Consider the following 72,089-nt stretch of genomic DNA (forward strand, 5'->3'; position numbering starts at 1 on the left):
AGAGCGTGCGACTTGGAATCCGGAGGTCGTGGGTTCAAACCCCGGCTCGTACCAATGAGTTTTTCGGAACATATGTACGAAATATCGTTTTATATTTACTAGTCGCTTTTCGGTGAAGGAAAACATCGTAAGGAAACCGGATTAATCCCACAACAAGGTCTAGTTTACCCTCTGGGTTGGAAGGTCAGATGGCAGTCGCTTTCATAAAAACTATTGCCTACACCAAGTCTTGGGATTAGTTGTCAAGCGGACCCCAGGCTCCCATGAGCCGTGGCAAAATGCCGGGACAAAGCGAGGAAGAAGAAGATGAATAAATATATAATAATAATTAAGTATTTAAAAATAAAAACACTTTATTCCTGGACACCGAAAAATGTGTCAAACTTATAAAATATGCAAAAAAGCTTTATCAAATTAAATAAATAAGTATAGATTTGAGCCTCAATTAGCTAGGAAAAGGGATGTTTTCTTTCAATTAGGAGCCCAAAGTCAATTTCGAATTTAAATTAATCTTGTTCATTTAATTTCATTTCTACGCAGTCAAATTTGACCGCGAAGAAAGAAAATTAAAACAATATTTTTGAATGGATTCGGTTCCACCAAACATTCAAAAATATTTTGTGGTTATTTTCACCATCCCTTTTTAACGTATCTTGATCAGCAAAGCATGCAATTTTTCAAGGTGTTGGGCTCTATGCATCTACTTATGTTCAACTATTTAAAAAATAAATGCAAATTAATTGCACTGGTAACGGGACACACAGCGCACATTTCCAACTTTTTGATTTTAAGAAATAAGCTGTAATTTGCCTTCCGCGTACAATGATATTGAATTCGTATAACATTGAATGAAATATTTACGTAATATATAATATTATTTTAATAAATAATTATATTGCGGTTTTTGTTGGGCTAGCGTGGGGAGTGGGGACTATAGCCCGAGCCCTCTCGCGCATGAGAGGAGGCCTGTGCCCATAGCCTGAATTATTATTATTTTTAATATTTTTAAATGTTGCATTGTATATGTGAAAGTATTTTCCAGTGTTTCGGGAGCCCTGAATAGTGCTAAAATGAAATCACTTTAGCGCCATCAGGGGCGGCGGTGCCGTAAACGTAAAACCCTGTGATTTCTGGGAGCCGCCTCAACATGATTTGCCACAGTATAAATGGACGTTCAGTATTTTGACTTGTTTCAACTCTAGAAATTATGTCGTGTATGTAGAATGTAGGTATTTGTATTAATTGGCATTTGGTAAAAGTGGGTAGCATTAGATTGGGATATAATAAACCAGTCTCAGCTCGACGCCCGTGTTTAATTCACGACTCCCAAACTGCATACCTTGACATGGCGCAGCCGGTACCTAAGTGAAATTATATTGAGATAAAGTGGATTTCGTTGTTTTGTGCGGCTAATAAATGACAAACGGTGAAAGTGAGCAGTTTGCCGATTCTTAGGGAGGATATCGTCGTCATTTCTTTAACAATGGAGTCAGTTTTACAACCACCGCCGCCATTCTCGTTTGAGAATAATCTAGTTAATGTGACATCCGGAAATTTAAGTGCTGAGTGGGACAATTGGAAGAAATCTTTTAAAATCTATTACGAAGCATGTGAACTTTCGACGAAACCTAAAAAAGTGCAAGTGAATATATTGTTGCATGTCATCGGAACCAAATGTCGTGAAGTGTATGAGCAATTTACAAACGAGGAGACGGATACGGTGGAAGACTTGCTAAGAAAGTTTGACGCGTTTTTTGTCCCGGTAAAAAATTTGGCAGTCGAAAGGCATAAATTTTTTAAAAGAGATCAGAAGGACTTAGAGTCAACCGAACAGTACATTTTTGAATTAAATAAAATAGCTGCCAAATGCGAGTTTGGAGAATTGCGTGATGGTTTAGTGTGTAGCAGGTTCATATGTGGTGTAAAAGAGGTGACCCTTTCGGAACGGATGTTGAGGGAACCGGACATTTCATTAAAGAAAGCAATGGACATATGCAAGTTAGCAGAGATGTCTAAAATGCACGTATTAAATATAAAGACAAATAGTGTCGAACAGCACGTACACGAAGTTTCACAAAACAATAATCAATCCGGAACTACAACCTGTGACGTGCATGTAGTTAACAGACGTTATGCCTCAGCCGCTATAAACCGCCCGCGCCGGCCGTCTCACACACCGATGCGATCAAACGCGCCCAGCGGAGCTCGGGAGCATCAGACATATCACACCAGATCTTCATTTTATACCCCTAACCCCAGAGAGAAGACGTTTAATCTTCATAACAATCCATCACCGCAAGCAACGTCAAGTGAACCGCAGAGAACTTTTAACGGCTGTAGTAATTGCGGTCATGCGCACCGAAGGATGGAATGCCCCGCGTTCGGAGTACGGTGTAACAATTGCAATCGGATGAATCACTATGCGAGAATGTGTCGATCGTCGCGTCGCGTGTACGAAATACAGGAGGACTCCACCGATCAGGTAATCGCTCAAGTTAATAATGTTAACAGTGACTGGTCAGTAAATTTAGAGATAAACAAAGGGTGTATCACTTTTAAGCTAGATTCTGGAGCGGATGTTAATGTATTGCCTAAAAGATTTTTAAGTAAAATCCAGTTGTCAACTAATGATTTAACTAAAACGTCAACAAAGTTGCATGGCTATTCTGGGAAAGAGATTATCGTAGTGGGAAAATGTTATTTAAAAGTAGCTTACAGGGGAAATACACATTTTTTGAAGTTCATAATTGCCGATGTTAATTCGTGTCCGGTACTTGGCAGGAGTTCATGCGTGGAATTAAATTTAGTTAAACTAATTATGTCTATTAATGAAAATTCTCCAAGTGAAAAAATATTAGACGAATTTTTAGATGTTTTCGAGGGTATGGGTTGCTTGCCAGGGGAATATAAAATACAATTAAAAAATGACATTTCCCCAGTAGTCCACGCTCCGAGAAAGCTACCGTTGGCATTAAAAGATCAGATAAAAAATAAATTGGATGAGATGGAAGAGGAAGGTATTATTTCAAAAGTAGAGGGCCCCACAGATTGGGTCAATAGTATGACGGTAGTCAAAAAACCAAATGGTGACTTACGTTTATGCCTGGATCCCCGCGACTTAAATAAAGCAATTAGGCGTGAACATTTTAAACTGCCAACTTTTGAGGAAATTACGGCGGAGTTGTTAGGTGCGAAGTATTTTAGCACATTAGACGCGAAGCAAGGTTTCTGGCAAGTAAAACTCCATCCAAGTAGTACAGACCTTTGTACTTTCAATACGGTATTCGGGAGTTATAAATTTTTAAGGATGCCTTATGGAATCTCCTCGGCATCTGAAATATTTCACAAACGGTTGTATAGTCATTTTGATGATATAGAGGGTGTAGTATTATTTGTTGACGACTTGTTAGTGTATGGTCCAACTAAGGAAATTCATGATCAGAGATTAAGAGCGGTGTTGAATAGATGTAAAGATATTAACATAAAATTAAATAAGCAAAAATGCAGAATCGGCTTAACTGAAATAAAATATCTTGGCCACAAAATTGGCAGCGATGGCATTCGTCCGGATGATTCTCACATATCAGCGATTAGGGACATGCCTACGCCTCAAAATTTAAAAGATGTTGAGAGATTTTTGGGTCTTGTAACATACGTTAGTAATTTTATACCCAACTTCTCTGAGAAGTCTGCTAAGTTAAGAGAACTTTTAAGGAAAGACATCGAATGGCATTGGGACAAAAATCACGAAGATTGTTTTAAAAATCTACAAACATGTTTAACCTCTTCACCAGTATTGCAATACTATGATGTCAACGCACCGGTAGTGATTTCCGTTGATGCGAGTAAACATGGCTTGGGTGCTTGTTTATTACAAAGGAATTTACCAGTTTGTTACGGTTCTAAGTCATTAACAAAGACAGAGCAGGCATACGCTCAGATCGAAAAAGAGCTGTATGCTTGCGTCTTCGCTTGCGAGAAATTTTATACATATATATACGGCCGTACAAATATAATAATAGAAACCGATCATAAGCCACTCGTTAACATAATTAATAAGCCCCTTGCCCATGCTCCAGCGTTTATATCCATACACGTTTACATTAGTGTACAAGCCCGGCAAATATCTATATATCGCTGACGCACTATCGCGGGCGCCTGCACCGAGCGCAGGCACGACCCTCCCTCCGCTCGACCATCTGGAAGCGCAGGCGCAAGTATGCGCGCTCGCGGCTTCCAATGCTTTAACCGACACACATTTATTAGAAGTACAAAAGTGTACAAAGGAGGATGATGAGCTTCAAAGTTTAATAAAAGTAATTAAACGTGGTTGGCCAAATGAAAAAGATAAAATTAAGGATACTTTAAAATGTTATTGGAATATTAGAGATGAACTTACTACTGATTTTGGAATGGTATGGAAGGGTAATAGGATTGTCATACCAAAGTGCATGCGACACGATATGTTAAAAAAAATTCACTCTAGTCACTTGGGACTAGATAAATGCAAACTTAGGGCTAGGGAGACAGTATACTGGCCAAATATTAATTCTCAATTACAAGATTATCTATCTAACTGTCAAGCGTGCCTCACTTATAAAAAACAAAATTCGAAGGAGCCTCTTATTTCACATGAAATACCGAAAAAACCATGGCGTAAAGTGGGGGTAGATATTTTTCACTTAGCGAATCAATCGTACATACTTATTGTAGATTACTTCAGTAAATTTATAGAAATAGCAAAATTACAAAGTCTAAAATCAGAAAACGTAATTTCTGAACTAAAATACATATTTCGAAGACACGGGATACCGAAAATTGTAATGAGCGATAACGGACCAGAATTCTCCTCTAACCTTTTTAAACAGTTTTCTTTGAATTGGAAATTCCACCACGTCACCTCGTCCCCTGGACACGCTCAATCAAACGGTCAAGTGGAACGATCTATTCAAACAATAAAAAATATTATGAAAAAAACTAACTTCGATGGATCAGACTTAGATATTGCGTTATTAGAGTACGTATGTACGCCGATAAGTGATATTTTGCCGTCACCTGCAGAGTTGTTATATAACAGGAAACTCCGAGGTATAATTCCGTACAAAAGTAACCCAACGGTACCTAAGATAAGAATGCAACAACATTATCACGATAGATTAACACAAAGACAGGAGATTCAAAAACATTATTTCGATTTACGTACCAGAAACTTAACCCCCTTAATCATTGGACAAAAAATAAAATTAAAATTATTTAATAGTTGGGTTCCAGGCACAGTTCACAGCATTTTAGGACCTAGGACATATCTGATCTCAATGCCTAACGGTAACGTTCTACGACGCAACAGGAGACATTTAATTATAGACTCATACGAAAGACCAGAACCTACATATCTCAACCTAGATGATGACGTAATCTCTCCCTCGTTAGTTACGCAACCACAAATAACATCCAACTCCAGCCAACCGGTTGTTCAGTCAGCTGATCAGAATGTGCAAACTAATGATATGTTTTATCGTACTCGTTCCGGCAGGACAGTGCGACCTCCTGATCGGTGGGGATACCCCTCCACGTCCACTACCGTCAATCGTGTCACGTGAGCCATAACTTTCGTTTTTATTGTTAGCATAAGTGTGTTTAGCATAAAGTGTGCATGTAATTAATAAGAGATTTGATAAAACAATAGTTTAATTACCTAAAGTAAGTAACTTTGAGTTAATATAAAACTTTGTTGATACCTATTGTACAAGGAATTCGAGTACCTAAGCATCAAAATGTATGTATTGTAAAAAATAAATAAAAATTAAAATAAAATAAAAAAAAAACTATGTACATTCCATAAGCTCATTACACCGAGATACCTACTTAGTCAATTGTGCTTTGACAGTGACTAAAAATATTTTGCAAACTTCAAGTAGGTATGTTCTTATGTGGACATATTTGTCATATAATATAAATATTAATAAAATAAGAATTTAAAATATGAAAATGCATAAAATTCTATATGTATTTGGTGTTATAATTATAAGTACTGCATGAGAGTCATGTTATTTTTAATACATTTGTAAAACTAAATTTCTATCAACTTACTTCAACGTAAGAGATATTCAAGTTTAGATTAAGTAGTAAGCACGATATAATCAAATTGGCATGTGATAAATTTCCAATTAATAATATTCAATTACCTTCTTCTTGCATCTGTGTAAGAAGATGGACTTAATGTTATTTTAGTTGTAATTTTCCACACACGTTTACATTCAAATTCATAGTCATGTTGCTGTTATGCAAGTGTTTACAAACAATAACAGTACGTACTACCTACCTAGTATATAGTCTAAGGTGTGTGTTTAATAACCCTTTTTATCCGTCACTAACCGCTGTGAGATAACACGCGTATTAATGTAAAACAAACTTTCTGGCATTTAAATAAAGTCTATAATTGCGAGTCGTCTGCTATTTCTGTGGGGGATGGAAAGGTGATTTAAACAATCTGATCACTACATGGTGTTCTATTTAAATTATTTAATTTTTCAAAGAAGGAGGTTGTAGGTATTTGTATTAATTGGCATTTGGTAAAAGTGGGTAGCATTAGATTGGGATATAATAAACCAGTCTCAGCTCGACGCCCGTGTTTAATTCACGACTCCCAAACTGCATACCTTGACATAGAAATGCTTAATTTTCAACAGTCATCAGGACAAAAGCCAATATTGGGTAGAAATTACCACGTGACTTTTGATCCATCTTTCATTCCGGTACATTTTTTTATTTTTCTATTAGTGATTGCTATTAAAGCTAGTAGTAGTAGTTAGTAGTTACTTACGCCCCAGTTACTTCACTAACATTGAGTTTTTGGCTCGCAAAACTTGGGTTCGACAAATAAACATTGTCGTAGTAATGATAAATATTTACAAAGAAAAAAAAATATTGACACTACTCTGGGGTGTGCTGTCTGCACTGCCAACTCAGTAGAAGATTAAAGTTCAATCCAAATTATTATTAGAGATATATATATATATATATATATATATTTATATACATAATACATCTCTGTAATACTGTAGTTTTTTTAAAGATTATATTAATGTTATGTTTACCCAAGTATTGGCTGTTGCCAATGCCTGTGGCTTGATAAATGTATTTTTCATGTCACTGTGAATGTCGTACCTATTAACTTGTAAAAGAGCCCTTGAGGCCTGCTTACAATTATTCTTTAAATTTTCAATTGTTAAATTTTAAAAGTAATGTACAAGGATTATACTAGATAATGTCTAACGATTGTAAGAAGTCATAAATCTATTGGTATGATTTTAAGTTCTTGTACAGTTACAGTTACTTATACTGTTTGAGGGTAAAAGTTATTTGATTGAGACTGTACGAAATTCTATCACCGTTTGCGTGATGTTATTACTGCGTCTGTGTAAGGATTTGAGGGAAAATGTCGCGTGAAACACCTGTGAGTCAACTTTTGCTAAAAAAAAGGGAGCCTAGTCGTTTATAGGTAACGCCAAACGAAACATAACATAATTTAGTATAATGAATCGGCATATGTCGATAAATCGATTATCATCTTCCTTACGACCCCAGCTCCAAGTGTAGGTATATTACACAAATAACTTTAAGGAAAAACACCTTAGACTTACATTTCCACATCTACCCTCAAAACGCAGCTTTTATAAAAGCAATTCTCAATCAATTACTGTTTTTCGTGTTTTTATTTCTATGTACAATAAAGAATATACATACATATTATTCTTGAAACCCAGAATTCTCGGCTCAAACTTGAAAGGATTATCCAACTAAATTGGGAAGATCTAGCGCTCCAGAATCCGCGGTGCATCTCGATGCACATCTCTAAGTGTCACGCAAACATCCCTCGCGGTTTGCGGAAGCGAGCTGTATTTTGTGAGAATTGTGCACACACTATAGAGGGAGAGTTCTGTTCAAATATGCTTAGGGAATAAAGCACAGCATGGGAACGCGTCGTTTAGAATGTATGTAGCATTGTAGCACTCCTAGAACCGTGACAGCTGATGCATGAAATTAGGTTATCTAAGCCGTAAATTAAATTAGTCATAGTCATATATACCTATAATGTTTAATACACCCTTCTATTTATGACACTATTGAGAAGGGGTTAAAGCAAAATCGTAGGTAGTATTTATATCGAATTGGTACACGCTTAAGGAAAACACACAAACGCACACACGCACACACACACACACACAGAGAGAGAGAGAGAGAGAGAGAGAGAGAGAACACTTTTATGTTTGCAAGGACAAACTCCAACCAAAATTTTAAAATCATGAATTTTCATGTAGTGTGATAAAACCATAATTTATAATTCACTAAGCAATGGAGTGGTCCAAAAATATAAAGTTATGAAAATTCCTTTTCCACACGGGTTTTTTTATTCCAGTATACGTAAAAAGTGTCCATAGCAAAATTTAGAACAATTAAACATTATTTAAAGTTTGCTATAAATTAAATAATTCTGCCATACAAAATTGTATGAAAATAAATTGACCCATCAATAATTCTGCTTTGGAAATGTCTTTAAGGGCTCTTTATACGTTTTATCCACTAGTTATAAGTAGGTATGTTATAAATATGGCGGTCGATTTTTTTTACTTTTAGGTTACTTTCCATTTTTTTATTTATATGAGGATATTGCAAATCATACAATCATAGCGACCACTAAATCATTAGCAAATTTGGCACATAGATTACTATTCCATAATATAATAAAGAGAGCCTTGTGAAGATAAAATCTATTCCACTTTTTTTTCTCCATACAAAATTGGACCGCCCTACTGAGTGACTATACTGATGACATATGCAACCTTTTGATGTACTCTCAAAAAGGTTGAGCTTCGACCCTTGCCCCAAAAAAGGGTTAGATTTTCTAAATAGTTGAAAAGGTTCAATTTAACCCTAAACTTTGGGAATCAGATAATATTTCACTGTCCACAAGTTCTTATCTCGCATCAATTGTGTTGGGCTTCATTGAATGATAAATCTATCCCGGGGCGAATTACTAGTCAATGTCGAAAGTTACGCATTTGTTTTGGAAATAAAATATTATACTTAGAGTTTTTATGTAGCGTGTATTTTTGATACAATCAAGTAGTAGTAAACTCTTTATTTATATTTCTTGTTAATTCTACCCTGACGATCCTTTTTAGGAGATAAAATATAATATTATTTTATTGTTTTTATGGAATTCTTGCATATTAGTTTCTAGTTTTTGACGTTTGATTTTATAATTTTGGCTTAGGCTGTATTGAAATGTATATCATGATATAAAATAATCTAATCTAATTTAATCTATTGTACAAAAACATATAATAAAAGTAACTTACAATTAGGAAAAGCTAAGTACAAAGGCTAACTTATCCCTTTAAGGGATCTGTTCCAGTTAACCTTTGAGTAGATGAGAGGAGAGAGTGAGAAGAGGGTGATAAATGCAGCAAAATGTAGAACAAGGTACAAGAAAGTAGAGGATATAAATACATACAAAATTTATAGGATAAACATTACACATAAAAGTAATTGGGAAATTAAGCTAAAAAAAGAAATAAAGAGTGGAAAATAATTAGTAATTATACACTAGGAACAAATACTGTAAGCGTAGTTAGTATAGGCCCAAATTAATTAATTTCATAATCATAATGATTTTTATTCAAAAAACCAATTTATATGTCAACATGCACAACTTTTATGTTTTTAGTTCATACTGAAATAATTAATTTTATATCTGTTTCTATGCTCATATCAAGGGCTCTCTGTGCATGTCAATAAAAAAAAATAACGTGCTATCATTTACATCAAAACCTAGGTAAGTATATATTATAATAAGTTTTTGGCAAAAATTTCATTTTTGGTACAAGCTTTTATCGCTGACTGTACTTTTCTTTCGACAAGTAACTAATACTCATCGGGACAATTCTAAAAACCCCAAACACAATTAGGTTACGTTGTTTTATCACAGAGTTCCTATGGCCACCTCCTGTCTCCATCATCAGATCATCTCGATGGTACCATAATATTGCATTGTCACCCGACTTACATATGTATGCAAATTTTCAGCTTCATCGGAAACCAGGAAGTGGGTCAATTTAACTTGCAAGATTTGATTACAAACAGACAACGGTCAGGTGAAATAAAAGCTTGTAAAAATAGCGATTATATTAACCACTACAATATAACACAGATATAATCAATAAATTTCACCAGCTATGCCAGCGTCACAGACATCCTTGTATATAGGTACCTTACAGAAAACCGCAGCCCCATATAGACCCCACTAAGAGTGTTGTGTTCCTGCCGGTGAGTAAGGTTGCCAGAGCTCAACGAGGGTGCGGAGTGTTAGGGTCGGAAACGCGCTTGTATCTCCTCCGGGGTTGAATAGAACCTTGTCGCTTTAACTACTAGATACTTGACACGCATCACTCAATAAGCACTGTCGTAGAAGTCATTATGGCATGGTTCTATAGTGGCCTAGGAATCAAATTGGTTGACTGTACATAGCCTAGTATAAAAAATAAATAAATAGAACAATTGAATTGTTGCAGATACCTTTGACTGCGAACTGTCGAGATAAGAAAAGTATTCGAGGGTGGCAGTTACATTTGGCACGTTGTTGCATTCATTTATATGAATGCTGACTGTACCTACATTTTTCCTCGACCTACTTACCCTTTTCTTATTACAGATCTGTCAAAATTGGCTTCTGCACAATCTGTCTAATTTTACATTTTCCGAGCAGAACAACTCATTTCGCAACTTGAATCGGAAAAGTTGCCAAACTGGCAATTCGTTTTTCTCACTTTTTGGAAATTCAATTATTCCTTTTTTTTATGTTGTTCCAAATTAATTTTGATTTCGCAAACCCTTCACGGTAAATGAGTTCTGAAAGCTGTTTAAATTTTGATTTTTCTTCTCCAAACAAAACATTAATGAAACGTGTACAATATTCCTTCATTTACATATTCAGCCTCAGCAAATTTACAGACGATCAGAGCCGCTAAATAGCCCAGTGTTCGCCCCCACTAATTACCCCTCATTGACGAGTCACTTTATAACTCTTAACTATTAATGCTGGGACAAACTTATCGATATTCTCCTTTTATATATTATATATATCTTATAGTATTTGTACATTATATGTATTGTTGTCTGAGTACCCACAACACGAGCCTTCTTAAGCTTTCCGTGGGACTTAGTCAATTTGTGTAAGAATGTGCCTATAATATTTATATTATATTTTATGCTATTTATCTTCTATTATTACTAAAATAAATCCTTGAAATTCCCATTCCTCAATCTCATTTTACAGTATACTATACCTATGCATGATAACCTAGTATGCATCGCAGTCATAATTGTGTTTTTGGTTTTAAAATATATTTTATAATAAAATATATGCTAGTTTTAAGGAAGGTATATTTACCTATGGGCCAATAGTTGCCTGAAAATAAAGATTTTCATTTTCATTTCATTTCACAGTACACTAAATTATACCAATGGCATTTCGATTGTGATATATGAGTAAAAAAATCACTCCTTTGAATTTTATTCGAATTTAAAATAATGAAATGAAATGAAAAATCTTTATTTCAGGCAACTAATGGCCCATAAATAAATACCTTAAGACTTACAAACATATTATAAAAATATATTTTAAAAACTCCAAAACTCTTCCTTGCTGAAGATCGCTAGAACGTTCAGTCGGAATGCTCACCACAAACGAATTAAAATTCTCATTGTGTCGAGATTTTAACTTCGTGAACCTCAGGACGAGTCTGAACTCAGACAGTCATCGAACTTGGGTCTAGTCGGTACAGTACCGCACTGATTCTGACGAGCCGGCTTTCTTCTCTTTCCACCTTCTTGAAATCATCCTCGTCGCATCTCGACTTCCTTAGAGTCGGCTGTGATTGGTCCTTGTGAACAGGTTCACGAAGGCTCTGCACCCCTTTCTTCGGCCGCTGCTTAGACTTGGATACAGCAGGTGGCTTAGCAGCAGTAGCGGCGAAAAAACGTTGCGGGCCAACGCAATTTAAACTTTTCCAACCGAAATAACCTATAACTGTCTGTTTAATTCGACATTGAACTAGTAAACTAAGCTGGCTATTCGAGACACCTTTATCTATGCAGTTGACCTATAAACTATTTTGACTAGTTACTTTTAAAATGCATATCACAATGTACCTTTCCACAGTAAAAAACACCTTATTACGCGCGTAATAAAGTTAACATTAACAGTGATATACAGCCGCTTTATAGGCTCTTGAAAATATTCTGCCCAATCTTTATCAAGATGCATTTTATATGGAGGCTAGACTTGAGAACAAATTTAGATTGATGACCAGTATTGTTAATAGGAAAAACATAATTTGTTTCAGAACTATTTAACATTATTTATTTTTTATTAATAATTACACCACTTTATTGTATATTTATATTATAAATCTTCCAAAGTCTAGTAATAATTTGCTGAATAGACATATGCTAGCAAAACCGCATATGTAGCATATATTTTAGGATTGGTGTGCCGGTTGTATGGCTTACATATTGTATCAATCTAAGCATATGATATCAAATTTATTAATATATCGGAAGCGGCATTCAAAATTTAAAAAATAAAATGTCGCTCGCAGTACCTTTTGCGTGCACCTATATATAAAATAGACTGTGGCATCAAAATAAATATCAAAAAGTATGAGCCTGGGCATAAATCCTTTTCCATTTCACTAAAATTATTACTTACAATTTAAATTACATCAATATCGACATATAATTTATCGACAGTATTCCATCCCTAGTTTAGTAATAACTGTGTTAAGCACGAAGTAGTAAAAAGCCTAAGGACCGGCGCCCGTGCCTCATTTGCGTGATATTGCAATCCCGTAAAAAGGCTTAGGGCGTTTATTAACAGCGAGGAATGCTCAATTATAATAATTGACGTTCGGCATTTAATGGTGACACATAAATTATAAATTAGTTGACAGCCATAGTGAAATTTAAGGGGCTTTCAGCTGAGGGTTTATTACCTCTTAATTAATAATTAAACTAGCTATTATTTAGGTATAAGTGAGTACCGACGTAAAGACGTGAATCGTGATTTGTACAATGGCCACCAAATATATCGAAGTAGCCATGGTGTTCACAAATATCTGAACAAAGCCGCTATTATCAAGACGTTATCGGATGTTCAGATATTTTTGAGCGCCTTGGCCTTGGTTTAATATATGGCAAACTCAAAAGTGTTTTCGTAAAAGTTTTTTTTTATTTACACCGTACATAATAAGAAAAGTCCTTGATCAAACAGGGTATTTGAATAACTAAAAATATTGAGACAATAAATCTTTCTCCTCTCAAATTGCAAATGTCCGAAAACGTCTAATAAATTCCACAGAGCACTAAATTTTAACTTTCGCACAGAAAAACTCAATAAAGCAACTTTAGTAGCAATAAATAACGTTGTAATAACTAACGCTCGACAACAACAGATAATCCTATAATTGATGTAACTTGCTATAAATCATAGTTATGGTAGATTAGTAAAGAATTGTTTACGTATTAATAATAACACCGTATGTATCTGAACGTAAAGCAATTACTCAAACTCATTAACATTTAGGTCATACTGAGCAAGGTTTACTATAGGACCAACCCCGAAACCGCAAAAAAAATCGACTCTCCCTTAGGAAATTTCAACATCAGACCAGCAAAATGTATGAAACAGCCAAACTTTTTTTCGCGATTTCAGGGTTGGGCCCATAGTAAATGTTGCTCGGTATGTCCTAAAAATTAAAGGTTTTAAGTAATTCCTTTACGTTCAGATACGTACCGTATATTATAAATGAACTACAGGGACTACAAGGAGGGAGGAAGGAAGGAGGAAGGAGGAGGAAGGAGGAAGGAGGAGGAAGGAGGAAGGAGGAGGAAGGAAGGAACTATAGGACAGAACTAAGATTTTTGTCGTGCAATTTGAAGTTAACATGGTCATTTACATCATAAATACTTTGTATTTTCTTGCGTTTTTATTTCCTTTGCGTGTGTATAAATAAAATTGTCACTAAGTAGGTAACGGGGAAGGTGGGACATTATTAGAGAGTCGAGAGTCGAAAAACTGTATTCAATTCAAATTGAGAGTAGATATAAAATATTTTAACTAAAAATTCCTTCCTTTAATTCCTTCTTCTGGAACTTAAATCTTCACACTATATTTAAACTCTTATACATTAGAACGTAAATTGTAAGTGACACAAGCATCTCCAGGCCCGATCAATCGGCCCTCAGGTTCTCGCGGGCTGCAGTATGGTCCTATAGGTACGGTACGTTCAGTCGGATACGGACCGCCGCGCGGCACTTTACGTTCTGCAACCACTGCTCCCGCACGCTACAAAAAAAAGGTAGGATTCCATTTTCTATTTTTTATTTGTGGCCAATATTTGAACAGTGAGTTTTTAATGTGGTTTTCGTTATTTAAACTACGCTTGAAGTTGGCAAGTGTTTTAAAAGTTACCTTGTTTTCGAGAGACTTTGAAAGTATAATTAAACTTTTTAACGGGATCAGTTTCGACGCCGTGTTTTTAACAATATATATAGTTTTGAAAATTAAAACAAAATAAACAGTTATGTTCTGTTAAATTTGAAAATGTTTCTAGATACTTAATAATAAGCTAGTTTAAAAAAAATTTTCAAAATCAGTAAAAAAAGGACAACCTACAATACAATTATTTTCGTACTTAATTAAGCTTAAAAATAATAAGGTGGAAGTGCGTTCTATATTTGAATCGAAAGAAGGTTGAAAGCGTTTTCGCATACTTGATTTTGTGTGGAAAAAGTTCGCGTCGGTTCCCCAAGTTTGACGTATTGGCGTATAAAGCTTTCAAAGCTTTGCTATGAAAGTTCCTGCCTTGTAAAGGATTTTATTTCGAAGTTTGGCTTTATATTTAAGCCAGATTTATATAAATAAAAAGAAATGTACACCCTCAATAAACAATGTTATGTAATTTAACACTTTTAGCTGTAACAAGGTGTTTACAGGGTGAAAAATGTATATAATAATGTAGGTAACATAATTATCTTAATATTATCTTAACTAACATTACATAAAAATATTCTAATCCGCAATGATTATTAATAACGCAGTGAAAGACGAGGTTTATAAAAAAAAAACAATTATAATTTTCGTTAACTAATAGTTATTTATTTTACTGAACGCTTAAACATGTAAACAATAATACTTGTCGTGAATTTAACGTATAATCCGTACTTGTTTAGAATATCTAACAGAATAAAATACAAACTGTACTAACTTATCATAAAAAAAACCGGCCAAGAGCATGTCGGGCCACGCTCAGTGTAGGGTTCCGTAGTTACTCTTCCGTCACAATAAGCTAAACTGGAGCTTAAAGTATAGTAATTAGAGTTAAACAAATAGGCAAATTTGCATAATCAGTACCTAATTAGGTAAAGTAAGTCTTTTTACTATGAAGGGGGAACTTTTTGCGATAACTCAAAAACACCTAAACTGAGCATGTCCGCTATAGTTTTCATTTAATGTCTTTCTTAAGCTCTACTTCCACGATTTTTTTCATAATTTTTGGACCTATGGTTCAAAAGTTAGAGGGGGGGACACAATTTTTTTTTTCTTTCGGAGCGATTATCTCCGAATATATTCACTTTATCAAAAAATGTTTGTTGAAGACCCCTATTAGTTTTGAAAGACCTTTTTAACGATATCCCACACTGTAGGGTTGAAGCAAAAAAAAAATTCACCCCCACTTTACGTGTAGGGGAGGTACCCTCAAAAAAATTAAATTTTTAGATTTTATTGTACGACTTTGTCGGCTTTATTGATTTATATATCCATGCCGAATTTCAGCTTTCTAGCACAAACGACCACGGAGCAAAGCCTCGGACAGACAGACAGACAGACAGACAGACAGACAGACAGACAGACGGACATGGCGAAACTATAAGGGTTCCTAGTTGACTACGGAACCCTAAAAAGTACTTAAAAGTTCCTGTCTTAGTCCATAATTCGAGTACTTAGGTATTTCAACACTAAGTTTAGAGAATTTTTGGCAACACTTATTGAAATAAGAAAAGAGGCAACCAGCTGATTTATGTGATATTTTTTATACATCTACATTATTGTGGATTTGTTAAGTTTGATATATTTTATTACTACTCGACGTACCTGCATAAACTACTAGGCGTCTATTTTTTCCAAATATAAGCATGATAATATATATAAAACTTCCGACATATGACGAGTTTATACATGACGAATCCTAAAACTGATACCTGATAGAAATCCTGAATAGCATTCCGTATTTTCTTAGCTCGATAATAGTTTAGTACTAACCACTTTATTCATAAAACTTCACAAGCCGTCCCTTTATTCTTTCTTACAAATAGATACATAAGTTAAAATTACTTAAAATCTAAACAAACGATGAATAGCTCATTGTGGCTTCGAAAAATCTGAATTTTATCATTGACAATATAAATTTCATATAATATATAAAGTAAAATACCTCACATTTAATAAACCATGAATGTTTCAATTTATTATGTGTTTTCAGTTCCATTTACTATATTCATTTTATATTTAAGAATCTTAGACGGGTCCTTAATTTCAAACGATTATACGTTTAGATATAATAGTTTCCATATAAGTAAATATGAAGAGTTCACTTATGATCCAAAAACTAACGCCTGAAAAAACCCTGTTGGTTAGCTTGATAATATTTTTTAATTACTTATACTTTATCGCACTAAAATATTTTATAAATGACAGACTGAATTCCATATAAAGTAAAATACCTCAAATTATATAGACCATGATTATTTTAAATTGTTCAGTGCTTTCAGTTCAATTTACTATATTCGTTTTAAATTAAAGAGCCTAAAGTGTGTTGTCTACAAGCAAACGTTAGCTAAGGCCTTACGTAACCCGAAGCAAAGGGCGTTATCTTATGCCAGCTCCGGTTTCCTTGAAAATTGCATTCGGATACATTTTAGCAGGAGGTGCTTCGTAGACAATACGATATATATATGAAAATGAAAAATCGTTTTTTGGTCACAATCATTGTGTTACAAATTGAGAAAGCGTTGGACCCTCCTAGTAAGTATATCAATACTTGTGACAGGAGACCCCGCTCTTCCAGCAGCAAGTTAAGGGTAAACCAATACAATACACGTTAATTATGTAGGTACAGAAAGTAATGAATTCAATTATAATTTGGTAAAGTTATAGTTAAGTTAACTACTGATATACATAGAAAACCTAACTCAAGAACAAATAGTTGTGATAAAAACACAAATAAATGCCCTTACCAGGATTCGAACCAGGGACCTCCTGCTTCGTAAACAGGGTCACTATGGGCTAGGCTAGGAGGCAATTATTTATCATTTCAATGTAGGTTCTCAAAATTTTCTAATTCACTCAGTGACCTTGATATGTAAAAACATTTTTCAACACACTTGCTCAAAACGACGTTTTTATTCCACCATCCTAGATATTAAACACGCGTGCTTTTTCAGTATATTATCCGACTGAGTTAAGAAGGTAACTGATTGCTAATAATATGCATGGAAACGGAGCCTTCTTAATTTGATCGAGTAATAAGTTTACCAACTATAAAGTTTAAAATGTTAGTTTAAAGAGGTTTTATCACACCAAACATAATTTATAGATCTCTCGTAAATTATATTAATGATTAAACATAACATTTTATCGATTTGATCTCCATCCGTCAAATAGAAATACAAAAATAATAGCTTTTATATATTTTTTTTTAATTGGCTGTTTTTCAATTTCGTTCGCGCCTTTGCCATGCGCGCGCATTGGAATCGTGCGTGTCATAAAATTGGAATAGTTTAGCATGTTTTTAGTTTATATATTGACGAAAATGTCATTTAAATCTTCTCGGGTCAGAGGTGTAGGGTTAGAGCCGGTGTAGCTTTATTTGACGTTCATAAGCACATTGTTATATGCCTTGAATAATAAACTATCTTTATCTTATCTTTATCTTTATCTTAACTCTTCTGTAATTTTTTCTTCATGGTCGTATCCCATATCGTATCGGAAAATATGTGAACACTCTAAGGGTGTTATGTAACTCGAATAAAATGGCATTATCTTTATTCCACCTCTGGTTCCTCTGGGAATGGCATATTGCCTCAATTTATGTATCCTGTAAATTCTTTCACCTCTGAGTTATGGTACGAGACAACGTTATATTATAATGAAACAAAGAAAAATTGCAGAAACGTTGCTTTGAGAGAATAATTTCAAACACTGAAAGGAGTCCGCAGCAAGGTAGGTATATCACAAATGCTTTATCTAAAACCGCAATGAAATTGGTTTAGCAGTTTGGGTGATACCATGCCAGACATAAAAAGACATATGAATTCACAAAATGATAAACTTATAAAATCCCTCTTTTTGCGTCAAAGTTTAAAAAATATGTTCAATAAATTACAATTATCTGTCAGTCAGGCATATGCAAACTAAACTCATACATGTAACTACGCGTTCATCTGTCTTGTAATAATTCAGAACTCTCAATGCAATAAAACTGCAATAAAACTGTTCACTTTTTATGGAAAATTTCGTAGAAAGTGACCCCAAATATTCTGTACTAATTTTCCTTTTTATTGTTAAAACCAATCGCATGATCAATTTTCGTTAGTATTAACTACCTCTAATATTGTTAAAGGCAAAATAATTCAAACGAACAATTTACGAAGTATAAAGTGAATAAACATAGTAATAATGTAGCCTCAACGTTCGTAAACGATTATTTGCTCGAATGATTTTCTTTTTAAGTAAAGCTTTTATACGATATTCCAGGCAACAACTCCTTCCCTCCTTGTCTGATATTTTTGATAGCCTTCTAGGAAAAAAACTGATAGAAATGGTCAATGACAAATTTTGCTAAAATTATTTATTATATTTTTACCTTGTTTCGTCACATGTGTCATTTTTAGGTACAAATTTCGTCTTGCTAGTCAAATGTGCCAGTTTCAGTTACAAAAGGCTTGAATAAAGCCCCATTCAAACGATCCAAGAACCTGCATGCAAAATTCGATACATTGCTAACTACAGAGTACAATAGGGTTGTTTCCATCAACAAATCTTAGGGCAGAATTGTATCCCAATACTCGTAAATTCTTTTGGATTGTAAGAACATGTTAAACTACTTTTAGGGGACCTGTAATGACCATATTTTTGTAAATATTGAATTTAAAATATCTTTTGGCACACGTCACGTGACCAAACTCGAAACGTCTTTGAAGATTCTGATGACGTCACAACTCTCGGATTGACACTGTTGACAGTTAGGCGATAAACAACAAATGACAAATGTCAGTTGACAGTTCTTACCTTCTACGTGTGTATGTAGTTATGTGTCAAACCGTAAACTGTGACGTCACACAATTTTCAAAGACCGTTTTGGGCGCGAAAGCATCTGTCAAAATATATTTTGTTAATTTAACATATTTAAAGCCGTTTTAGTATAAAAGTTGAATTTTAGGGCAACTTTTAGTTGATATAGAACGTAATACAAGCGTTTAAAAAAATTGGAAACAACCCTTTTAATTTAGTCGATCGATCAAATACCGCAATGAAACAAAAATCGCATGCAAGTTCTTGAACCATCTAGTCAAATGAGGCTTAATATATCGGACTTCATACTTACTTACTTCAAGCAATTGGCGTACCTAATGACCCTAAATGAGTCTTGGCCTCCAACACAAGAGCACGCCACTTTGCTCGGTAACTTTGCACTTTGTAAGGTGTTAAGACTTCATACTAAAATTCGATAAGTGATCTGACATGGGCAAACTTTTGTAAATATCAGGATCAGTAAATAAAAACAGTTCGTAGCCGTAAATACATAGTTATATACTTGTTGGACTAGCTATGCACGGTGAATTGTCATTGTCAGGAAATTGTCACAAAAATCTGTCTATAAAATTCCTACGTCTGTTACTACGTCCCATTGTCCACAATGGTGAAACAGGGGCCTGATCTACCCTACGTTCGCCATGTGTCGCAGGTTCAAAACAAGCGTTCACTCATTCGCCAATAACGCACGGTAATGATTTAGCAGTCCATAAATTGCCGCTAAGCCCGTAAAATACCGGAATACTTTGCTGAAGTGGCATCATTAAACTAGCATTGTTCCATGCACAATGATGTAATGAAAACGCTTAAGGCGCCATTTTGTTTTTAGCGAGTAGACCGCTTTAATGGTGGTTAAGTCTAGAAACGTGCCATGGTACAAGCGGGTAATCTACGCTACGTTGGTTACAATATGCAGATATTGTAGATAAAGTTGCTTGCATTGCGTTTTTATTCTAAATTATTTAATCGTTTTTTTTTATCAATGCCACTGGTAGAATACAACACAGTTAATTTATATTACTAGCAGTGAAAAGTGTAATGTATGTTAACAACCGGTCTTGCCTAGTGGGTAGCTGGGTACCCTGCCTACTCGTATGAAGCAGATGGTCTAGGAGTCGAATACCGGTAAGGGCATTTATTTGTGTGATTAAAATAGATAGTTTCTGAGTCATTGGTGTTATCTGTGTATATATGAATATACATATTATTTATAATTACTTTATCACTACACTTGCTCGAAAAAGCTCTCTTTATTCTTTAAAAACTGAAAACACTTTCTCATATTTCATTTTTATTTTTAACTTAGCAAAACAATTCACCAAAATAGTTATGCAATGTACAAGTTTTAGTTTTTAATTTAGGACCCCTATTCTAAATGTCGTCACTATGCCAGAAAATAACATACCGTCTACTTACTAACAGACTTATAGTGTACATATAATGGCAGACCTTAAGGCATCAATTGTCCATACCTGTGTGAAATGTCTTATTAGAAACTGGAGCAGTATGAACCAGATTGACTAGCACGAGTTGTGCGCTCGCGCGTGACTCCATACATCTTGCGCGACTTAAAGTATGGACTCGCGCACGAGAACGCAACTCATGCTTTACGGTCAGCTTAAACAGAAGCAGCTGTAAAGCTGGCCATGCACACTGGATACCCCTGCGCAGTTTTGCCTGTACAGTTCAACTGCACAGTCGAAGCTAGTAAGAAAATTGCACTGTCGAATTCCACATGCTACGTTTTACCTGTGCAGTTGGTAAAACTGCGCAGGCGTACCTTAATGTGTATGGCCAGCTTAAAGACGCATGGTCTAAACTAAATACAATCATTTATTTATTTAATCTTTATTGCATAAAAGAAAACCTTATAGTGCAAAAGGCAGACTTAATGCCACGAGGCATTCTCTACCAGTCAATCTTTAGGTAGTTTATGAATCTTTAAATTATTTTAGCACATATAATGATATAATTATGTTCATCAAACACGTTAAATGTCCAATAATCTTTTTCTTTCTTTAAAAATCCAATTAAATAAAATCCTGTGTGTAGCAAATAAACGTAAGTCTCTCTGAACACATTTCTAGGGTATTTTTGTAAAATGTTGAACTTCCATCGCATGATATCTTGTCGTCCATTTAATAAATATTTGCTATCCGCGGTCGCGGTCCGTTTGTCCTAGCGATTAATTTATAATGGAAAGTAAGCTTTCATATACCTATAAAAATGCCTCAGTTATCTATAAAATGTACAATCACTTAAATATCGGTATATATTAAGGTTAATCGAAATGTTATTAGATTGATTAAGTTTTCAAATATAGAATACAAATACTTTATTTATAACGCCAAGTTATATGGCAGGATGGTTTTCATATAATTTCTTTTAAAATACCTATGAAGATGTATTTTCGGCTCATAAGCCGCGGTAGTCACGTATTTAGTTACTACACTGACGGTCCGCTTGGAACTTTAAGATCCGTCAAATATTAGGTCTAGATACGATATGCTCGGATATGTTAGTGTCAATATTGACGTCTTTGTTTAAAGAAACGTCACTTTGAAACTGACATATCCGATCCATACTGTATCTAGACCGTTATATTTGACGTATCTTAAAGTTTGAATCAGGCCGTGAATCGTATAAATTATATCGGACAAAGGAGTAATCCATTCTAGAAATGTGTTTGGCACGTAACGCTATTTTTTTACATTTCTAATAAATTTCAATTTCATTTATTGAGAGACCAACTGAGATCATTATTGTTAGTAAAATTTTTATTTAAAACATATGGTTAGTAATATATAATAACGGGAATTTCAATAAATTAATGATGAATAAGAATAAATAAATTAATTGAAAATGGAAAGAAGTGAAATTAAATCAAACAAAATGCAATAAAAACAAAATTCAATCATATAAAAATAAATGCAAATAAAATTAATTAAAAAATGTTTCAATATAGGTATTATATAATTAATACAAATGTCAAATTTGATAAAATGTCACTTCATACAATTTCGCTATCCTATACAGTTGTCAGGATGTCAGTGTAGATATTTCACAGCCCGGAGGTGTATACTACAACAGCGGTTGAGATATAGCTAAGAATAAAGCTAAGAAGCCGATATTTACGATAACCTTTGATACTTAGTTTTTAATTAAACGGTAGGTATAAAACTCCTATAAAATACAGATTTCTGCAGGTTAGTAAGGTCGCTGCTATATGCGAAAGTACACCTTTATCAGGAATGGTATTAATATTACCATTTTTATAAAGAAAAAAATAATAATACATATTTTAGCTCATAAAATTAAATTGCAGCCCATATAGAAAATGGTATTTTTAGACTCTTTAAAATGATTTTCTATTTTACTCTGAGAAAACGGTCCAACGATGTTTGAACAAACGACTATTAAGGCGATTAAAACTGTATAAATAGCGTTATTACGGACCAATAAATTCACGATTCTAAAAGTAATATCGTGAGTAGTTCAAACAGTAACTACTCACAATATTAGTTTTCGTATTTTCCCACTATTCACTTGTACTCGTATTTTATTTAACTACTTACATGAAATAAGTAATAGGACTAATATGAGTGTTCAAATTTACTTGGATTTGGATACTCGCATAATTGTAATCAAACTTCACAGGTAAGTTCGTTTGATTATTAATACTATATGATTAAAATGTTTTCACCACACCAGCTAGTAAAGGCTCTAAAGTTTCATTTTATACACATGTGGGGCAAAGTAATCAGATGTAATGTTAGCTAGTAGAATAACTTTTGACATGATTTGATTTTTTGGTATTTCATAGTCAATATTTTCCTCACGTTGATGGCAGGCAAAGTTTGTTTAACTCTCGTACCTTACAACCCTCGCAACGCTCGTAATTCAATTTTGGAATCTTTCGTTTGGTCGGGTATCAATATGAGTACGAGCGTTTAAACAACAACTTTGCCCCCTTGTAAAACAAATAACTATCGAGTGACCCGAGCAAGAAGCACCCAGTAGTTTGCCTGATGGGCCTTAAACAACAACATCTATTTACTATCAGGCCTAGTGTTGAAGAAATTTATATCTAAGACTGTAGACGCCGATTTCGTGGCAAAGTTACCACCAAAGTCAAAGATCTTAATGTCTTCAACAACACCTTAGAAAACTCTTACGCCGATTCTTTGATAAATCGTATCCTCTAATGCCAATCATCTGTAGTCTACGATTGATCGGTTACTGTCAAAGAATCTAGAACATCACATCGATCGCGTAGGTAAAAACATAATTTATCAGGAGTAGTAATATTCTTTAACTTTGAATAAGGTGACCATCAATCGTGGTTAAATACTTCATTACTAGGTTAGGTGTAGTTAGGAGTTGTAGTAAGAACGTTGTTTTGTAAATAGGTCTTATTTTATGCTTGAACATGGAGAAAATCAAATTGATGTTCAAAATGTACTAGTTATAAATGTACAAAACCCACTAAGCACATTCTCAACCTTTGAAGGTTAAGCTAGTAAGCTGGTAGTTTGAGCTAACGGGCGCAAGTGAGCGAATGTAAACTTTACTTGAAAGTGGGAAGGTTACTTCGACAGCGTCCGCCATAAAACCTATAGTTGTCCTTTGCGCTGTGGGCAGCCCTAGTAACGACGACTTTAGGTATTCTTGGCGTTCAAACGCTTAACACAGTAGATGGAGTTTAAAACATCCTTACAAACTTATAAAACCTGAAATCTTGTAAAGTCTTATAAGTTTAATTTAACGTATAATCGGCAAATCTTTTGCGTGTTCAAATATTTATAACATGTACTATAGAATCATTATTCAACAGAATTCAACTAAAAACTCTTACATAACGTATCCCAAATTGTTTACCTTAAGATTCAGGACATATCTTCCGATTCTCAAACACGCATTGAATCCGAATGAGAACGTGTTCAAGATTTGTGTCCGAGACGTGTCGAATGTTATGTGCTGTGTGCTCCCTGCTACCTACTAGAAACATTAAACCTAACTTGAAAGTCTTCTAAACTTGATATTACACTTTAAAATACCTGTATTAATTGTGACACTCTTAGCTTTGTTGTGTGCCATTCCATGCCTAAAGGACCCTTTTAATATGACTTACCTGAAATTGTTGCTCATCCTTGAGCACCTTTATACATAGGTACATATTCTTGCAAACAAATAATTCTATCATAATATCATGCAAACCATCAGTTGTTAAACTTGTATAAAAAATATTAAAGGTTTTTTTTCCAAGTAGTATTATTAAATTTAAATAAGTTTTTGGCAAAAAAAATATTTTTGGTACAAGCTTTTATCGCTGACTGTACTTTTTTCCACTGGCAACTAATACTCATTGAGACAATTCTAAAAACCCCAAACACAATTAGGTTGCGTTGTTTTATCACAGAGTTCCTATGGCTACCTCCTGTCTCCATCATCAGATCAGCTTGATGGTACCATAATATTGCATTGTCACCCGACTTACATATGTATGCAAATTTTCAGCTTCATCGGAAACCGGAAAGTGGGTCAAATTTAACTTGCAAGATTCCACCCGGATAAACATACATACATTACAAGTTAAATAAAAGCTTGTAAAAAAACATGAGACGTTAATCCCATTTAAATTAAAAATGTTTTGTGTAAAGTTAGTCCATGCGTTTTTAAGGTCGCTGTAAATATCTTTTTCTAGTTTCTGACTTGTTGTAAAGGCCAAGATAATCGTTTATCGACAAACGCCGTCCAAAAATATAAACTAATGGAGATCTATAACAAATACAACAATGAGTGACATAATTATTTTCTTGCATTCGGTAAGGATTTGTACATTTATTTTATGTGAAAGACAGCAAATGAGGCATAAGGAAGCGGCCACAGTCGCCCATAAACAACATTGGAGGAGCCACTTATGCGTTGAGAACACTGAAAACCCGCTTCTTGAAGAACCTTATATCGCACCGTAAAGGAAATCCTTAAGGAGTAACTCATTTCACATTCTGCACGTTTTGGGAAGAAACGAGCAAGATTGCCGCTTACTCTTGGTGTGCCATGTATCTAAGAAGAAGAAATAAGCATTGCTACTTTGGCGGGAGGTGCGGCGATGAGCGAGACCATGACACCGATTTAAAAAGTTCTTCAGAGCATTCCTCATTGTACAGACGGTAGAATTTATATATATTTTTGGCGTTATCTACATATCTCACTTGGCTAAGCCTCAAGCTTCCGATAAATCTACCTATCAGGTATTTTCACAGCAATAAAAACCGGCCAAGAGCAAGTCGGGCCATGTTCAGTGTAGGGTTCCGCAGTTACCTGGTCGTCAAAATACCGATCAGGTTTGCTATAGTTTTTATTGAAAGTCTTTACTAAGCTTACAGGCGGGTCAGATCTTTTTCTTTTTTTTTCTTTCAGAACGATTATATCCAATAGTATTATGTTTGTCAAAAAATGGTTTTTGAAGACCCATATTCGATGCGCATATTTGGTGGTGGCCGAGTGGATATGACGTCCGACTTTCAATCCGGAGGTCGCGGGTTCAAATCCTGGCTCGTACCAATGAGTTTTTTCGGAACTTATGTACGAAATATCATTTGATATTTACCACTAGCTTTTCGGTGAAGGAAAACATCGTGAGGAAACCTGCATACATCTGCGAGGAAATTCAAAGGTGTATGTGAAGTCCCCAATCCGCATTGGGCTAGCGTGGGGACTATAGCCCGAGCCCTCTCGCGCATGAGAGGAGGCCTGTGCCCAGCTGTGGGACGTATATATGCTCAATTATTATTATTATTATTCATATTCGATTCTCTCTCAGATCCCACACTATAGAGTTGAAGCGAAAAAAAAATCATTCTCACTTTTCGTGTACGGCGTAATTGAGTTATATAGTGCTAAATTTCAGCTTTCTAGCACTAATGATCACGGAGCAAAGCTGCGGATGGACAGACAGACAGAGACAGATAGACAGACGAACAAGGCGAAACTATTAGGGTTCCTAATTGACTTCTTCTTCTTCTAAGTTGGTCCCTCACTGCAGAGGATTGTGACCCCGCTTGTTAATTTTCCTTACGGCAGCTCTCTACTTCTCCGTGTTAGTGGCTTTGTGAAAAGCGTTGACTACGTCCTGGTTGACTACGGAACTCTAAAAAACGAGACGTATCTAGAAATAAAACTAGTGCCGTAAGAACTACAAGCACCCTGTTATCCTCCAATCATTCCCCTTCAAATCAAACACTGCTCGAACGCTATAGGAGCGCTTCAAGCATCCAATTAGCGCTAGTTGAACACTAGTAGGACTTGTTAGGTTAGAAGCCAAGAGGTTGTATTGGGATGTATGCCTCTGATTTGACTAATGAAACCGGCTAATTGGTAGAAAAATATGTTAGGAATTAAATAAAAATGTATATTGTTACAGTAACATATAACAAAATTAACATTTCTAAATACTCCGTAACACTTCAGAAACAATGTTCCAGAAGCAAATTATTGCATGCTATTCACTTATAAATATCGGACAGGGAGGTAAAGTATATTTTTGTACTATGTTGCACCCACACTTGACTTTACCTTTCCTTTGATTATATTTTATGTTTATTGTTAACGTAATTGGTGACCGAAGAGGTGGCGGCTTCCTCGCACAACGTATCAGCATTGCGATACAATGAGGAAATGCCGCCAGCTATTTCTAGTAATCTTCTCTATATATCCATTATGTATATTGTTATTGTAAATAAATATTTTAAAAAGGAATAAATATCTTTTTTTGATAACTAACTTTTATTCAGATTGTATATTTTGACAGGCTTGTCACTCTTAATACTTACAAAATATTTTTTACAAAAATAAATTTTCGCAAATAGACCGGTCTTAAAAAGATACTTGAAGAAACGAGCGAAAACTTTTAACATAAAACACGGCATTCCACCGCACTCTAATGGTGATTCATCTTTTTTTTAAAGAATTGTGTCTTTTATACATTTTAGAAGTATGTTTGATGTAAAAACGTACTTATGCAAGTCTGACTACGTAAATATTGGTATTATATCTGCCTCTTGCCATAGAGTCTGGATAAATTTAATAATATTACGTCTACTTTTAGTGAGTCTGTGTTATATCTTTTCATATAAAACGGCAGTAGGTAATATAAATAAAAATATTATACAAAAAGCGAAAATAGCCATGTGGTCATGCTGTCGAATGGCAGCAGCAAGATGGGGCATAAGACCCAAAATTGCTTTGTGGTTATACACAGCGGTAGTGAGGCCCATTATCAACTATGCCTTCGCAGTCTGGTGTAACAAAACCAGCCAAAATACAACAATAGAAACTGTAAACAGCCTACAACGCACTCAAAAGTAGTCTAGAACTGAAAAACAAACCTAAATGCACTGGCTAACTCCAACAAAGTCATACTTAGATGGGTACCAGAGCACTTCGACATTAACGGAAACGAAGAAGCGGACGAACTTGCTAGAAAGGATTTTGATGGATGGATTGGTGGGTTCGTCAAAGGACAAGAACACTTGAAAGCTCTAAGGGTTCAATAGCAAAACTGCTAAGGAGCTTCTAGGGCTCAAAAGACACAGAACCTGTGCGGTGACCAGAATCTTGACTGGTCACTGTTTCAAATTGGAAAGAAACAAGATGCGACATGCAGGTTCTGCCAGGAGTCAGAGGAGACTGCCATGCACATTCTCTGTACCTATGGACCACTAATATCAAAAAAAAGTACCCACTTGGGGCGGCACGTACTGCAACCCTATGAGGTACAGGATATTATGGCCAAAAAGAATCTGGAATTTCCTGGATTCAACGGGAATTAGTAATGAACTTAAAAGGGCTGTCACAATAGATCACTGTCTGGTCGACGTGGCACTTAAAGGCCCACAAACTCCAATAATAATAATACTTAGTTAGGTCATAAGTTCTGTCACAAAGGTTTTGACTGATAAAAAGTACTAGGTACACAGCTTTTAATAATAATATAAAATGCCATGATTTTAAAGCTTGTTTTATATTGATCAAGTAATATAATTAGTTGAAAATTTAGGTCGCGTCTTTATTTCCTACTTATTTACTTTGGTATTATCGTTAGACGCGCGAAATACGCGGCCGGATTGTAAAAAATTATACTTTACAAAAGTCACGTTAATAAAATAGGTACAAGTATTTATTTGTATGAACCATTTAACCTACTTTATTAAAACGTTATTTTATCACCAGCATTTAGTTCTCCGACAAGTCTGTATTTCAGCTAATAAGTACCCTTCAAACTTAAGGGCATTTTTCAGTGACATGCTAATTTTTGACTGCCATCCAACGAGTAAGTAAATTGGATAAAAGACATACAGTTGCAATTGATTTTAACACATGACTCATGAAATGATTTTAAGAAAGATAAAATATCCAGCTTTAATTTTATGTAAGATTCAACCATGCGTATTCTTTGCATGTTTTTATACCATTTTTCCGAATATTACGCAAATTATGTAAAACTGAGACATCAAATTACGTTAAATTAGATTGTAAGTTGTTCAGCATTAAATAAGCTTTCAACTCATATTCAAAGTCAAGTCAACTCACATTGTTCAAAATGAAGGTTTCTATTACATTCTGGGACATTCTCTTCTAACAGTGTAACGGCAGACAAAGGTGACGAATTTAAGTCCTTAGTTGTGGAAGCTGGTACCTCGGTGAAGAATTTTTGTTGCTACATCTAAACTGGAATCTGCGATTTTGTCATCAATTTTTAGTTTAAGATCTTTCATCCTTTGCTTTGATCTACCAGTCTCCACATTAATTACTTTCCACGTGGTTTTAATTACAACGGAATTTATTTTTTATTTTTTGGCTTAAATACTTACGCTTAGCATATATATGAATAATAACGGATCTTTTTTATCACTCAATACCTTTTTGACAGAACTCATGACCTCACTAAGTAAATATAAATAATAAGTTTTTGGCAAAAAAATCATTTTTTATACAAGCTTTTCTCGCTGACTGTACTTTTCTTGCAACAGGCAACATACTCGCGGAGACAATTTTAACAAACCCAAACACAAGCAGGTTACGTTGTTTTACCACAGAGTTCCCATGGCCACCTCCTGTCTCCATCATCAGATCAGCTCGATAATATCATAGTATTAATTTGTCACCAAACTTACGTATGTATGCAAATTTTCACTTTCCTTGGAAACCGGGAAGTGAGTTAAATTTAACTTGCAAGATTTGCTCACTCTAGCAAACTAACATACTAACAGGGTAAGTTAAATAAAAGCTTGTAAAAAGAAGGTTTTCAATCAACTAATCCTGTAATGGTTTTGGGTACTTTTGAGATGTAGAATTTCGCTCTAAATTCTAAGTGCCAAGGGGCCAGGGCCCTAGGTCTCTAAATCCGGGCCTGCATTAATATAGCTAACAAAGGTTGCTCACGTTTTTTTTAAATGATGCTCAAAGGAAATTAATTTCTTTTTCGTATCGCTAAGAAGAACAAAATAAAAATTCTAAGTTCGTAATCTGGTACCTAATGTGAAATATTATATTATGCAGTGCGTAGAATATGAAATAGTGTATTATGCAGTGCGTAGAATATGAAATATTATATTATGCAGTGTGGCTAATCCTATAATAAACCAGGTAAAGTGAATTAGCCTGCCAATTAGCCATCATTGTTTCAATAGAATTCACCGAGGCTTTGAGACTGAATGATTGGCAGCCATACAGGTGCAACTGAGCGCTGGATCTGTACTTCGACTAGTAATACGATTATCTGGGAGTAAATAGAACTGAATTGTAATTCCAGATACTTGTCATTCATTTTATACCTTAAAGTTATTGGTAAAACAACCTTTTTAAATGACAGATATCTTTAGATTACTTTATTTGCCAGAATACGTATGGTACAAGATGATAACAGAAAAGGTTTTTCATGTAAGTATCAGTATTCAATCAAAGACACGAAATGCAGATAATTGATAAGTATAAAATAAAATAAAACAATATAGAAAAATTAAGAAAGATAATAACAGTGTGTAAATGTTTCATGTTAACATTTTTTTGATCTACATGTAACAGTTTGAAAATAAAATAATAAAATGTCCGGGACAACGATTAATTAAAATTTCATTTTAAAAAATTATATAGACGTAGCTCTCAGTTCATTTTTGTCTTCGGAAAACGGTACTTATGACACTTATGTGACACATATCACTGATAGTTAGTTATTCCTTGTTCGTAAAATATACCCGGCCCGCAGCTTGAATACTACCCAATACACAATTTCTTATTACAAAAAGTAGTGATCGTTTTTATACCCTAGTCAGACTTCTATGGTTATTTTAGTTCGATGACTAGGAATTATCTTAAACGATAATGACATGATTAAGTGCGATGTTGCTGTTTCTGAAAAAATCTTTCCCAAATATTGTAATGGTTCTGCGACTCAGAAGGCGCTTACTTAAGTGTACAATTTAAGAACTTTTTCAGACAGTCGAAGAAAAAAAAAGTCGCTCCTATAATAAGTATCTAGTATTTCCTTATGAATCGAAGTTACGATCTCATTTTAAAACGACTTCCTGAAATAAAATGAAATAAGTCATGAAAATTCAAGTAACATTAACGGTTTTGAATGATTCACGGTTATTTCACTAGACTTAAATTGACCGGGATGGAGAAATATCGGGAGCTCCATAAAAATAATATAAAAGGTAATCACGGTTTATATCCCAGTCAATTTAAGTCTAGTTCAATGTTGTAAGTTCATAGTTTCCTGCTACCCAAAGGTTGTCTGGAAGAGATCGCTTCTTAGCGATAAGACCGCCTGTTGTTACCTAACTTTTACGTGTTTTTTCATTTCCTGTCTATATTTAACTGTATGGTGCACAATAAAGAATATTTACTTACTTACTTACTTACTAATTCAAGTAACATATCTATAGGTCCAATTCAACGATCAGTCAGTGTCAAAAGTAACATTTTTGGTTAAAGAAATGTCATTTTGACACTGACAGATCGGTGTTATATCGCTGCAACATATTAAGCACTGTATTAATTGGGTTGTATGTCTGGTAATTGTAATATAACGAACATAGAGCGAGTGGAAGTTTTATATGTAAAATTTTTGTATGTATATTCTTTGTCTAACAATGTTTAGCCACGAACACTAGCATTAAACATAAGTTACGTAAATGTTCATGCTCTGTTTCATATAATTTAAGCACGTCGTTTTAAAATGGGAACGTACTCGTAGCTTTGCTTGTATGGTAACGGTTTTTTTGTGACGAATTCGTGTGACTCGTATTTTTAAATACCTTAGGAAATAATAAATAATTAGGGTCACGACATAGCTACCAAGGCCTTTGTGACAAAGTTGCCAAGGCTATGGCCAAAGATGTAGCAGTTAAGGTAGAAGGGGTGAGCGGTGACAAAGAGGCCGATTCTTAATATGTCAAGTTATTATATTGTTTTGTTCTTATTATGATACGACCTTCACACGGCTTACAGTGCATCTCATGCGCACACACGCACACAAAATTGTGATGCGTGAAATGTCTTGTACGATTCTATGACGCATTCAGACGAGGGAAGCCATTAGAGATTATCAAAGTTAACTGGCAAGGTGTCAACGTACCCGCTTCACTTTTATGTACAACTAGCTGTTGTCTGCGACTTCGTCCGCGTGGAATCTTATCTTGAACATTTTACATCTTTAGTAGGTGCAAAATATTTATAACAATACTACCATAATACCTACTTGACGTGCGTTATCAAAGAAGACAGGACGCATGGCATCTAGTTTAGCTTGAGATGAGCGCACGCGGGGACTAATGAGCGTGAGCGATTATCAAAGTCATATGAAATCAAGATCAAACCTTGACAAAATGTCAAATCAGAGTCAGCCTCGAGACGCAAAACTTACTCTTAAATGGGGTCACAGGTGGTACAGGAGAGATAATGGGACATGTAAGTGTAGCTATTATAGTAAGAGCTGAGGGTGAGTCATTAGTGTTAAAGTTTTGGGCGTCAAAACCCTTGACACTCGCTTACACAGAGTTATTCATTAATTATTATTATATTTTCCTTTGGTTTTGCCTCGACATTTCTCGATTCCGGTGGGCAGGGTTTGTTTTATGTGTGTGCCTGTTTTAAGTGCCTTTCAGTCTTCAACTCACTGAAGATTTAACTCACTCAGTAACTTATCTATCTCAGTATTACTTGCTCGCTCTTTCCCACTCATGATTCGAATGAACTGGCCGAGCCAAACGATACGAATATAGTATTGGAGCGGTTCGGGATAATTCGGAGGCTGTCGGGAAAACCATGCCAGGATCGTATCGCGTGATTCGCTATCATGGTCGTACTTGTGGCTGTATGTATACTCTACAGATCCCCTGAGTGAAATGAGTGATATATATCTCTGTGAGCGAAACATATGAATCAGCATCGGATCTCTATTGGCGTAGCACTTGTAGCATGGCAATATATAACTCAGCGGCTTTCAGTATCCACGCCTTCCGCATACTAATAGTGTGAAATTAGCCATTCATCATCGCGAGTGCGATGCGGTTTAACCCTGTGCCCGCGAAACACGACCTCAGATGCACTCAGTAACAGTTTAAGGGTTTATGTTCTTCTCTCACTCTTACTGAGCGTAAGGCGTAAGCGAAATGGCAGTGCGAACCCGAGAACGCGGATATCATGTTTTTGAATTGTAATTATTTGTAAGTTATGACAAGAAAAATAATCGATAAGTTCGATCAAAAATAAAACTGCGCGATTTTAAAGCAATTTTCATATTTTTAGCTTATATGCGCCAATTCTTACATTTTTAAGATGCGTTAATTTTTATATCGAGTGAAAGTCTATAAGTTACTAAAGAAAGGTCTCAAGATTGCTGACTAAACTATTGGCTACCCTATTTTGATCTATAAATGTGCTACGATTTCAAAAACTCTCCTGGCTGAACGTACTGCGCCTTTGTTACGCGAACAAATTAGAGCAAGTAGAAGTAATAAATACTTCTTTTTTTTTTCAATAACAATATACATAATGGATATATACAGAAGATTAATATAACTAGCTTAAATCTAAAATAGGCCCTTGAGGCATTGTACCAAGGATGCTGGCGGCATTTCCTCGTTGCATCGCAATACTGATACGTTGTGCGAGGAAGCCGCCAGCTCTTCGGTCACCAGTTATGTCAGCCAGACGCTTCACGATTTCTGCAAAAAACTTGTACGCGTTGAGACCCCATGGACCTAGAGTTTCAATGCCAAATAGTACAAAATAGTACTCTCTACCGAGGCTCTTATATTTATTACGTTTAATTTTTTTCTATTTTTTTATTACGATAAGAGTATAATGCTTTAAAAAAATTGCACGGATTTAAATTTTCGCTCCTAACTCTTATAATAATCCAAAAAATTGAAAAAAAAAACGAGCGAACGAGCGGGCATAACTGTGGTTAATAATCATCAACATTCGTGAAAATATTTTCTATAAAGTTAATGTCCGGAGAGGAAAATGATGAATACGTGTGTATGGCGAAGCGGTTGCGACTATCCTCTTAAGAACATGTCTGATGGCTGCCCTACCCGAGAATTTAATTTGAATCGAGAATCTTGTTTGAAATGGAATTTATACAAGTCTGAATGAATATTCGAAACACTTCCTTGCACTCAGCAATGTTTAATTAACTCACATATTTCTGGCCTTCTTATTACATTCTTCACATTTTTCTTGCTTCGAGTACTTAATTTAAACACAAATTGTGAAACTTTATGGTTTTAGAGATTTGTAATATGCAGTTTTTATTAGTGCACCTAATAAAAAAGTAATTACGTTACTACTTACTGAATATTATGAAAACGTTTAATTACCAATGATAAATGATGACTTAAGGATGAGTCACGCTAGACGGCCCATGCCCGGGTCCGGGCCATTGTCGGGCCGGGGCGTCCGACACTTCAGTTTTCTGTAGAAAGCTTCATGTGATCAGTGAAAAATTAAATAACGAAATGTAATAGATGATTAAACAATTTTTATTTCCGGCAGACGATGATTCGCCCCTACAAGATGGGCCCCCACAAAAAGTGACATGTAAGATGGCTCAAGGGCATCGTCTGTGTGAGGGCTGAGAGTAGAAAGGTGTCACTGGACTTAAAACAAATAGCCAACTCTACCCTTGAGAACGCAGCTCTCGCGACTCCACTCTGGACGGCCGGCCAAGGCAAGCCAGAGGCAGGGAATTCAGTATTGAGAGTCAGGAACTTACTCCTTAAGAGCAATTTCTAGCTGAGCAACTTTTCAAATGTTGAATTTTTGAAGCTATGTTTCTATCGCGCTACGTGCAATAAGGACAATTGCAGCTCGGACTAAAATTCCTACGCAAAAAACTCAAAAATCGAGGTTTCGCTCTCGACTGTTTCTTCCTCTAAAACGCAACCAATCATTATAAAATTTTAGAAACTGCAAGAAGAAGAGATTTTATGGATATTTGTTGTCATAATAGTAAACTGCGGCTTTTTCGCAGCCAATTCAATTGAGCCGTTTTTGCGATTTTCAAGGCGCTGTAAGTTTAAAACAAAGTATAATAAAATAATCCAAAAAAGCAAAACATAGCGGCACAGATATTGATGATATTGATCTTATTTGAAACAAACATTGCTCAGGAAACAGTCGAGAGCGATTGTATGGAAAAATCACAACTAGGAATTCCTCTTAACTAAAGGGAGTTATATGCCAAAAGCTAATTTTATCATACCAGACACTATCCGACTTTAACATAACAACAATAAACTTAATTTAAAAACTGAACAAAGAAAATCCAGACAATAGTTTTTTTTTATCCTGCAACAATGTATCTTGGGATTTCGGCTTTTGTTTGCGACAGAGGTTCAGGTTGAAAACAATGGCCACTCGATAGTGGCCTCGTAGTACGATTACTACGAGGATAATAAATATAAGTGTCTTTGGGAGTTTTCTTTTAACTAGCTTTTTGTTGATGATCTGTGCATTATTCAGTCCAAATTGTGCCGGTCAGCAAAATATTATCAGCGTGTGATAACTATAGATACAGGAGTAAGCGCACGCGCTGATCCAGTTAAATAAATTAATAAACCATTTTCAACAAAAAGTGCCTATTGCAATAAGTACCTATTGCCGGTTGTGGCCGTTGTTAATAATTCGCTATTTCTATAAAGTTTCAATTTGAAATCAACCTTATTGACCTTTTAGTTGAAAATGATTAGGAATATACTAACACGATTGCCCGCCAGTGTAAGATAAGCAAGCACCAGTTAATACGGAATAAAGTACTCTTAGGTTACGCTCCAACGGTAGCTTTATTCACCTAGCTGCTGCTGCCCCTGAACAAACGATCATCCATTATTAGATTAGGTGTTTATTCCAAATCACTTCCGGATGTTAGACAATTCCAAAATTCATTCGTAATTCCATCAAGTCTGAGTCTTATAGTGAAATGTACAATAAAGCCTTTGCTCGATAATGAGTAAAAAATCGGCAAAATAACCTTTTCAGTACATATGGTGCCATTTTCCCACACGCGTGCCGGAATGAGCACTTTCCGTGCATATGTCGAAACTTTAAAGAGCCATATGTACTGTAAAACGTTGTACGATACACGTGCGAATATAGTGTCCTATATTATGCACTTGTATCGTAAATAACTATTTTGTTCTAATTAATAATAGGCAATATTATAGGTATTTATTGTTAACCAGCTACACACAACTTTAAAGTACTGGCGACACACATTATTAACTAAATCTAAATTAAATTAAAAACAAAAAACGATGGTGCTGCCCGGGGTTTTAACATTAAAATTTGCGGCAGTAATGAGTCGGCAGTATTGTCGCGCTGTAATACCGCAGCAGTATGGTAATGCAGTGTGAATCTGAACGTCACATTTACTCTGTTGATACACCGATGCGAATTTGCCAGTCACTCCGGTGTATGAGTGTGACAGCTCCATACGATATTACGAGTACTTAATATAGTTATGTTCCGCTCGCACGCGAGAATCAGCGTAAATCGAAGTTCGTCAATTGCGGACTTTTTTCTCTGTCATTCTAATTACGTCTGTGAGAGTAAAAGAGTAAGATCCCCGCAATTTGCGAATTTCGGTTTTCGCGGTAGGCCCCAGTATCGAATGTGAAGATTGCCTTATTCCAACCTAGGTGTGGGTGTGTCTTGTCTTGAGTCAAGGTGAAAAACATTTAGCTATATCGCCTTACAGGTATACGATGTTTACATGCTTACAACCTCGATAAGCTGAAAGATTATAGTTCAAACGTGTTCGCGCATATTATATTTCCATTTCCCTAAACAAGGAAACTTTTCTTGTTATACCTCCATTTTGTAGCGCGTGTGCCGAACTCCGTGTAAACTTGCCTAACAATTTGACTGTAATTGCACTATTACACGATCGATTTTAGTGAAATACTAAATCGCTTTTGTATTTCCATTCGTGTTATTTGTGATAATTGTATATTATTACGCTACGATCAATTGCTATCAAATATTATGCCATGTTTTTAATTTTTCTGAAACAGCGTGCCATTTTTTTTGTTATTGTGGCTTCTTTTTATATAAAATATATATGCATGGAGTAGTATTTTGTACGGAGACGGCTGCTATATGAAAGCACCGCTATCCTAGGAAACCAGAGCTTTAGGAATCTTACGATACTTATTTCACGTTTCGTTACTTTTTTATGTACTAAGACAGTACAGTACAGTACATGAGCTAGACGGAGTATTTATGATCTTAGCAAGTTCTTAATTTTTACGGAGTATTTATGATCTTAGCAAGTTTTTAATTTTTAAAAGGATTAAATCAAATTTAAATGTTCATGCGTTTTAAAAAGACAGCGCAACTTAGTATTTGCGTAGCTTTTCGGTTTTTTCGTTTTAATTTATATCAGTAAACATCTCACTTTTAAAAAAGAGATGAAATATTCTAATGAAAATGTATATAGGTAGGTAGGTACTATGTTTCTATCAGCGGTGGTTTTGACTCGACATATTTCTCGTTAAGATTATTTTAATCAGCTTTTTAACTTATATCATTTATTAGATTTTTCTTTTTTCTTAATATAAGTACTCATTATATTTTGTCTTTAACATACAATAACATTATCTACTATCCAAACATAGCTGTTACAAGACATAAAAAAAAACATCAAACTTCTCGCATTTTATGCGATACGTTTTGTCGAGGAATTCACCTTACTTGTGTGATGTTGAACGTTTTGCTTTTGGACTTTTCTTCGCCTTCGACCTAGTTCCGAAGCTTGTTTACACATTCTCGCAACATGCTTAATTTGCGCAGAACGTGGATTTATAATGATGCTTTTATAGAAGTTAACAAAAGGCCGAAACACACTTTTGTGTTTACCCTGAAACAGCTAATTGATGGAGTGACGCTGCACTTTTGGCAAGTTACAATAATCATCATAAAACATTGTATTTGGGTCGTGTTGGAGTGGGTTTCAAGCTTCATTATTTGTAAGTAAATAAAAAGTATTTAATACTAACTATCGTCAATTTTAGTAGCCATAATACGGTAGAATCTCTAGGTATCTATAAAGTGTATACTTTCAATGACAAACCTTAGACTATAATAACGTTAATTTTGGGAGAATGATACAAACTCCAAATGAAAAAGGTATCAGAATGACAGATACTACAAAAGTTTACGTGACTATTCCTATGCATTATTTAAGTTTGGATTTGCGTTTTCTATCAACGATTAACATTTTGGCTAGGCCCTCTGGCAAAACAATAGCATCAAGCCTTTTTTGTTTATTTTTATTATTTTATTTTGTGTCTCACTGCTGGGCAGATGCTTCTCTTCCACCACCACGGCTTGGTGCATCTGTCCAGCAGTCGCCAGAAAATACGTCCAGATCAGCCGTCCTGCGTTGGTAGCACGGTCACATTTTTATCGCCTGTCACCATGCCTGTCACGTTCTAACAAGTATATAAGTGCGAAAGTGTCAGGCATAGTGACAGACGATAAAAAAGAAACCATGCTGCCACCGCTGGAATATTGTAAAAATATATTTTAAAACCTGTGCTATTTCGAGGCCATTCCTTGAAAAAGAAGTCCAGAAAACAATAAAGCGCTATAGATTATCATGTCGATGCGGCATTGAGATCGAGTACACATACTCCGTTAATCCTCATACACATCCATCTAGCTTAACGTTTCTATCGGATTGCTAAAAATGGATGAATCCAGCACAAAGTGCCAAGTTTCAATAGATTCCCAGTCGTGTTTTGACTACCAAGTTATGTAAGTACTTTCGTTATAAATTTGTAGGTATTCACTAATATTTTACGATTGGACCCGTTAAACAAACTTAAGCTGGCTGGGAGGTTGGTAGTTTTTGGATTAGTTAATATGAGTATGATCAAGAAGGTTATTTTTTTTTTCGAGATGTGTACGTAATAAAATTATTTTGAAAGGATTACGTATTATTAACACACGCCGCGCTTGGTACACGCCGCGTGCTCGAGCAGTAGAGACTAGAGACTGTGCAGTCGGTGCTCTAACCGACGATCCTCAAACACGGATCGAAACATGTCTAACGTTTATTCGACTTATAATACGCGAGTAACCGGTTTAAAATAATTTTGATATACCCGAGTCTCATGTATGGATGTAAAAATTTTAAGAGTCATTCAGGGTAAAAGTTTGTTTTCAAAAAAACCGGTATTTATTTTCTTTACCGCTTGAATTACCTTGTCATTCGAGTCATACATTTCTAAGATACCATTCGAATTAATAATAATAATATTCTTTATTGTGCACCAAGTTTAATGTTAAAAATTTCACAGAAAACGAAATACAAGTTCAAGACAAACGAAATACAACAACATATACAAGTTTAGATTGTTTAAGTAAATCGAATAAGACAACAACTAGCCAATTAAAATGGAACGTTCGTTAGGCTACTCGATATTAATTACAAAAATGAGCTTAAATGCAGACTGACCTGCTAACATTTAAGTGCAACATATGGACAGCCTGACATAATTCTCAGGGTAACTTAAACAATCGATTTTAACAATTATGACCAGACAAGTTTTGTAGGTAAAATACGTGTATTGACTCCCGCGGCTTGCAAGTTGGAAAGAGTTATGATAAATAATAACCATAGTTTTTACAATGTTTCATCTGTTCTTTAAAGAATAAATTTGTATTTACTTGTTTATTGGCCCTCTTTTATCGTTCATAATTATTGAAATATATTATTATATTATATTAATTCTAAATGGGTACTTTCATGTGAATAGATTTACTTTATTGCAAGTTATAATCGTAATCGATGTCAAATATATCTTTATATTTTTCGCCTTGTTACGAAGAAGAAAGGTGCATAATACAGTTGCCAAAAATTTTATTTGCAATCTTGAGGGTGTTGTCGTGACTTCATCTATCCGAATCCTGATTTTTTGACATTCACTTGATAGAAAAAAAATCACGAATATGGTATAAAGTCGATCTTAAGAGGCAAATCTCCCGGTCACGACGGTCTGCGCATCGAGTATCTTCAGCATGCTGGTCCACACATATCACGCGTCCTAGCTATGTTCTATAATTTAAGTAGGAGTCATTCATATATCCCACAGACATGCTGAAAACGATAGTGGTGCCAGTAGTGAAAATTAAAACTGGAGATTTGACAGATAAGTAAAACTACTAGCCCATTTCTCTCGACGGTTATCGCAATGAATGTTCCTGTCCAATTCCAGGTTAATTCAGAATGTAAAGATACAAGAAATAAACGCCTTTTCATCGCACTCTCCTCTCCACTCCGTTAATCCAAACATATTAGAAAAACAACACTAATATCACTACCTAATGACGCACCTGCTTAATGTCTTTTTTGCTCCCTCTGATCACCTAATTAACCACAAAACACATCCTAAAACAACGTACTTCCAAACACGATCCCATTAAATCTGGAAACCATTCGTAAGTCCATTTTAAGCCTCCCGGTCTGCCAATTAAGCGACCCCCGATTATACACACCTGGCGTTAAGCCTGCAAAGCTTTGGCAGTAAAGCGCTTATTACATCTAAACCTTCGCTGGTCACTTGCGAAAGGGCCGGTCAACGGGTGCAGCCATTACCTACTTGAAAAAAAATTGATTTAGATTACAAACTAGTTAATGAATGTAATACAGTGTAGTACATTTATTTGTGTGTTGAGCACGGATATTTGTTCCTGAGTCATCTATGTATAATATTTATATAATATATATCGTTGTCTAAGTACCCACAACATAAGCCTTATTTAGCTTACAATGGGGCTACGTCGATTTGTGTAAGATTGACCCATAAAAAAAATGCTTAATAATGAAAATAAATCTACATCCACATCGACATTTCTAGTTGAGTTTAAGTAAGACAATAATTGATTGTTCTAAAAGGGGGCAAAGTTGTTTTTTAACCGCTCGTGCTAACATTGACAGCCGAGCAAACGAAATACTAAGAAAGATCATTGCGTAGGTTTCAAGGAACGAGGATGAATACAATTTTGCCACACATTTTGCAAAACATCAAACAAATGAACGTTATTAAATATATATCATTCAAAATCCTCATTCAAAAGTCAATCTACCAGCCCGCATAAGGAAACAACTCAAAATGTTCTTCAAATTACTTTATTTTATCCACAAGTATATATTTTTAACGATACTAAAATATGATGATGGTTTATGGTATGATATTTTCGTGAAACGGAAAACTTAGCCTGATCGGCCCCGGCGACCGGCCCGGCGACCGTAGGTGTGGATGTAATAAGCGCTTAAGGTGAACATTGGCGGCCGATCTTTATTAATGGCTTGTCTTTAATTGCTTCGCCTCTTTCTTGTTTGCGAGTTGTCTCTTTAAACTTTATAATACGATCACGTAGACAATTTTACGTGTTGCTATACTTAAGTAGAACTTTATTTTCAAGTCACGAATGTTGTTTTTAATTGAAGAAAAAAAGAGTCAATATGCATGAAGCTTTCCACATCAAAATGAAAATGCAGTGGATATAATAAATCCACATGTATATTTTAGTATTTATAAGCCAGGGTTTTTTGATAAATACTTTCCTCAAAACTAAAAGTATCAAGTGTAATTTCGGCCTTTTCGTGCAAATACAAGTTTGCCATAAATACGTCCACAAATATTTTTTAAGTGCAGCATTTGCACGCCGTTCTACTGACAAAGTTGATTGACCGACTCGGCTTTGATTTTATTAAGCAGTATTCGCATGATCATACACGACGGACTTGCATGAACGAGACATGTAAGGTCGTTCATCTCACTATCTCACTCTATACTATAGCTTAAAATGATAGCTGACCGGGTCATGTAGACGCGGCCCGCGGCTATTATAATTGGCTGTATTCTTTTTTCTTAGTGGAGACATGTTTAAAAAAAGTAAAAAAAAAAATACAGTAATTAACGTCCCGTCCGCTAAAACAGGACAGAAATTGTTTGATTTTTTTAGTTTGAGTTTAACTATAATGTAGAACTTCCCGTACTATGTTTGCTACAATAAGGTGAACATTTCCGAGCATATTCAAGAAAATAAATCTACTTACACCTCTACTTGATTATTGACCTGGATATTAAATTACTCTATTATTTAGCTGAATAATGGCAGGATTAACATCAGGTTAATCTACCTATTTACTCCTATTAGTCTGCATCAATCTATTAATCATGCTAATTGGTTTCATCCTGTGATTAGACTAATATTTAATTAGCTCTACTCTTGATGTAGTCTCTAGATGACTAAAGCTAGGATGATTTATCTTATCTTATACCTTTAAACGAGCAATTCTTGTATATATATTTATATATATATATATTTCTGTGATCTCGGGAACGGCTCTAACGATTTCGCTGAAATTTAGTATATGGGGGTTTTTGGGGGTATACAATCTATCTAGATTATTCTTATGTTTGGGAAAACGCGTGTTTTCAAGTTTTCATGCGTTTTTCTTTCTACGCAGAATATGGTCGCTAATTTCGTGTTACCGGCCACTGTCCGTCTAGTCCAGCGGGTTAAGACGCGGACTGCTAAACGAGTGTTACGGGTTCGAATCTCACCCGGTGACTAACTTTTTTTTTTAATATGTTCAAGTTTATTTATAATTTTTTAATTTTTATTGTTTTAGACAAGTTTAATTTAGTAAAAAAATGTAGTTAAGATTATCACCTATACATCTCCATATTACAATAAATAGTTATAACCGAGCAAAGCTCGCCTAGGTACTTTTATTTATTTACAAACTCATAGATCGGTGCTGATCACAAGACTAATATAAACATTTTAATGTTTTTAATTACCTAACTATTTATGTACGTATCAGTTATATGACGTAGATTTATGCTAACACGGCGTGCAAATGCTCATTGCTAACCACATTGTCACATATGAGCCCAAAACCGTGGAATAAATAGCATCCCTAATTAGCAGTGGCCACCGTAATAAGTGAAATTGGGTATTTATTTTCTGTAAAATGCCAGTGCAATGATGAAATATTTGGACACGTTCATATTGCCGCAAACAACGATTTAATTGAGCTATGTAACATGGATAATTGTGAAAATGGAAATCACATAATAGCCTACGTTTCAACGTGTTCACGTTAACAAAGTTTGCCATGACGTTACAATACGAAGGAGCGTTGGAAGTTAAACGGTTAGGTCCTACTTTTTTTTTTCTGTCATACTTGGACAAATTAAAACGTGAAACGAACTATACAGTACAAAGTAGTGTCTGAATAGTGACATCAAAATACTTAATTTCTAAATAAAACGCTGTCTCTAATTATTTATTTTACTACTAGCGTTTGCACGCGCATTTTTTTGCGTGGAATGACGATGATTATAGTTAATAAAACTAACCAATGTCCTTTCCCGGGCTTTAAACTATCTCTATACATATACCAAATTTTATCTAAATTGGTTGAGCGGTTTAGCCGTGTAAAGTATTACTTTTCTTTGCAAAATTAATAAAAATAGTGAGTACAAGTCTAGATAGAGCAATAACTTTCTTTTAGAAAAAATACAAAAAGAGGGTGTAAAATTAAGATACATTGGCAAGACAAGGGTTGACAGATAGACAAACAGACAAACATAGTACTTTCGCATTTATAATATTATAAGTAGGTAGGGATTTACAATTTTGCCACGCAATTCATATTTAACACGGTTGTACTCGTGCACCTTTAACCTGGAGAAATTAGCATCTAGCCGCATTATTCACAGCATTCAGAATGCTAATTTATGGAGGCCTGAAATATTATAAACTTTTCCCACGGGATACACTCATCTCCATGATTTTACATTATAATTCTAGCTGCGTTCATTTGTCTGCAAAGTTACGTATTACTCGTAGAGTAAGGGTGATTATTATAATATTTTTTGTTTCTTTTTAGTACGCCGCACAAAACTGTTCGCGGAGCTCTTATGAGATCACTTCGGTGTTTTTTAATAAGTCGAGCAAAAGAGTTGGAGATAGGTTCAACGATTAAACAATAGGTTATAAAGGTCCTGCAGGTGTGTTATGATCCCGTTTATCGCATATGGTATGTCACGATTCAGCATACCTATGTCATAAGCAAGAGTGACAAGCGTTAAATTAAGTTTTATCATGAGCGATAAATATGGAATACATTCTGAATTCTACATAACAAGCGTAAGCTATTTTATCTCTATAAGTTAAATCTCATATGTCTTGAATTTTACCTTAAAAGTATTGCAGTACTTTTGTATGAAAAATGACAATTTACTCGAAACATAATTTGATTAGTGTTGGCGCTGTCTTTTCTCACAGTTCGTTAATCTTCGAAGAAATTTACGAGAAGAAGAGAGCGATTCTTTTTTATTACTCACATTTGGAATTGATATAAATTATTATAATGACATTTTTTGGAACCAAACTTTCTGATACTTACAGAAGAAATTTCTCAGATGGACGTTTCGGATACTGTGTGTGGTTTTTAGTTGAAAAATCTTATAGAAAACTTGATGAAAAGTTAGTAGGTACTAATCCTTAACTCTTCAAAATAATTATGCTTATTTTTATCATCTGTTACATGAAAAAAAGTTAAGCCTTTTTTTAAGATTTGATTTCATCAAATTAGTAACCAGCTTTTTTGACACACTTATATATTCAAAATTGATATTTTTCTTCATTCGTCGATATTTCAATAAGAAAATTGGTCTGTAGCTTTTTTTTACAAAAACAAATACAAAACCAAATAATTATCAACAAAAAACTGTGACATAAGTTGGCAAAAAGAACAACCTTCAAAGATTATCCTATTATGAGTAAAGTAACAAACAAGACAGTAGGTAACCAATCACCGTTTTGTCTGAATCGAACAAAAAAGTCTATGCTAAAGAAAAATATCTTAGCTAATACATTAACATGATTATTGGTGGCTTTTCGTAGCTAAGTGAATGAAGAGAATCTAGCGGTAAGAGCGTGCGACTTTCAATCCGGAGGTCGCGGGTTCAAACCCCGGTTTGTAACAAAGAGTTTTTTGGTGGGTATTTATGTACGATATATCATTTGATATTTACCAGTCGCTTTTCGGTGTAGGAAAACATCGTGAGGAAACCGGACTAATCCCAATAAGGCCTAGTTTCCCCTCTGGATTAAAAGGTCAGATGGCAATGGTAGTCGCTTTCGTAGAAACTAGTGCCTACGCCAATTCGTGGGTGTAGTTGCGAAGCGGACCCTCTCTGTCGCAATTGTAAATTTGTACGTAAGTATGACGGGGAGGCAACACGTCGAACGTGGTTCGCGGTAGGCCCTCAGAAAAAGAAGTGACTGCGAAATGTCTAAACAGTACCTAATTCATGTCGATGCCCGGATTTTAGACATTTTCGACAGCAATGCAGTCCGCAGTAATGCCACGCTGCAAAACTGCAGCAGTAATGCTGGTGCCGTCTGAATACAGACGGTATTTTGAAGGAAACCTTGACTTACCACATTGTCCCCGCGCTGTCCTCGTAACCGCGGTCGGTATTCATAATATATGAATACTTTGCATGCATATGACGCCATAAAATGGTCCTGTATAGCGGTAAGAATCCTTGACATGCGAGAATCTCGATGACGGGGCTAACACAACGATCTGTACCCCTAGTGTAAATTTGATCGACATCATAACGTGACGAACGCGTTTGCGTTAAGTCTCATTTTGTATAGGATTTTGAGTTTCCAAAACGTCCCGCTTGGCGCGCTCTTTCTAAATCCAATACAAAATGAGACTCAACGCAAACGCGTACGTCACGTTTTGAAATCGAATTTATTTACACTAGGGGTACTGAAACATGAATACATAGAAATAAGAATACGTACAAATTGCAAATATCTATCACATATATAGTCGGAGTAACGTAAAAATTGATTTTCTACAGTTAGGTACGAATTTACCCTTTTATCATTTAAATATAATTATTTAGTGTTGAAAGTGACTCCGCTTGTATGTAATACTTGTGTATTCAGTGATTTTTATTTTCATTTACTTGTTAACGTATTCAAGAGAGACTTTGACAAACCAGTTTGTCCCCTAACTGTCCTCATAACCGTGGTCTGTATTCATTCAAATGCTTTGCCTGGATATGATGCCATATAAATGGATGTACATCGGTAAAATTGCTGGAGAACCCTTATAACGGCCGCCAACGGCATGAATAACTACGGCTTTAAATATGATTACAGATGGGTATTAGAAAATAACTTGCAAATTTTACACTGTACCTACTAGGCGGGTCTCTATTGTTTATCATAAAGTTTTAAGTCATAATTTGTTTGTTCATCCGCATTTTCATTAGTAATCATTTGTTTTTTCTCAGAAATGCGTATTTTTTCAGGATTGCCATAAAACAAACCTTACCTAAGGAAATTCCTGAAAAGTTAACGGTTTCAGAATGATGACTAATGATAATCTGACAATCATTACATTATGACTTTCAATAATTATGTCAAACAAAGGGATCCGGTACTAGACTAGGGTTGGCTGGTCAAACTGTTTTACAGTTAGCACTAGGATAGGTTTTACTTGCCAGTCCTATGAAAGTGTTCAGTTCTTTTTTTTTGGCCTGGATCAGCATTCGGCTAGTGCTCTATTATGCTGGCGCCACTTATACCTTACCTTATTAGCCTCATACGTTTGACAGTTGCCTAACCCCATTAGAAAAATAAAACGATTTTATTAATTGTGAACAGGTAGGTAGGTATCTAGATTTTGTTTGATCTTCTTGTTCTGTAAGGCTAAGATCAGGGCATTAAATAAAGTAAGCAAGCGACAGAGTATGTAAGGGATTTATTTTGGTCTTCTTACTTTATTTTATTTTTCCGATATTCTAAAAACACTTCAAAAAAATTCCAAACACTTAACCCGGATAGACAAATTGAATTTAAAGCTTAAAACAATTTCGCCCCCAAAATTTTTACTTTATATTGACATGTTAATCTTTTGTTTTATGCTAAAACAATCGAAACTGGATATCTGTCATAGAAGTGTCCTTTGTTTCAACAGTAATCCGAGATTAACCGAGCGTTTTATGTGAAAACGTTTGACACCTTTCTTGTTTTTATGTGTATTTTGTTCATTCGTGGATTATTTGAATGTTCAATTTATTTTAAGTGTGTTTTAAAAACATACAAAATTCGAACGCACACAAAATATACTTTGTTGAATTACTACTTTCATTTTCATGAGTTATTTGTCAAAAGAAAATGATGAATAAGAATGTAAGAAATGACATAAGTTTAAACTAAAACTTTCAAATTACAACCGGAGATAATGAAGACCGGTCTGGCCTAGTGGGTACCCTGCCTATAAAGCCGATGGTCCCGGGTTTGAATCCCGGTAAGGGCATTTATTTGTGTGATGAGTACAGATATTTGATCCTCAGTCATGTGTGTTTGCTATGTCTATAAGTGTGTATGTATCTATATCGTCGCCTAGTACCCATAGTACAAGCTTGCTTAGTTTGGGGCTAGGTCGATCTGTGTAAGATTGTCCCCAAATATTTATTTATTTTAATAACTAGTCACACCTGTTCGAAGATATTGGAGTTCATTTTGGACCATACTTTTGGATTATAGTTAGGGGGGTTTTATGGTATATAAAATAGTGACTTTAAAAATCTAAGTCTAAAATAACACAAAACCTTTCAATTTTAAAACCGAATGTCGATCACAAATCGCAACCAATCTAACGTGCACTTTTCCAAGATAATAACTTGTGGCTTGCAATACTGCGTAGATTGTTCCCACTGATTGAGGCTGGGGGCAATTTTACTAGCATTGTGTCCCTAGTTATTGACTGCAGTGATGGGTAGATGCATTTTAATACTTCGCTACTAGATGCTGTATACTATGTACAACATTTTAATTGAAAAAAAAAAATATAATTCACCACGACGAACCAAATTAGAACTATTGACTTCTCAGAAAATAAACGACATCTTAAAAGCTTAAGTTATAAGTACTTGCGCTAAGAGTAAAATGGTCGTGAGACAAGTCCGAAGGAATAGTGAAATGCAGAGTAATAATATTTAATTATTTAAAACAAATATAACACAATTTTATTTATATAGCCATTTATTCTGAATAAGTTTGTTGTTTATATATTATAATTAGTTGTGAATATTTATATGAAATCTCTAAGTTCAGAGTGCCTGTCGGCAAAGGCCTCCTCCAACTCCTTCCAGTATTTGCTCTCTCTTGTCATCCTTGTCCCTTGCGATTCTGACCCATCTGTAGGATGCCACATGAGAATTCTTTGGCTCCACTTTTTTGTCTTACATTTCATAGCGTGACCTGCCCACCTCCATTTTTGCTTATCTATGTGGGTGAGGATATCTGCTACTTTTGTTCTGGTTCTTATGTCAACCCTGCGGTTTCTAACCTGCAATTTAAAAAATAACACAATTAGAATCATGATAATGTTTAATTTCTACAAAAGTACGAGTTTATTAGCCTTACTTTTAAGAAAAGTATTTGCTAAAGTTTTATTTCTTTTTGTTTCAGATAAAAAATGTCCATCTCCGAATTCAGGCGGAAGAAACTTCTCTACGTTTTTAATGTCTTCTTTGGTAATTAAGATTGTACTTTTTAAACAAAACTTTTATTGTGGTACAAAGTATTTAATTAATTGTGCTAAGAAATGTATATTTATTTTCTTTATAGATGTCAATCAAAGTGGCACGATAGAAAGGAAAGACTTTGAGTTGGCTATAGAGGTAAGAACGATAAGATTTTAACATATTAGTCATTAATCATCTTTGCAATCGATTTAACCCCCCGCCCAATATTACGCTGCGTAGCATTATAAAAGCCCCTGTCGTAACAGTGGAATCCGTTTATTATGATTCTGCTTATATTGACCAACCACCGATTACGACACTATTACTGCGCGAACGTTGCAGAGACAGGCAGCGTATGGCAGCAACCTGCGGAGATCTGTATTATAATCCCGTTGAATTTAAAGTTAAGTTATCAAACGTTATCATGTCAAATATCAGAAGTGTTAAAAAATTGCGTCACGTACCCAATACTTTTCTGGAATGCCCAATAGAAATCTTAACAGATTCCAAAATCATAAAACCGCTTTAGGTCCTGTACTATAAGTAAACCACTTACTCAACAAAAGTGGTTGAAGACCCATTCCCGGTAATACAGCATTAAGACTGAAGATCCATCTCCGGCCTTTGTGGGAAATCTCGGTCGCGGTCTCACGGACAATACACAGATTTCAAACAGCAAAATTTGATCATACACATTTTCTTGTAGGTCATGCCAGCGGAGTTTTTCAAAAATAACAGCTCTTTTTTATACCGTAATAATATGAATAGCAATCTTGAGGCTTTTTCTAGTAACATCATCGAGTCGAAACTTGATTAAAAAAATTTCGCTCGACGGAAAAAAATTACGAACATACCTAAAACGCACCATTAAAGTTTTTCACAACAGTTAAAAATATGAAATATGGCTGGGCCTGCAACTACAGATGACGCCTCTCTAGACTTCCAAACCTCCTGATTATGTTATCGATGGGCAAGTCCAGTTGTCTGAATCGACTCGAATTTACATACAGACGAGTCAACTCGAATCAAGATTCTGTGCAAGTTAAGTGCAATTTCTGGGCATTGTCTCCTTACATTGCTGACAGAAAAATAGCCATTTAAAACTGTTACATTGCAGTATACTGTGATAGAACTGAATAGTGGGGCAGCTCTCGGTCGCATTCGTCTTAAAGTGTACGTAATACGCCGCGGAGATTTAAAAGCATGAACTTCCCGGGCATTCCAGTACCTATTTAGCCTAAAGGAAATTGGATTTACCTTCAACCTTTAGGGCTATCAATGGAGTTTATATACTTACAAGTTTAGGTATTATTAATAAAATATTTACTAAAAGTAATGATCAAAGGTTGTCCAAATAAAAGTCTGGAATACTAATTCCTAAAAATGTTCATTCACCTTCTAACCTAAAAATAGTAGCCTTAAAATAACGAGACATAATATATGTATATAATATTTTCTTTTATCTCTTAGAAAATCTGCAGCCTCCGAGGATGGAAGCCTGGAGACCCGAAGCACACGGAGACGCACGAAACTATGATCAAGATCTGGGACGGGCTCAGGAAGAGAGCCGATTCTAACAGAGATGGACAGGTAAAATCTCTACACATATTTACTTTTTCACTTCTTATGCTTGTAAAGTTGGTATTTAAGTCGCATGTAAAAGGTATAAAATGAAACCATCCTGACGACCCTTATTCACTTAGCAATAAAGTCCAAACCCTGCCTTGCAAACTGCCAGTGCTGCAGCTGGCGACCGGCGCGCTCTATTTCCCTATACGGTCGTGGAGGCTCATTTTGGCTTAGTACTCATTTTGTTAGTCTTGAATAAATACGGTAGTATATTTTATTCGAAGTAGAAACGAAAAGCAAAGTATATAAGTTGGACATAAATGCCCAAATATCAAAAAATATGTGTTAATTTATGCCCTGGTCGTTTAATCTACTATTTTAAATAACCTCTTTTTATCAAGCTGAAACGGAGCCTGCTTATATTAAATATACAAGTAAATTTTACTCGTTTATTATGAACTAGTAAAAAATGTGAAACGGGGGAGTAAATTTTATGATGAATAAATTTTCTGCATCATCCAATCTTCATCATTTTGTTATAAGTTGCTTCACGATGAAGTCTTGAATACTTACATTAAAATTTTACGCCGGATGGAATCGTTTAACGTTTAAAGCGATTTATTTATTTATATCCAATATAGCTACATCCGTATAAGTTATTTGCACGGCTCAAACTTTTAGTGCAGGCGACGTTGATTTAAACACACAAGTGATATTTATTTTAACTTAATTGTAATTTAATGTTATTTAGCTGTAACGCTTGACATAATTTAATTTCATTGTAATCGAATATTTACTTATTGTATAATTCATAATTAATTTATTTATTAAGTTGACATTGTATGAGTACTAACTGTGAGTTCAACTGTAAGCCCGCAATAAAATAAAAAATAAAATATATAAATACGCGACCTGTTCCAGGTGATTTGGATCCGTATTTATTCCTCTTTATTTTTTTACATCGTTAAATCTAAATAAAAAGTGATGTGGTGAATAAAATAAGCTTGAAAATGATTGTGAAAATACAGCAACTAAACAAACACAACGACGATTTATCATTAATTCGAATGACAATGTCAGTCAGAGTTATGTACTATTTCAAGGGGTGATATTTAATTTAAAAAAATAAATTTTTTTTTATCACCTGTGTGGTTGACGTCGTCGACAATAAAAGAAATTTGATATTTTCCTGACGAAGCAGCCCTATGGCAATGCTGTGTATTTTCTGAAAATACTGCAGGAATTTTTCCATTCAATTAGCAAAACTGTATTATTTTTATTTGCTCGGTAAGCATAACAATATTAATCAACATCCACTCTAAACATGATTACATTCCGGTGCTACATCAACGGTCGTCCATTTTTATCCCCCGTTTTCATTGTTAAAATAAATTGGGCTCTGTATTAAACATTTTTGTCCAGTAATTCCCTTATTGTTCCCGGGAGGTTTTATGAAGGATCATCACGTTTGACCGGGTACGTATGGAGGATATAGTAATCACATTTGTATGGTTTGGGGATTGTTTCCTCTTTCCGAATTTCCTGTGGATCCCATATTGTATTTGACTTAGAAATCTGTGGAACTTGATGGTCATGTTGTACTTTGACTTTTACATTACTTCGTCTACTTACTAATTGCACTTTACGGGCGGTATGATCACCTTCGACAAAATAGGTCATATTCATAGTGGAACAATTTGACAGAGGCTGCGCAACTGACGATCAGCTGTGACACTGCAATGGCGCAAGCATTCAATGTGTGCGTGTCACGAATGTATACCTAGGCGGATTGAGTACATTTTCTCTAGTTTGGTACGAACTCCTTTCTAGCTCGGGGATAAGGTTCAATTTAGTATGGCAAAAAAAGTGAGAGCGCCCTCCATTTTAGGTACAACTTCATGGATTAATATCGTATTTTACGAAAGATTATTATTTTTTTGAAATAAAATTATTATTTTTACGAAAGATTATTTTACGATAGATAAAAAACGAAGCGTCAGGCGCCCTGGCCTGGCGAACGAACGGTAACGAGAGTCATACTTAATACTAACTAATTTGAGCTTGCTGTCCAAAAGGTTGCTACATTATTAATATATAAATCAAATGCCTCTTGAGATATTAAACAGGTACAATCAGCATCAATATTAACAGATGAAATAAAGCGCCAAAAGTTTCTGCCACCCATCTCGCGTAGCTTACATGCCTATCGGTAACGCTTCGTAGCGTAACGTAGTCATCTCTCTCTATCACTCTTCCATATTAGTGCGACAGTTTCAGTTGCGTTTCGTTCGCTATGGAGCGTTAATGATTGGCACGTTGACTATGCGGGTTTGTTTTTCCAAATCTTCTTCCTCGCGTTGTCCCGGCATTTTTGCCACGGCTCATGGGAGCCTGGGGTCCGCTTGACAACTAATCCCGCCCGTCTTGTTTTTCCAAATATAGATAAATATCTACAGTTCGCGTTTAAAAATATTGGTTACAGTCTAATTATTTTACATGCATAAAAATATTTTTTTTAAACGGTTACAACATGGTAGATTATTTTAGATGCGTAGTCTTACTTTCGATGTTAAATGTACCTATAAGAGACAACCATATGTGCTGCTTTTAGTATTCCAATTTACCTAGCAGAATAATAAAACCTGAATACAACAATGTCTCCAAAAACCTAAATTGAAATTGCTTTATTGATCTAGATTTTCGTTGATACCTTTGATGCCAGTTTCAATTTTAGCTCCATTTCAGACTTAAATAAAGCCTCTCAAAATACAAGCGGCGTTTATATATATGGCAGCAAATTCTGCAATCACTTTTGGTTACGTAAATACGAATTTTGAGAGTAAAAGCTATTTAAATAATTGTAAATTCGGGGTTGGTACTCGAATTCCGAGATTAATAGTAATTTCAAAATGTTTTACACCTTAATACTTTATATGAAATGAAATGATACCTGCATTATTCTGTGATGTACTTGTAATAAATAAAACCGTATACAGAGAAGGTCATATTCTTCTATAAACCTTTAAGAGCGCGTTGCATGGCGCACAATCAAATCGAACCGATCAAAGTTAAATGGTTTTTATTATGAACTTACTCGATTTTTTGTCGCGAGATAAGATTTTGTTAGTCAGAAGAGCTCTTCATATTAGGCGGAATAAATACGAAATCACAACTTGTCTAGAAAAAAAATTTTGTGACCACAGCCGGCAAAACGTCCCACTTTGTCGCTTTCTAATATAAGGAATTATTCATATAAAGATACAAGCAAATCTCGTCCTTTTGGAAAGCGACAAATTAAGACGTTTTGCCGGCCGCGGTCACAAATATGTAACTTTTCGTAATTCAGAGGAAGTTTTTTAGGATTTACGGTGAAATTGCGCTTAAATTATACAGAATAGGGAACTCTATACATATATGTACCAAATTATATCAGTCGCTGACAAAAAAAAACGACAAGAAAATACAAATAGGCCCGAATACTGGCTGGAGCTGCCAGCCCATAGAAAGTGTAAAAAATTTCATACAAATAAAGTTTTAACGTACTACGATGACGTTGCTTGGTGGAACTGACCCAACTGTGTCATAGAGTGTTAATAGCGAGACTCATTCGTGAGCAGTAAATATCTAACCCCAGAATAACATGCTCAACATTTTTTGATAAATTCAATTGATATCTGTGATCGTGCTTTCAAGTTACTTATATTCAAGCAGAAATAATATGTTCCTTTTGTCCCCAGGTTTCCGTTGAAGAGTGGGTATCCATGTGGAACGACTACGCCCAGAATCCGGCCTCAGCCCTAAAATGGCAGCAGCTGTACAGCCAGTTCATGTTCCAACTGGAGGATGCCAGCGCAGACGGGTCCATAGACTGTGACGAGTTCACCACAGTGTGCTCGTCCTATGGTATTGATCCTCAGGAGTGCAAGGTGGCGTTCAGTAAGATGGCTAAGGTAAGTCCGTTTGTCAAGTTTCATGTTACAACTGGAGGACGCCAGTGCAGAAGGGTTCATAGACTGTGACGAGTTCACCACGGTGTGTTTATCATATCGTATTAATCCTCAGGAGTGCAAGGTAGGGTGCAGTAAGATGGCTGAGGTAGGACGTTTTTTCAAGATGCATGTTTCAACTAGAGGACGCCAGTGCAGAGGAGTTCATAGACTGTGACGAGTTGACCACAAAATATACAGGTGATAGCTGAGGAAGTTAGTAATCTCTTTTTCCATTTTATTTAAATCACAGAACGCTTTAGGTACATTATGTAATTATCAACTCTCCTTCAACTAAATACAAACAGTGAACTAAATATTATAAAATTAATTTCACTTTGAAAGAAAAACAGTATGCTGAAGTGTTGATGACTTGAGTCTTCCCTTTCCCCTTTGAGCGTCCAGTGCGTATTTACACTGAAACAGATTACTTTGCGAAGCAATCTTCTAATCATTTATTTGTGTTGCTTAAGTAAATTTGTAACTCGCTTCAGAAATAGATGTAATCGGTTTTAAAACAGAACTTTTGACGACCGGTCTGGCCTAGTGGGTAGTGATCCTGCCTATGAAGCAGAATGGTCCTGGGTTCGAATCCCGGTAAGGGCATTTATTTATGTGATGAGCACAGATATGTGTTCCTGAGTCATGAATGTTGTCTAAGTATTTAAGTATTTGTATATTAGTTATATATATATCGTTGTCTGAGTACCCACAACACAAGCCTTCTTGGCTTACCGTGGGACTTAGTCAATTTGTGTAAGAATGTTCCTATAATATTTATTTATTTATTATTTATTTTAGTTACTTTAATCAAGGTATGTTTATAAAACACTGATACTTATTTATTTACTTATTATTTATTTATTTATTACTTAGCCCGTCTACGGTAGATCCGAGCCAAGCTAACTCTGTATGGTATTTGTAATGACTAAGTGTGGCCATGACATCATTAATGTCCAAAATCTATGAAAATATGTTCATAATGTCACACCCTCACTTTTTTATCCAAATTAGTGCAACATGACGTCATCAAATTTGTGTATGGGATTTGAACAATTTTTTTTTTCAAAACCTATCGTGTGGGGTGTCAAATGAAAGAACATTATGAGACAATTCTAGAAATATTCTACACTCTTACCTTTTAGCCACCTGTTTTCCAAAAAGCTAAAAACATTTTCGAAACATGCCTCCTTTGGGCTCCCCCAGGTGAGATTTGGCTCGGTATATTTTTACCAAAACACGCTCCAAACGTCTTGTCATATCCTCATATCAAACGTAAAATAAAGCAGTTTGTAAAATAATAAAGGTGCTTGTAGAGAATACGTTTCAAATTCAGCTTGTTTGGGGCTTGTCTAATCGTTAGAGGAAGGGTTTAGTGTTATTTGGCGGCGGTTTTCTGTAAGGTGGAGGTACTTCTCCAGTTGGGCTCTGCTCTAGATCTGGAATGGCATCTGCTGTACTGTACCCTACCACACGAAGCGTGATGACATTCACAATGCCCTTACATCTTTTTTGGACGTAGTTTAAGGATATACCCAGGTCCGAATAATCTACACTCAAAGTTGAATATTTTTTTTTTTTTCAAGACACCTAACCGAAAAACATTATTGGATTATGATCGACCTAATTGCTCGATCGAACTCAGCAAAGCAAGGAGAATAAGTTGCATACGTTGAACAATCCGATCTTTTCCATTAAATTTCAACGTTTTCACACTTTTTTATAAACGTTCGTAGCACACTACTACAAGATGGCACAAGAGGGGCGGAATAAAATGGCGCCACACATTGTATTGTTAGTGATTTAAAAAAGCAATAATACGATCTTATCCTCCATCCGATCTTAACCGGGTATACCTTAATAGGTACGAAAACCATCACTCTTAGTCATTTGGACTGACATATTACGCATGTGTCTTATAAAATGTTCATACGATTTTTATTCAAAGTAAAATGCCTTACATAATGTCCCCGCACAATAAGAGACGACATCAATTCTACATTAGTCCTAATGGCGGGAAACACGAAATCATAAAGTTAAGAGCTTTGGTTATAATTTTATTCCCACAATTCATTTACAATACGAATGTGTTTTTATTTTCTTTTATTGCTTTTCTTTTTATTCGTAAATCTTGTGTTAATACATCGCGTATTAGGGATTTTCAACGCTTTTATTTTATGAACCAATCGAGTGGGTTTTTGCCTCTTACGGTGTCATTTTTGTGAATATATACAAATCCTTTTTCATAATTATTGAATTCATAAGTCTCCAATCACATCTACGAAAATTTCTTCATTAAATTTGTGTGATAATTGACATTCATTGTTAATTGTATTCCCTTAAAATCGGTAAAAAAATGAAGGACTTAATAATTAGAAGTCACAAATTTTATTTCAGAAGTAAAATAATCAACAGTAAAATGCACGAATACTTCGTTAATATTTTCTTTATCATACCCAACTTTAATTGTTATTGAATGCAAGTAATATTAAGGCATATAATTCTTTTTTTCACCAGGGCAAGCCCAATGTGTTCTGGGAGGAGTTCCAAGAGCTGTGGAAAGAGTACTTCTCCACCGAGGACCCGACCGCCGCCGGCAACTTCATATTCGGCAGGACCAGCTTCTAAGCCAGCTAAGCTTGCCTACGGAACGCCCGTGTGAAACATTCCACAATTGTGTAAGAGCTCGTGCACATTGGCGGTTATCCGTCTAGCAGCTGTTTTATTTATACTGCGCATCTTTATATGCAGTAATCCACCAAAGAATTTTAAATAGGGCGTACAGAAAGGCATTTGAACGCCTTAATCTTATTAGGCGGTTCAAACGCCGACATGGCCGAAAACCACTTTGAATCGCCTGTCCAATAATCATCGCCTACGCAATTAACGGCTGACGCGCACGAGCTCTAGTGACACTTGAAAAACTGTCAAAACTGCTGTCACGCCAAACCAGCGGTTTTTAACAGCTGCGTTTCATCTGTTGCAATGTGTCACTTGTCTAATATAAATACAGTTAAATGTGTCTGTGTTCAAAGCATAGAATAATTCCTGATCTTTCTCTCTTAGTGGATCAATGCGTGATTTCGAAACTATGAATAGTCTTGAATTTTAAATGCTCAAAACTTTAAGCATTTTAATAGTCATTTTCAAGTCCTTAGGATTTATCTTATGACAACGAAATGATTCACCTATCTCATATAGCATATCTTGTAGTTCATATCTAAAACTAATTCTAACACCTACTGTTATGCAATATGTTACCCGAATTATGGATATTGAAAAGCTTTTAATAGTTACTTTGAACTCTAATCTGCTTCGTATCTCCATTAATCGATATAAGAAACTTTTTAAACTATGTAAAGTCAAATACTTATAGTATTTTATTCTATTTGTCATACGAATGAATAAGGAATGATTTAAAATCTATGAATATACCAGAGAAAATATTTATTAAATGGTTATTGTATTTATAAATTCAATTTATGGTAGTGGTGAGTGTGAGAATGTTGCAAGTCCACGTACATTTAATGGTTCAGTGATTATAATAACGCGCGTTTCAAACGCTCGTCTGTTTTCTTCACGCTGTTCTAGTCATTTGAAAGGTATATTTATAAATCAAATCTATTTATATTGTGTTATTGAATGTGCAATTTTATCTTAGATATGAGTTTGTAATACTCTAAATATCCCGATATGTCCTGAGTCGCCAAGCATAGAGATTCGAATAAATGTATGTATTTAATAATTTGATGTTTTTTATTCTACTCAACCTTTTATTTTCTCCACGATTGGCCATATCATACAGTTACGCCGCTGGGCACGACTGCGAGCCAAGCGTGCAGTCCAAGGCAACTACTTGCGACCAATCGCGCGCGTGATACGAACTCATCAACCAGCATTGTAGCATTCCACCGAGACACACAAAACGAGAATGTTCGGTCGGAATTATATGAACGGGCCTATCTTTCTTTAGAAATCTTTGTAATAGACATCATTTTATAATGTTACCAGAAGCCCAATGCAGATTTAATAACTTATTACGATTTCGATACGACCTTGAAGATCGAAAGTCGGAAGTAGAAGTCGTGCGTGGAAAGCGCGCTAATCACCAAGACTATCGTCAAGGTCGTGTCAAAACTAGTTCCAAACCATAATTAGTTGTTAAATCTCCAGAACCCTGCCAAGAGTCAACAGCTGAAAAGAAGAAAAGAAATCAATAAAAAGCGTAAATCATCATTAAAATATAATTAAAATTTACAAATAACAGGAAGGCCACGTACGCTGAAGACACAGGTTCGACGAAGACGGTGCTATATAAAAATAGTTCTACATTTTTTTCTTTTTATAAATTCCTTTTTTTCTTTTCAGCACGCGCGCGCGCATATATTGGAAGCTTACAAGCGTACATAAAACGCTAGTCTGCAACCTTTCAGCTCCCTTGTCATATTACGCGCAACTTATAAGCAAGTCATGCCCTCCCATTATATCGGACGTCATGTCATAATGAGTACCAGATCACATATGCACCACGGGTCTCTCATATCAGTCGGATATCGATTCTTTATTCATGCCTTGCATTTTCGATCCTAATAGGAGAAGTAAACGAATCCCAATATTTCTATAGGTACATATTTCGATCCGTCGAAGACATGAAATACATCATCTGAAACTGGCAACGAAATAAAAATGGGACACTTGTCTTGAATTGAAGAAAGCTCTTGATTTTATGTAAAAATAACAGAAAATAATCCAATAAAAAAGTCTGTGTACTTTAAATGAAATGGCCTATTTACACGCGCGTATACCGGAACTAGTTTATAAGCGTACAAAAAACGCTGGTCTGCAACCTTTCAGCTCCCTTGTCATATTACGTGCAACTTATAAGCAAGTTATGCTCTCCCATAATATCCGACGCCATAATGAGACCACATATGCGCCACGGAACTCTCATATCCGTTGGATATCGATTCTTTATTAACGCCGTGCATTTTCGCGTCGTATTTATAGGCATTTCGTAATAGGTTTAGCTCGGTGGCATTCTAGTTTTAGGATTTGTCATTGATTTGATATTACGTACTAGGTCGCATGAGGAAACTGAATAAGGCCTAGTTATCCCCTAGGTTGAGAAAAAAACATTTAAAACAATTGAATTTTATTAATATAACGTTTGATGCTTTAAACAGTTCCATATGAGCCAATCAAACAAAACAGTAAATTGTACTGTTCCGAAAAGACAATAAATTTTACTGTTTTGAGTGGCTAAAATGTATTTATATCGTTTTTTCAATACTTAGAAATGACTGTTTTGTATTCTACTGTTTTTCAAACATTTGTTGATATTATACGATCTTTTACATTCATTTAATTTAATAATTACCTAATAGTTACTGATATTTAAGAAAGGTTTTTCAATAAAAATACGTCAAGATTCTTTTCTCTAATGCTAATAAAACGAAATGTGAGCATCGCGCTCTCGCCAATAAATCAATGCAGCGCTAGCGTGGTCCGCTTACAAACGCTTAGATAAGTTTCCAAAAACTTGGAAAATATATACTTTTGTATTTTCTGAAATATCTCCTAAACTTTATAAAAATGTTGAAATTTTTGAATAACAGCATACATCAAACATTTTTAAAGAGATAAGAAGACATTGAGACAAACCGCAACTGACGCTGACGGATATCTTGGCACCGAAACATACCTTCAGGGATTACGTCAAGTCAGCCCCGAAGTGATAACAATCTAGAGTTCCAAGACAAGCTGGCTTTAAGCCCGACGGTCGTATCCGACGTTGTCAGTCGGTGCACTGCTAAATTTAGTCAAACTTAACTCGAAAATTGATTAAAGGTAGGAAACAAATCAATTTATTTCATAAAATTTTTTTAGACTTTTATGTTTAAATACTGACGTCTTTCGCGAATATAAAAACGATTCGGACCCCGGGCACTAGGAGCCTTGGCCCCTGTTTCTTTCTTACCTATAATATTACATCTAATTTAGCTTGTCTAAGTAAATGATTTCAAACGGCCATGTGTCTCGAGTGTTTGGATTTATACTAATTGCACACTTTGCATAATCATAGTTACATGAACTATTAGGTATACTTATCAAGATGACTAACGCGAAATCTATGAAGTTGCGTTATTTTTTATAGAGATGCATTGCTATGGCGACCGTAGTATGTTTTCAGGAATACAATTTTATTGGGACAATCTGAGCTTTCGTTTTTATTCCGCACAGGATCTTGAGATTCGATTCATTTTTTTTTTCTGAAGCACTTCTAATCTACCAAATGTAATCAGTATGTAACGGAAAAAAAAACATTGAGCGTTGTTGTTGTTTTTGTCCTGAAGCACCTCAGAGGTGCTAAGGGCCTTCACAAGCTCGCGCCACGCCTTCCTATCTTCAGCACGCCTTCTGGCCTCGTGGCCGGCCTCCATTGAGCGTGCTGGAACAGAATATTTCAGCATAAATATGATCTACAATTTTGCCATGCCGATAATTAATGGGTCGATAACGGCTGAGTTGTATTATGGATAAAAAGATAGCTCACGTCATGCGTTCCAAACAAAGTGAGGTAGGTAAAATCTTGGCAGCGAAAAATTGCTACCTTGCAAGATTCTATCAAAACAGCCACACGGGTGATAACAATCTGAAGCTTCAAGACAAACTGGCTTTAAGCCATCTATCGCTTCCGCTGCTTCCGAATCCGCTACAAAAAGGATGATAGGATTTAGTTGGACGGAGCTTAGTAGAACAATTGATGGGTACCATTCAAAGAAAAGTATACACATTTAATACAAGTAGCCGTACCATGAGTAGACACTTGACGTTTACGTTTGGGACTGCGTAAACTCGATCGCAGCCCATCTTGCTCGCATATTATATTGGTGCGATAGAGATGGAATGCGATGGAGTTTCATGCAAACGCTGGCGTAAATATCAAATGCTAACTAGTACGGCTCCTGGTAATCTCTACATTGGCTTGAATACATATATCAAAACTACCTAGCAACAATGAATATATAAATTTATTATAGAACGTAACATTGTAGGCGGTGTCGCATTGACTTTGTACGGTTTTAGATGGTAATTAGTGGTTGGTTTTATCATTATCTATAGTTTAAATTAATACTAGATAATGTGCAAGATGTGTATGTTTGTGTCATCCACAATGACGCGCAGAATTGTCAAATCTAACCTTGAATAACATGACATTACGAGTCAAGTCAATCGTCTTCGTGAATGACACGAACTATACCAATTCAAGAATTACCAAAATACAATTAAGAGGGCATAATATCTTTGCGATCCTAGCGAAATATTGGTATTTCGTTAAAAATAACGTTTTCCACTAACTAAATCTTAACAAATCACTTTGATTTTGATGTCGATGGCTGCAACATAATATATTCTAGGTTTATGGTTTCGCTTTAAAAAAATAGATTTTTTCTTTTGTAAATTTTGAAGAAAAGGAAAACCTATAAACCTAGTTTTTCATTGTGTTAGTAACATAAGTAGGTACTAAAAATCATGGAAAATATTTAGAAGTGGAAAAACGTTTTCTCTTTTTGTATGGACGATCTCGTGGTTATATTTCCCTCTTAAACCTTTGGCTATCGGCACTCTAGCTAGATTTTATCAAGCTATTTTTACTTGTTCGATAACTAACTATATCTTCATCTGTGCCCTATTTCAGCCTGCGCCAATTTATCTAAACTAGATTTAACTTCGGCCTGAAAGCCGCCATTTGCTCCAAACTTAAGTTTTTAAGTGTCAACACTTTTTAACGATGGAAGTCTGAATAAAATTGCGGAAGCGTCTTTCGATCCGGTCTGCACTTATGCAACTAACTTAATAGGTAGGTTGTCGCAAGATGGTTAACATGGTGGTGGAATTTTTAAAGGAAAAGTATTGTCATTTAAGTGAAATATATTTTCTTTATTTATGTTTTTATAAGTACCGTTTTTCTTTTCTTTATCCTTTAATTTATGTTATATCTCGGATCCCTTTCTTTCCCATAATTATCGAAAGTCATAATGTAATGATAGTCATATTATCATTAGTCATAACTCTGAAACCGTTAACTTTTCAGGAATTTCCTTAGGTTATCCTGTATATAGGATAGGTTAGGTTAGTTTTATGGCAATCCTGAAAAGTTACGCGTTTCTGAGAAAAACGAAATTATGGCTAACGAAAATGCGGGCAAACAATACATTATGACTTAAAACTTTATGTAAGTAAACACTGACACTGAGATTGCATCATCATCAGTCTTGTATATTATAACTAGGTACGTCCAACTTCTGAGTGCAGACTTTCTCTCATTGTAGGTACTAGAGGGTTTGGGTTAAGATAATAGCACCTGAATCATGAGCAAGGCTCGGAAATACGCTCATCATTTTGAAAACATAACTCTGTTCCGTACAACAGAGACTTCCTTATACCAGCGTCAACGATTAAATATGCCCCTATGACGCCCGTAGAATGTAAACATTTTCGACCCATAAATGGTTAGGACCCATTTATGGGTATGTTTTCAATTATGATTATGTTTTCAAAATGACGGGCGTTTTTCCGAGCCTTGATCATGAGGCCATTCAGTATATAATTTTTTCGTTTTGCAGTTCGTTGGTTTTGTGCTTTTTGTCTTAAATCAGGATTAAAACATGGTACCTACTTATTGTATTTTACTTGAGTAAAACAAATACGTAATTCGCTTACTTTTGATAATTATTACCACGAAATTATGTTTTAAAAATGGATTACTGTTGCAGTAATGCGGCGTGGCATTGCTGTCGACTGCAATACTGCTGCCGACAGCATTACTGCAGGAGACGCCAGAAACATAATTTTATCGAGGCATTTATATTCGATTCAATTTTACTGCCCGAATTTTTGACATTTGCAGCAGCAATACTGCAGCAGTAATCCTAACGGTAAGTACTTTTACTGTGGGTTCTATCTAGCGCGATAACTTAAAGCTTTTTTTTTATTTATTATATTATTATATAGCGATAATTGAAGCGAATGTGCACCTTATTTATCAACTGTAGGAGCTCTACTTGTGGCATGATATTTACGTGAAAATATAGGACAATAGAATAAATAATTTAAAAAAAAAAACCTTTATTTACACTAACATAAACGCAAACTTTACAACAAATAATGAACAATGTTACTTATTACACATTTGGTAGAAGTCATCTCAGCGCGTGGCGTAGGTTCCCCTATTCCTTATCGGAGAAAATAAGGCCAAAAAATATTATATAGAAATAATATAATTACCGATCACCCGTCATGTGAAACGAAGTGTCGTGTCGGTAGCCTCGGCCTGGACCCATACCGTTCGAAAGTGAGTCATGCTTTAGTATAACTCTAAAATATCAGAATAACTCGCAGGAGAGTACCTCAATTTATTTCAATATATTCTCCTAACCCTAAAATAAAGTGCTCACGCTCAAAATTACATATGCACGAACGCGTCTATTATTTATACCCGATTCACGAATCGATTTCATGGTGTCTCCTCTGCCGCGTCACGGGACCGTTTTGTTGCAAAGCCGTAAGAATTGGCCCGCCGTTCCATCACGAATTAGCCCCATTTGTCTCTGCGAGGGTGCGGGACCGAAATATGTGGCTAATTTACACCGTTACCTACGTCCAGATAATGTAGCGAACGCTCCAGGAATTTGCCTATTCAACAAGACGGTTATGACTAATTCGTAAATGGCTTGCTAGCAGCGCATTCGTTAAAATTGCCGGTTCCAGATTAAAAACTTTACTATACATATGTGGCTACCATCATTATAATATTCTGACGTTAGATATTTACAACTAAGCACTTACTTAAAATTATCACATATTAAAGTATACGTATAATATAATTACGATCTATGGGTCGTATCATGTATATGAGTCGCGTCGTAACATGCTGAAATCCATCATCAACGACTAAAAAACGATCCAAAATAGAAAATATCTGAAGTCGAGGTAAAGTTGTTAAACTTTTTACTGGTTGGTGTAACAGGCAGCTGCGAACTCAACCCGAGGCGAAGCGAAGCGACGGTGTTTTTCATTTTCACGGGAAAATACGAGTATTACTCATCAATTCCTCGACCCGTGGAACTGTGGAAGAATTAATTAAATAGGCTTCGTCAGTGTAATCCTCTAATTAACTGCTGGATTTTCTCGTTAGAAATTTACGCCATTTTAATTTAATTTATTATTTAAATAAAATTATAATTCTTAACCGGCTTTTAACATAGGATATTAATTAGTCCAGTCTGCGTAGTATTTTTGAAACCCTCAACTTTGAATAAACATGATAGCCTTGTGAAAATATTAATCAACTCAAAAATTTGCATAAATATATAATATTTTTTTTAATAAACTGATACCAAATATATATATAAAAAGAAAGAAAAAATAAGAAAGACGGACTTAAATGTAAATATTTAATTCCTTTTTTATTGTGGAACGTACCATATTACAATATAAAAATTGTATATACAGATGTCAATCACAATGAAAAAAATATATGAATACCTAATGAATAATTGGTAACCCATTAGACCGGCAATCCAAAGATGTAGATTCGAGTCCCACGTTGACCAGGGCGGCTACCGGGAAGATCGAAATTCGTCAATTGCGGGCATTTTTCTCTGTCACTCTAATGACGTCTTACTAAGAGTAAAAGAGAAAGATCCCCGCAATTTGCGAATTTCGGTTTTCGCTGTAGGCCCCCTGAGTTGATCATCGTTGATATTGTCATTGTGATTGACATTTAATACTTAGTATATATAAGTGCGGCATAAAATAGTAGAAAATAAATAAGGGTGATACTTTCTTCGTAACTGTCACATTTTTTTACGTAAAAAAGCAAGGCAACAGTTTTGTATGGATATTGTTAAGTTCCATTTTATTTTATTTCTACTCTTTCATGTCGCACTGTACACCACACCAGCTCAGAAAGGCGCTCTTTGTTCTTTTAAATCAAGGTACACAGAGCTACGAAATTTCATGGCGAAATTATGAATGAATTCATTGATAAAGTCGCCAGTCTTTTTCCGCTTGCTTACGTCCTCGTTCCTCTTAGACTCATTATAAGCACGCGAAGTAAATAACAACTTTGTTCCATTACACAAATATCTATTATTCTTAAAGATAAAGCACCGAATACAATATGTTAAGCACAAACATGCTATAATCATCATTTTTTATTTGTCGACTGCATAACTGCTGGAATCGTCGAAATGTCAATTTATCGAGAAAGCAGTACTGCAAACGACTGCAGCAGTATTGCAGCGCGACATAACTGCCGACTGCATTACTACCCCTAATGTCGAAATCGATATTGCTGTCCGGAATTTTAACATTTGTGGCAGTAGTGCAGTCGGTAGTAATGTCGCGCTACAATACTGCAGCAGTAATGCTGGTGAAGTCTGAATCCGAACGGTACTTTAACTTTTCAAGTGATAGATTGTACTAAAGCAACCAAACAAACGTAAGTCGCCTCGTGGAAATATATTACACAAAACAAGTTTAATATTTTTAGTAATCTAACGACGTAGACATTCTTTACATTTCTTACACGTAAACAAAAACAAATTCACAAATCCCACTCAATAAGCAACTTAACGTTCTCTCTATATCCAGCACGTTCAATGCTTATTCAATATTCCAACAGCAATATAATCCGAGGCATGATTTATGCCTCCTGCCTTCTGCCTCGTGCCTCCTACTTGCTTTTCTTGCGTCATCCGTCACCGTTATTGTACCTGCCAGCCACCTCAACATTTTTCATTTGGTTTCTATGCGGTAATACTTTGGGACTTTGAATAGGAATGGCTTCTTGCGAGGGGGGCGATGGGAGTTGAGAGAAAGGACTTGAATGTTGGCAAATAATATTGAAATCAGGAGCAGGGTGAAGTTACAAAGAGTGCGCGATGCCATAGATGACGCAGTGATTTTATTTAGCTTTTTATGAGGGTTCGCCGTGACAGCCTTCATGTGGAGGGTTCCGTCTATCAGGGTGTTGACAAGTTCCGCTACCTCGGATGTACAGTCACCGATACAAACACCCGGGAGGAGGAGATTGCACTGCGTATTCAAAACGCACTACGATGTAGTGCAGCCCTCCATAAAGTGTTGGTGTCCAGGCTTCTCAGTAAGAGTACAAAACTAATAATCTATAAAACCGTCATTCGGCCTATTCTCATGTACGGCTGTGAGGCCTGGACACTAACTCAAAAAGAGGAAAGTCAGCTCCTGATAGCGGAAAGAAAAGTGCTCAGGAAGATCCTGGGACCTGTCCGAAGTGACGACGGCTCCTGGAGGATCCGGAAAAACGCCGAGATCGAAGAGTTGGTGGCTGAGCCCAATATCATAGGCGTAACTAAATCCCACAGACTTCGCTGGCTCGGTCACCTACTCAGAATGGGGAAGGATCGCGTAGTCAAGGAAGCGTACTTGGGGCGACCAATCGGCCGTCGTCCGATCGGGCGCCCCAGGTACCGCTGGTGTGATGTAGTGGAGGCGGATCTGCGTCGGCTGAATGCCAATTCATGGCAGGAAACCGCGCTGGATCGGGACAGGTGGCGTTCTCTCGTTTCGGAGGCCAAGATTCTTTTTGGATCGCTGAGCCAAAGCAGTCAGTCAGTCAGTCAGTTTTTATGAGGGTTCTGTAGGGAAGGGAATGAATGTCAACCGGGTAATACACTAATCTATCTTTGCCTGTCCGTCCCTGTGGTAGCTCTCAGTAGGATGTGTGTATCTTAATCTTATAAAGTATTTTTGATTTCTTAAAATTTAAATTCGGCAACAATGCCAATGGAGGAGATTCCTTAAAGGGATAAGTTGGCCTTGTACTAATGATGAGTGTTTTTTTTCGCTTTGTTTTTATTTTTGTACAATAAAGAGTTTTATTACTACCACTACTATAAAGCTCACGTCATAAATATCTTATAAAATTAAAACTAGACACAATTGAGACAACAGAACGGCGTGCCTTACTTGAATTGCCTGCTTTGGAGTTGAATGCGGCAGTTCGCCCCGGAACAGAAACCCTTTCCATTCGACCAGAAGTCAGCACTCTCGATGGTCCTTTACAGCGGACACAAGCACAACCAACACGAAGCCAATATTAGCTCGTTCGAATGTGAAACTGTGCAAAGACACTGTGTAAGTACTTCGACCTAGCAAAAGATAGCTGTAAGTAGCGTACTCAACATCAACTACATTGGTGCGCGCACAGACCGAAAAACAAGGCACGCCGCCGTAGCGCGTGCGTATTTTGTTTATTAAAACCAAATTGTGAAAATTTTGATCTTTCACTATCAATTTGATACAAACCAAACTGTGACTATTTTACTTTTATTTGCTACTTGTGGGCAAATAAATTATAGTATGAGTGTTAAATTGTGTTTTGTGCTACAAATAAACTATACAATCAAGTGTAAAAATATAGATGCACACTAGTTGCCTGAAAATATGTCTCATAGCTCTTATGTCGGCGAATTAAGAGCATTAAGGCCAGAATGTTCAGAGCGAACCTGCATTTCGTCAGGTAAAAACAAAAGCTCACTAATTGGGAAAAAAATATCCAATAATCAACCTTATTCCGGTACTAGTACGATTCGATATGGCTCGCAACTTGTGGTAGTAATGTGAGTTTTGTTACTTATCTCCGTCCACGTATAAAGTAGAGGCAAAAGACATGTGACGCACTTAGATTTCCAAACATTTATCGAAGCCTGTAAAAGTCGTATATCGTATACTTATAAGTGCTACCGTCCAGTTTTTAAAAAGGGCATATGTCAAGATGTTGTAACTTTTATAAGATCCTGAATTATTTGAACCATTCTTTAAAACTCCTCTTATTGCGTCCATCAAATGTTTATGTCAATTTAATGGGTCGTTTCTAAAGCAATTACTATTTTATGGTGCACCCTCACATGATACAAACTTCGCATTTATATGAAAAGGTTCTAATTCGCGAAAGTCCTAAGTACGTTATAATATACAGGGCGACTTCAAATTGGTAATACAAAATTAATGTTTTACACACATTTTCCCTTAACTAATCCCCTTAATTAAGTCTCATGCTATTAAATTAAGCAAAAGTAATTTTTTCTTAATTTTTAATTTATCCCTTTTGTTTAGACTTCACATGGTTATCCTACCATAATAATTAACAAAGAAGTTTAGAGAATTTCAAATGAACACTTTCCTCTTTGGTTATCAATCACCTGTCACGGTATTTATGAAGAAAACGTGTTTTGATTAGTAATTGTCACTTGTCAAAGAAAATAATATTTTCCGTGAGATTTTAATTTCACAATTAAATTAAAATGCCCCTACGTTATCCGTATACTAATGTTCAAAAAATGGATATTCTTGAATTTTATTTTACTTCACGGAGTACTGTGCGAACTCAGGCATTATTTCACGAACGATACCCTGATTGCCCAACACCTACACGTGTATTAATAAACAGTACCATCCAAAATTTACGAGACTATGGTCAGTTTACGGTTCCAGTACATGCTCAAGCACAAGGCCATTCACAAGCTTTTCGGAAAAGAGTGCTCGAGTTTTTTAACCGCAACCCAGAAGCCAGCACAAGGGATGCTGCTGCGAGATTCGGCACCAGCCAATTGTTTATTTGGCGGCTAATGAAAGCTGAAGCAAAACATCCCTTTAAATTTCAAAGGGTACAGGATATTGTAGTGGCTGATTACCCTAGAAGAGTTATTTTTGGGCGTTGGCTGCAGCAAAACTTGCACTTAAATATCCTATGGACCGACGAGGCAACTTTTACAAGAGTCGGCCTCTTTAACGTGCGCAATGAACACTGGTGGGCTGATCGTGATGCAAATCCTCACGTAACTCGGCGAGACTCTTACCAAACTCGTTTTTCTGTAAACGTTTGGGCAGGCATTCTGAATAATTGTGTGATTGGACCGTATTACGGCAACTTAAATGGACCGAAATATGAAGATTTCCTGAGAAACGTGTTACCGATTTTGCTGCAAGAGGTGCCGGAACAAAATTTGGAGAATCTCTATTTGCAGCAAGACGGTGCACCAGCACATTTTGCTCTAAGTATGCGAAATTATTTGGATATAATATTCCCTGGCAGATGGATTGGACCCAACGGCCCAGTCGCATGGCCGCCTCGAAGTCCCGATCTGACGCCACTCGACTTCTTTTTGTGGGGCGAAATTAAAAGGAGAGTGTACGCACGGGAATCAAATACTATCGATGAAGTTCGCCAAAAGATAATTGAGGCATTTAATTCTGTAAAAGCCAATGAATTTATTTTAGACAGACTCAAAATCAACCATAGACGGCGGGCCGACTTATGTGTCAGGGAAGGCGGTGGTCATTTTGAACACATCTTAAAATACGCTTAGGTAGGTTCACACTTAAACTTTTAAAGGGTCATGGTGTTAATAAACGTGATTTATGCGTTTTAAAGTGTTTCATTCTTATAAATAATTATTGCGGTAAAGAAGAGAAAATTTCGAGTTTGTATTAATCGGTAGATTAGGTACAATAATAAATGATTTTAAAAAAATAATTCGGCTTATTATTACCATACATTTATCAGGGTACTTAAAACCTCAGCAAAACAATTTAGTTACACGAGTGTCACTTGTAGTGATATCAATGATAACGTACATTGACGATAATAGGTATGACAGTTAGATATTTAATGTAGAGTAACCACACTTTGGGACTTTAATTATTGGTTTTGTTAGAAAATTAGCGAGAATTAAATGCAGCTGATTTTAACAACGGAGTGAATGTATTGTAATGTTTGGTATTAACTGAGCCACAATCAAGTGTTTTGTATTACCAATTCGAAGTCACCCTGTATTGTATTGGCCGGTTTATGGGTTTGGTTTGTCTGACTTTCTTTACATGCCAAACTGCTTGACAGATTTACATATTTAGTCATCTTACTTGACTGTGAGAGGGACATGATCTGAGATTATTTTATTCTCTTTTATTTTATACAAGTTTCTGAAATCACCTTGAAATGGGTGGAAACTATGTGGTGAGGAATTTCCTCCCACAACCGCCTGGCTATGGAATATAATATCGAGGTTTTCTAAGGAGACTACATTATAGGGTTCTTCAATAATACAGGAGACCTAGCCAAGATGATAAAAAGTTACCAAAGGTGCCAAACGAAAAGAAAAAAAAATGTATCGAGATGATAGCTGCTACGAAAAGTCACGTGACCAAATTATTTAACTAGGCGTTTTCTATCAACAATTGTCATTTAGGCTAGGCCCCCAGGTGTACATAGATCCAGGTGTAGATCATGGACCTAGAATACTAAGGACGTAATTTCGCTAAAACACAAATAAGATTCCATCATCCACCAATTTTCTAGTATTTACGCGTGAAACACTCACATTGACAGTTATCTCTATGGCCTCATCCACCAATCTGCCGTCAGTCGAATTGAAACGTCAGTGCATTAATTGTTCGAAGAAAAAAATTAAATACGCCGCGCATGCGTGGTTGAATGTTGCAAAAATTATACCGATCGAAAGAAAAAAAGAGGCAGGATAAATTTTCAAACATAAGTTAATCAATTAACACAATATCTTTCGTAAAATACGATATTAATCCATGAAGTTGTACCTAAAGTGGAGGGCGCTCTCACTTTTTTTGCCATACTAAATTGAACCTTATCCCCGAGCTAGAAAGGTGTTCGTACCAAACTAGAGAAAATGTACTCAGTAAGCCTAAGTATACATTCGTGACACGCACACATTGAATCCTTCCGCCATTGCAGTGTCACAGCTGGTCGTCAGTTGCGCGGCCTCTGTCAAATTGTTCCTCTATGGTGTAGATGACACCGACAGTTTGACGACCGGTTTGGCCTAGTGGGTAGTGACCCTGCCTACGAAGCTGATGGTCCCGGGTTCAAATCCTGGTAAGGGCATTTATTCGTGTGATGAGCATGGATATTTGTTCCTGAGTCATGGGTGTTTTCTATGTATTTAAGTATTTATAAATATTTATATATTATATATATCGTTGTCTAAGTACCCTCAACACAAGCCTTATTTAGCTTACTGTGGGACTTAGTCAATTTGTGTAATAATGTCCTATAATATTTATTTATTTATTTATTTATTAATGACACCGTCGGTGGTGTAAGTAAAAAATTAAAACCTTTTTCAAAGCCAAGCTCCGAAGTAATTACCAAAGGCTCGCTTCCATTAATTCCGAACCTGAAGTGCAAAACTAAAACAAACTTTAACAAAGCGTTCTCTATTAGAAATTGCCAATGCGAACTTTACAATCTAAAATCCTTGTCGGCCTTATTTCAGAGTTCAAAAAGCTTCAAAGGAGCCTTTTTGTTTTAGAAGAAAAGCTTACGTCGCGACTCTTTTATGATCGGCTCAGAGCCGATATGTACTCAGCCGCAACAAAGGGGACGGACAAATCGCCCACAATCGGATGTAACTGTTGAAGATGAGTTAGTTTTTAAAAGTGTCGTAATGTCATGTCAGTAATTTGATTTTAGGGGACAAAATGTAATGGCAGGTAAGGAGTTCATACTCGTACATTGATATCGATAAACTAAACTATCGATATTTTTCTTTTATACTACTGATCGCTTCAAGTTTCGTTTGTAATTGCGTATAAACATGTATAAAGTATTATTAAGTATTATTTTCAAATATCCTTTTAAAAAAAACGGAGAAGTGCGAGTCGGACTCGCCCACTGAGGGTTCCGTACTTTTAGTATTTGTTGTTATAGCGGCAACAGAAATACATCATCTGTGAAAATTTCAACTGTCTAGCTATCGCGGTTCATGAGATACAGCCTGGTGACAGACGAACGGACGGACGGACGGAAAGCAGAGTCTTAGTAATAGGGTCCCGTTTTACCCTTTGAGTACGGAACCCTAATAA

The 72,089-nt window shown here is 35.6% G+C and overlaps 2 protein-coding genes across 2 annotated transcripts; both read left to right on the forward strand.

The window, feature by feature from the left end:
- Positions 1 to 1,230: 1,230 nt before the first annotated feature.
- Positions 1,231 to 13,978, forward strand: LOC133516543 (uncharacterized). The gene is made up of 2 exons (XM_061849534.1): positions 1,231 to 2,517; positions 13,879 to 13,978. The coding sequence occupies exons 1-2, from the start codon at positions 1,484 to 1,486 to the stop codon at positions 13,976 to 13,978; spliced, it is 1,134 nt and encodes a 377-aa protein (XP_061705518.1). The 5' UTR covers positions 1,231 to 1,483.
- Positions 13,979 to 14,322: 344 nt separating this feature from the next.
- LOC133515820 (calexcitin-1-like) lies at positions 14,323 to 57,891 on the forward strand. Its single transcript, XM_061848417.1, has 6 exons — positions 14,323 to 14,417; positions 48,534 to 48,600; positions 48,695 to 48,747; positions 50,062 to 50,181; positions 53,898 to 54,110; positions 56,664 to 57,891. Exons 2-6 carry the CDS (start codon positions 48,543 to 48,545, stop codon positions 56,772 to 56,774), a joined length of 555 nt encoding a protein of 184 aa, XP_061704401.1. The 5' UTR covers positions 14,323 to 14,417; positions 48,534 to 48,542; the 3' UTR covers positions 56,775 to 57,891.
- Positions 57,892 to 72,089: the final 14,198 nt, after the last annotated feature.

The sequence above is a fragment of the Cydia pomonella genome, chromosome 3 (genome assembly GCF_033807575.1).
Source record: "Cydia pomonella isolate Wapato2018A chromosome 3, ilCydPomo1, whole genome shotgun sequence".
Classification (NCBI taxonomy): domain Eukaryota; kingdom Metazoa; phylum Arthropoda; class Insecta; order Lepidoptera; family Tortricidae; genus Cydia; species Cydia pomonella.

Excerpts from the sequence above, each read along its gene's own strand:
- LOC133516543 (XM_061849534.1), top strand. The coding sequence starts at position 1,484 with ATGGAGTCAGTTTTACAACCACCGCCGCCATTCTCGTTTGAGAATAAT. Across the intron at positions 2,518-13,878 it reads AATAATGTTAACAGTGACTG|GGACTACAAGGAGGGAGGAA; the intron begins GTCAGTAAATTT and ends AATGAACTACAG.
- LOC133515820 (XM_061848417.1), top strand. The coding sequence starts at position 48,543 with ATGTCCATCTCCGAATTCAGGCGGAAGAAACTTCTCTACGTTTTTAAT. Across the intron at positions 48,601-48,694 it reads CGTTTTTAATGTCTTCTTTG|ATGTCAATCAAAGTGGCACG; the intron begins GTAATTAAGATT and ends TTTTCTTTATAG. Across the intron at positions 50,182-53,897 it reads ATTCTAACAGAGATGGACAG|GTTTCCGTTGAAGAGTGGGT; the intron begins GTAAAATCTCTA and ends TTTTGTCCCCAG.